Here is a 72089-nt window from a genome sequence, read left to right on the forward strand (position 1 = left end):
GATAAAAAATCAAGTATTGAGGGCAAGACTTGATAAATTCAAAAAGACCCTTAAGAAATGACAAATGTAGGTCCAAGAAGAAAAACTTAGTTTTAGGAAAGCTAGAGTTATTTAATGGCAAGAGAAGTTTGAGTTACAAACCAAAATCCAAAAAGAATGCGACCTCGTACTATAGGGTTTCATATAATTATGGAAATAACCCTAGGTTTATAAGTCAAACCAAGATTACAAGAGAGGTTATCTCTAGAGTTGACTTTGAGGAGATTTGTGTGACCAAAACTTCTAAGAAGCCTAGGAAGGTCATTAGAAAAGTTTCTAGGGAAGTTATCCCTAATAAGTACCTAAAATATCCAAGAAACACTAATAGATTTTGGATTCCTAAGAGTGTGTTCTCTGCACCTTAGATGAGTTTAGGGTATGCCAACTCAAATTGGAAGGATAATTAACCTAACCTTGGTGAAGTTGCCACATTGGGGCATTTTCAAGGTATTGTTACACCTTAAAAATGAAGATTTAATTTTTATTCTTAGAAGAGTAAGAATGTGCCAATAAAATTTAAAGAATTAAGTTTGGTCAAATTAGCACAATTAGGATAAAAGTTAAAGAAATGTCAAGTTGAGATTTTGACATCTTCTAAGGAGATAAGGGCAAACCTACGTTTATTTTTAATTTAGTGATTAGTTAGTGATATTTAGATAGAATATTTAGGTATTTTCTTTATGCTAAAATTGTCATATTTTATGTTCCCTATCACATGTCATGCCATCATATCATACATATTGCCATGATATTTGATATATGTTATATCATACATATATCATTTAGCTATGACAGTTTTTCTTTTGAAAAATACTCATTTTGATATATGTCATAATCATACATGCATTATCTTTAATTCATTGAAATTAAGGACAATGATATCAAATTGGCATCCTTGGTTAGATATCAAAGTTTAAATGCCTTGTTAGAAATGTATGAGTCTTAGTTAAGAAAAAACTAATTTACATCTCACAAAAACCATAAGAATATCTTATATGTGTATTGAGGCACATTAGATACAAGTGAGATGTTAGGAAGGTAAACAAAGTTTAAGATGTTGATTTAGTGCACTATTTGAGTTTTAGTTTCATCAAAATATATGAATTTTTAGAAAACTAATCATGGGGAAACTAAGTGTACAAGTCATATGCATTTATCACAAAGATCGTGGTTGGAAATTTATTTTTTAAAATTATTTTGGAAAACTTTGGTGAAATTTATGTTTTGATATGAATCATCATTGATTAAGTAGATATAAAGTAGAGTGAAACATTGAAGCTTTCAATGATTTATAATTTAATATAAATCTTTGAAAATGGGATGTATTTTTATAGAAAATTATTTTTCCCTGATAGCATATAAAAAATAATATCTATATAAAATTTTATTATTTTTTGATAATCATAGAATTATTTATGAGTTTTTAAAATTCAGTCTAAAATCAAAATTAGAATATTCAGAAATGCCAATCAATAAGGCAATTGATTCACCTAGGTCAATTGATTAAAGGGATTTTCCATGAGCACAAAGGCTCATGAAATCGATCAAGTAATCGATTACATGCCTTAATCAATTGAAACAATAAATAATTAAGATGGTTAAGTTGATTGAATCCCAACTTCAATCGATTGTGAAAGCTTGATTTTGATTGAAATGGTCGGATTTCAATCCATTAAGCCACCGTTAGTCGAGAAAACCATCTCTAACCTTAAGAAATATATTGATAAGCATTTAAAGGTAATTTTTTTGATAAAAAAAGAAATGAATGATTAAAGGAGACTAATTTAGAGTTTAGGAGAAGGTTTGTATTCAATATTGAATTTTCAATCTCAAAACTTTAATTTTGGGTTTTCTAAAAGTTTAGAAACTCTAAATCATTGTTGGTGCAATGATAGAAGTTTGGAGCGTGTTTTGAGAGGAAGATTCTCCTTAAAAGCATGATTTTTTTTATAAAGATGAGGAGATAATGGAAGATTGAAAATTTTCATTATAATGAATGAATGCTCAAGGGTGAGCATAGGATACAATAAAAGGTATGGGACTTTCATTGGGTTCATTTGACAAATTTGACTCTTAAAGTGAAGAGATTTTTATGTGTCAAAGGGGGAGAAAATGTAGGATTTAAGTTAGAAACTCTCATTCAAGCTTTGGCATGGGATGAAAAAGGAAGTTGGGCTAATGTGTTAGCCTAACTTAAACATATTGTCAAACTTCAAAAGGGGGAGATTATTGGGAGATTATTGGCGCAATCATCCTCGAGTAAAGGTTGACCATTTACTAAGCTCGAGTGGACTCGAGCTTGAGTTTTAATGTTTGGACAATATGTGAGAAGAGTTCAAGTTGGTTAAGGTTGATCAAATACTTGATAATGTGTGAGACAGAAGTCAAGTATGTCATAGAGGACCAGATACTTAATTGGGAAAGTCCTAACTAAAGGTTAGGCAAAGACAAAGTCCTAATCAAGGGTTAGGCAAGAGAAAAGTCTTAATTGAGAGTTAGACAAGGTAAAGTCCTAACCCAAGGGTTACACAAGAGTAAAGTTCTAACTGGAGGTTAGGTAAAGAGAAGTCCTAATTGTAGTTAGGCAAAAGAAAGTACAATTAGGTCAAGGAGGATTATACATTAGTAAAGGAAACTCCAAGTGAGTCCAGGAGAACGACATGTTGGCAAAGAAAAGTCCTAATTGTGGTCAGACAAAGAAAAGTCTAAGTAAGTCAAGGAGGATGACACGTTAGCAAAAGGAAAGCCCTAACTGTGGTTAGGTAAAGGAAAGTTCAAGTGAGTCAAGGAGGACCACACGTTGACAAGAGGAAAGTCCTAAGTGCTAGTCAAGAGAAAAATCTAAGTGAGTCAAGGAGAATCACACTTAGTGATTGGAAGCTCAACGAAAAGTTGGCACAAGAGAAAGACCAAGTGGGTCAAAAAGTTGACTGAACATTTAGTGAAGAAGTCTCAACAAGTCACAGTTGACCAAAGGTTAGGTAAGAGAACCTTAGACTTTGATTAATTAAGTTAAGATTGGACAATCGATTGGGTAATCAATTGGGCCAAAGCCAATCGATAAAGTGATCGATTAGGACCGTTTCTTTGCACAACAGAAGATGTATGGATCAATTGGGTAATCGATCAAGAGCTGCGCCAATTGGTCAGGTAATCAATTGGGAGCTTTTCTTCACAAAATAAAAAGGGTTTGGATCAATTGGGCAATCGATCAAGGCCAAATCCAATTAATTAGGAGAAGAAGTTCGCGACAAATAGTGGTTTCCGAATCGATCAAATGATCGATTGGGAGAAGTTCGCTAGCAAATAGTGGACTTCTGAATCGATTGAGTTATCGATTAGGAAGCCGCATAATCAATTGAGAGAAGAAGAAAAGAGTCGTTGTGAGATTTGAACGATTAGATTTGATTAGATCTAATGTGACAATCGATTGGTAGTAAGGCCAGTTAATTGGGTATCCTAATTGCGTGATATAAAAGCGTTCGCAAAGGATTCAAATCTTCTTCTTCTCCGCCCTTCTCCATCAATTCTTGGTGATTCTGGAGTGACGTGTTACTGTATTTCAGAGTTAACAAGAGACATTTCTAAGTAATAAGAAAGTGCTTGAAGCAAGATTCATGTAAAGTTGTTTATTCATTGTATTTGCTCTCATTTCTTATTATATTTGTTCTATTCTTGAGAGAACAAGTATATGAGGCTTCTCCACCTCTGAATTATTTTTTAGGAGTAAATTTCATAGTGGATGAGATCGTAAGGAGAGTGAAACCTTGGATTAGTCACCTCAAGGAGGTGGATATCAAGTAAAATTAAAGGTGTTAACTAGGGATGACAATGGATCGGGTTCGGGTTGGATTCTATATCCTCCGTCCTCATACCCATCGGGTATAGGATCTCCGATGGGTATAACCATTCCCATTAAAAGATTGGATATCTTCTATAGTTATAATTTTTCTTCTTTCTATCCAACTATTATCATTCAACAAAAATATATTAAAATTAACAACCTATTATATATATATATATATATATATATGTATGTATGTATAGATATAAAATTAAAAAAATAAATTAAACATCTATATAGTCTCCTCATAATATCAACAAAAATAGTAAGTTGATTTTGAAAAAAGAAAATTTTCTTTAATATATGTATATATATTATTTAATCGGATATTTGGGTCGGGCATTAGGTATTGATAGTCCCTCCATATCCTGCTCCATTTGGGTCGAATGTCGAATCCTCCATCGGGTTTGGGTGAAATTGTCATCCCTAGTGTTAACATTGCTTCAAGTTTTTACTGTAAATCATCATCAAAGAAGATATTAGAGCTAATCACTCTCTCCCCTCTAGCTCTATAAGTGTCCTAACAGAAGGTAGCAGATCATGCTATGTTTCTTGCTTGGTGGAGAAGATAAGAAAGCTTTTGTGCTTGAGAAGAGGAGAGGAAAAAACTACATGTTTACTGTTGTTAGAGATCAGAAGGAGAAAAATGAAATAGGAAAGAAGAGAAAGGGAAAGATAAAAGAGAGGAATGGGCGAAGGCATGACGATGACGTACAACATTGCAAGGGATGCTATGTACGTAGGGAGAAAGGGAGAAAAAAATGAAAGAGAAGGTTTCCTCAAAAATACCCTAATTCATTTTAAATCGATCGAATTTGTTTAAACCTTAAACTTGGTTCAACCATAGATTAGTCAAATCAATCTCAATTTAAACCAATGTAATCCTTATCTCCGTGTCTATCCATTGGAGTTAGTTTAAACCTGATCAATTTTAATTTATGATTTAGTTCATATGTTTATTATTATATATTTTATTTTTAAAATTCAATACTTATCATTCCAAGTCGTGATATTTTCTCATAAAAGTGATTTGGTATTAGTGGTTTTTAAACATGTGGTCAATTTAAGTTTTCTGACGTTAAGGTGGTGAATCAGCCTATCAAAGTGGTGGTGAGGGTTTGGTATTAATTTTTTAAACACACACCACTACCTCTATGATTCTATTTTCCATCAAACCAAAATATGGCTTTCACGTAAAAGCAATACAATACACCGAATTCAAACTAAAAGATGGATCAATTAGATCTAATTATCATCATCTATAAAGCTAAAATAAAACTGAATGCAATAGCAACTAAAGGGTTGATGTAATGTCACACTCTAGAGGAGTCCCTACCCGACAAACAAGCAACATCTCCCCTATAACTGTGACAATATGAATCATGAATACAACCACAAGCTACTCACAAGTTATAATCATCAGCCCACGTGGCTGGAACATACACAACCACACAGTTATATACACAACCCACTCAGCTAGAACAAAATGATCATAACAATGCAGTTATATAATAAACAGCCTACACGGCTGTACTAAAATCACAGCGAAAAAATAAAAGGAAAGCTCAAACAAACCAAAATGATACAATGCGTACCGGCATGGCTCAAACACAACAACAACAAGACAAATGCTAATATGATAAAATAGCCACACAGCTAAACACCAAATACAACGCCAATACTATAAGGAAAACAATTAAGAAAATAAGAGAAAAGTAAATACCATCTTCTGATGTGACGTGATACGGGCAGAAAGAATACTCCAAGAGACTCCATAATCACTACCTGCTACTTGAAAAAAAAAAAGAGAATACACAAATGTGGTGGTGAGTGCGGGTCACTCAGCGGGTAATAGACAAGATAGTGTATGGTCTATTTAAAACATAGAGATCAAAGTATACAGTCTCAGTAGGGATATAAGAACATGATCATATACGACATAATCGATGCATCTAAACATAACTGACATAATGAATACACATACCCAATCTGGAATCGACACATACGATATAAAGATCAGCAAACTCACCAAGGATCAGTAATAGATCTACTCATAATACCTGAGCAATATAACCGACAGCATATACAACTATAATAAATGATATGTATGCAGCATGACAATCATATGTAATAATCATAGCTCAAACAAGTGTAACATATCATAATCACATGAAGCTAGTATCTACTAGACATGTATGCAAATATATCTCCACAGATGTACCGCACATCATATGCAAATGTGCATGCATGCTCTATGGTCACCCCCGCCATCTCTCCAGACACTACGACCCCTATATGGCCGAGAGGCTTGGGTTCGTGACAATTGTACTACCCTCCAGTCACTATATAACGGTCGAGGTGGACAGTTCGCTAAGTAGTTATCTAACTACATAGCATCAGGGTCCCTAACTACTCACAACGTCGGATATTACTCCAACCGCTGAGTGGTCGGGTGGCACGACAGGACTAGCTCCACTCCAAACTACCACTCTCCCATAGTGGCCGAATGACAGCTAACATGACTAATAACTAGATCATACCGAAAGGGAGCAATGGTCGCAGGACTAGCCCATACCACATTGGAGCAATGGTCGTCAGTATGTATATGTATATATGACTGTCAACTATACCACAAGGGAGCAATGGTCATCAGTGTGCATATGATGCAATGATACACATGATATAAATAATCATGATACTGGCATGATATCGACATAATCATCATCAATGCAATGCCTCAATACATCATAAATACCTCCAGTACATAATCCATCAAACACCTATATCTATAGGTAAGGGTAGATCCAACAAGTGTCTACTAAATATCAAATACAGTAAGTAGCATCACTAGACACATTCACACCATATACGTACACAACCTACAACATAGGTATAATCAATATAATACCTTCGATATCACACTAGACACATGCACACAACTACATAGGTATAATCAACAAGAAACCTCCAATAACCACACCGGACAAGTATACACACACAACATGTAAATGGACAATCAACCAGGTGACTCCTACAACACATACCAATCATGTGTACACTCAACATCAAGTGCATAATCATCATGTTATCTCAGTCGATAAAATATCTCCTACCGTACATACTCTACATGTTTATAAACAACAGAGTATAGATATCCAAAAGTAGATAAGTCTCAAGCAGGATAATAATACAAATGAATTTAAGGTAAAACAGCGTAATCCATCAAATAATAACCATGCACTAAGTTCAGAACTATATAGAGGCCAAGGAAGAAATACCCACCTTTTTATACATGGATCATGTCAACCGTCTTCAACAAGTCCAAAAGATCACATCCAATTCAAATCCTACAAATACAGGATACGAGGCAAAACTAAGGATTTATAATCAATGTATCAACTATTAATCAATCTAAACCGATCCAAACGCTTTCCTCACGTGCTTCAATTTAAACCAAAGAAGATATGAACTAACATTTCTAATAGTACTCACCATAAACTACAATGATCATTGGTGGCATACAGCCGATGGAGTTCACAACTTGAAAGATGATCGGTGATGACCGGGCCTACAATGGCTATCCCAACAACTACAAACATCCCAAACTATCATAAACCTCAATCAACATCAACTATAATCAAGACAGTAACCTTAATTCCAAATTCCTCTAACCCTTACCTTGCATGTTTCTGCTGGAATAGTGATGGTCGGCCGATACCAGGATTCTAGTTAGAGGCTTAACATCAGACTAGGGGAAGAGGTCCAACACCCTCCCTATAGGTAGAGAGGTATCCGAAGAGGGGAATCCGGTAGCTTTAGTTAGCATCGGTGGCCAAAACCCAACCAAAACTAAGCATTCAACGGAGAAGAAAAACTGGAGTGAGAGAGCTCAATCTCTAACGCGCGTTGCCTGGAACAAGGGGTTCCCGTGGCCAGAGCCGTGGCACACAGGAGTAGCATCAAAGGATCAACGCTAGGGCTCGAGTTCCCCTCTTGGCCAAAGATCAGCCCACATAGATGCAGCGATTCAAGGAGAAGAATGACCCCCAACCGAACTTGATCGGTGGAGGGAGGCTCGACCGAAGGTGTCTTGAACGGTGTCGGGGCGCTCGAACGGCGATAAGATGTCGGCAATAGATCTGCAATATTGCTGAGTGGTCTACACACAGAGGAGATGGCAGCGTTCCTCTAAGAAGCGACACTCGACACTGCGGCTCACAGAAATCAAGGAAAGAGGTAGATGATAGAGACGATTGAGTGTCGGCTGTGGTGATCGACAATAGTGAGATTGCGAGAGAGAGCATCGTCTAGATCAGGAAGGAAGAAGGCGCTCACATGAGGTGGGGGATCGAGCGAAGATGGACTTCTCGGTGGTCGGCTAACAACGGGGTGCGAAGAGGAGAAGGGAAATTGTTGGCCTGTTGTCGATCCAATCTCGCGTGGGGAGGCGGCAGTGGAGTGGTGCCGACGAAGAGGAGATCAGAGAGAGAGATGTTGCGGTGGATCAGTCGGGAAAGAGAAGAAGAATGGGAAACTGAGGAAAATAAAGATTAAATAAACTTAGGTTAAATAATCAAACATTAAGTTAATTCCTCAATCAACTCCCACTAAATGGATAATTCAAACATGCTTCTCCAAGCTCAATAACTTTATCTCCTTAAACGGGTCATACGGATTCCATTTAAATCTAGAAAAAATTTTAAAAATCTTAAAAAATTCAATAAAATTATTTCTCCAATAACACTTAATATTTAATTTGTCATGTCTTACATGTAAGTCCAAAGTCAATGTCATTGCCTCTTATTTGTCATGGGAGAAACTCATGCAAATGTAGTGGAAAGATCTTCTACAGGAATCAGGCAACAACAAGAGTCTCATCTCATTAGGGAAGAGACGAGGAGAGAAGCTCTTGATTTTAGCAAAGAGTGTCGATTGAATGAGGCTTCTGTCCTTATATACCTTGGCTCATCCTACAAGAATTATCTACATAAAGCTCATAACTTGTTAACAACTCATTAATGTTAACAAACTAGGTTATTCAATCTCCACATGCAATGCACACCGAATAGCATAAACCCCCTTAAATATAAATGTATTAGATCATTTAAATTGGGATTTAATCTAAATGGCAATTATTATGTGTTGTTAATTCAAGTATTATCCCACCAAATAGAGACTTAATCCTTCATGACCTACTCAACTGAAGGGGAGAAAATATGATATTTTAGAATAGAAGAGGAGTATAACAATTTAAAGGAGGAATATAGCTAAAGAAAAAATGTAATTTTTTCTCTCAATATATTTTTTCATGTCACAACTTGACTTATATAGTTATAACAAAGAAAATCCAAAGAACAATTTAAATCTTCCTACATTAAACACACCATCATATTTTTCTAATCAAATGCATGTGGTTAACAAATTAATTCAACATGATAACTTAATTAGTCACTACATAATTCAATCAAACTTGACTTGAGGAAGACTAAAATAATTTGATTTTGAGTTCCCACAATATAATTTAGTATAGTTTCCAAATATACAATTTGATTTAGATTTCCATTCTCAACCTCACGTGGACAAAATGCCTCTATTGGCATTCTATCATTAAAATATACACTATTTCGATCCCCCGAAATTTGTAATAACAAATCTGGAGTCTGTCAATGTTTTTCATTGGCTTAGTGTCTCCTTTGTCGAATGTTCAGTGTATCTTGTTCTTTGGAACACTACCATTATTTGAATCCATACTATTGAATCAATCAAGAATTAAAAAATAATAAAAAAATAATCCATACATTGTCGACTGTTCATGGTATCTCACAATGTGCTGTTGAATGGGGTAAAAGCTATCTATACTTTTCTCAAAATAATAAAAAAAATTAAAAAAATCATGCAAAAATTTGACATCTCAGCCATTAATTTGAGAAATCCTCTATCCGAACATCTGATCGACGACGACGACGACGGCCATTGCGAGGCACGCGTCAGCCGCCGGCGGCACCACCAGCTGGTACACGTCGTCGCCGAATCCCACCCCTCTGAAGGCTTCCTTCCGCCGGACCTCCGCCACCACTCGTCGCCGCTCGTCATAAACCGTGCAGCTCCGCCGGGAGTACGACCCCTCCACCTCGTACCCGGAGGCAGCGCCGACCCTACGCCGCCTGCAGGCCGCCACGCGAGCGAGGGCGGACTTTACATGGAGGCGGCTCTTGTACTGCTTCTTGACGGAGTAGACGGGGTCGACGGCGTCCTCGCCGTCGTATATTTTCCAATTCTCACCGAGACTCAGCTTCTGCGATCAGTCAAATCTAATTTAGTTCGATGAAACCATTTGAAACCACTCGAATTTTGTCAAAAAAAAAAAAAAACTAAAAATTGAAATTTAATAGTCCGCATATCGCACACCTTTCGTCGGACGGTGAGCAAAGGCTTCCCGTCTGCGTCCATGAGCACGACCTCGCCGGCACGGCCGGAGCCGTAGTTATCGACTCGAAAGACCAAATTGCCTTCTTCATCAAAAACCGTGAAACCTCTGCAATTGAAGAGTAGAGACTTCCTCCACACTGTCAGCACCCTACTCTTATCTTTCCCCTCGTCAGCGACCTCGACGCCGCCGGCTGTGCAATATGCTTCAGTGTTGGGATGAACCTTTGCCATGATCCACCGACCCCTGCTCGAGTCGTTTCTCCGGACGGCAGACTCGATCGAAGAGAGATCTCTGCTCGAGTCGCTTCAACTTTTGCTTGAGAGCTAAAAGACATGTCTATATAAATACAGTGAGGTGTAGACCGAAATGCTGAACGTGATTTAAGGGGAAAGTGTCGAGAAACGACTGGAGTAGGGCTGCTTGACTTATCCTTGTGACTAAATGGTCATTAGTGACGCGATAAAAATGACAAAACACAAATACAAATACCTTTTATTCTATAATTTTAATAATAAAAAAGCCATTTTGATTTTTGCCATGTGAAGAGTCAAAATTTGGGCATTTCTGACTAATTTGGAAAAGAAATGGGCGAGATGGTGGGAGTGCAGGATCTCGTCCACAAATTGGCAATAGTTTTGGTCAAATGGAGTTGAATTATCACATCACTTGATCAATTATTGAATCAGGACTGTGATAGAAGAAGGAAAAAAAACACGCTCTCCATGTTTAAATAAAACGTGTTGATTTTCTAGAAGATCAGTCAACATAATACATTTCTTTCGGTGTCTTTTTTTTGTTGTTATATTTGATAGTTTAAAAAAATGAAACAAATCGAACAATGAAAACAGAATGGAATATTCATTTATTTTCAGGATATTATTGCATCAAATTCAACATATGTTTATTGTCAAAAATATCTGTAATTATTATTGATGTTACTGCAGTAGCTATAGAATTATAATTAGTTGGTTGGAGCAACTACGACATTGTAATTGACATAACTATACAATTCAAGCAGTCATGATGATATAGCTAGTGTACTCTGTTAGAATTACGATCACGAAACTGTCATACTATAATATCAATCTTGATTATTTATGAATTGTTTATATATATTATAATAACTAATGTTTATAATTATTATAATGGTAGTAAATATGATTATGTTCATCTTAAATATACTTTATAATTTATTCTCAAATTATGTGAAAGAAGATAAATCATATGATCAACTTATAACCTATCACTAAGTGACTATAGGTGAAAAGAATTTTTTCCAAAAATATGCATCTGTATATCTTATTGTAATAAATCTATCACTCTCTAATCAATTGGACAGACGACATAATTACTATAATATATTATAGTATTATTAGCCTGGATAAAAAAATAAAGTATTCATATATTGTAGAATTATAATTATTATAACAGGTTCAGTAAATTATTTTTGAAAATAAAAAAAATGAGACATGATGTTATTTTGATAATAAATAAATAAAAATGACAACTAAAAAAATTAGTTTTTTGCAACGCGAGTAGAGAAAAAAAATATTTCCATCTCTAATTAGGACAAACTTAAAGATTTGGAGATGGAAATGTATTTTCATCTCCCATTTGGTCATTAATAATAAAAAAATATATTTAATCTAGAATTACGACCTAAACATATTATCGATTGCTTTATAGAGAAAAAAATTTAAACTCCATCTATAAATAATGATGAAATATATATTTTATCACTAATATCATTACTATATTTAAATATTAGAGACAGAATTTATATTTCGTTTATATACAAGATAGATTAATTTATTTCATTTCTAATATTAAAAAAAAAAAATACAGTGCAAATAAATAACAACAGAATAAATAATCAATTGCTAAATAGAGACAAGTTTAAATTCTGTCTCTATATAGTGATGGATTATTTATTTCATTGCTAATATTTAAAAATACACGTTGATAATTAGCGACGTAATAAATTAATCCATCGCTATAGAGAGAGAATATAAACTTAGTCTCTAAAATAGCGACGAACATAAATGTTTGTTGCTAATATCGAGATTTAGGGCTTGGCTCAGCCCCGATCTCCCAAAGTACTCATGTTCTCAAACTCTTCGGCTCTAGCAATTCTCGATCTCTCCGGCAACCATGCCCTCCAATCTCTGGCGCCCTCTCCTTCGGCAACTATGCATGTATGATCTTCTCCTTTCCCTCTCCTCTCATTTTTTAACCCTAACGGTCGTGACCTTGGCCAACCGTGAGCTTGCGGTCGTGATCTTGGTCGACCGCAAGCTTGGCCAACCCTGATCTCACAGCTGCGAGCTTGGCCAGCCTTGAACTATGGCCATGAGCTTGGCTAGCCCTGAGCTCCCTACCGCGAGCTTGACAGGCCCTAAGCTCACTATCGCGAGCTTGGCCAATCCTAAGTCGTGGCGTCAGCCTTGGCCACGATGCCTTGACCAACTAGTTGGTTGTAAGGTTTAGGATGCAAACCTAAATACGATTCTTGATGATTTTAACCTCGTTTAGTAAATTGTAGAATTTTAACCTAATTTCATTATTTTGATTGAGAAACTTCTTGTATACTTATTCCATCGCTAGTATCATTACTGTATTTAAATATTAGAGACGAAGTTTATATTCCATTTCTATATAGTTATAGATTAATTTATTCCATCGCTAATATTTTTAAGAAATAGTCTGATAAATAGTGACAGAATAAATAATCTGTTACTAAATAGAGACAAGTTTAAATTCTGCCTCTATATAGCGATGGATTATTTATTTCATTGCTAATATTTAAAAATACATGTTGATAATTAGCAATGGAATAAATTAATCCATCACTATATAGAAAGGGAATATAAACTCAATCTCTAAAATAGCGACAGACATAAATGTCCATCGCTAATATCAGGATTTAGGGCTTGGCTCGGTTCTAATCTCCCAAAGTGCTCACGTTCTCAATCTCTCGGGCAATATCTCTAGTGATCGTGTCCTCCAATCTCCGACGTCCTCTCCTCCGGCGACCGTGCAAGTATGATCTTCTCCCTTCCCTCTCCTCTCATTTTTAACCCTAATGGCAGTGATCTTGGCCGGCCACGAGCTCACAGCCGCCATCTTGGATGGTCACGACCTTGCAATCATGAGCTTGGTCGACCCTGAGCTCGTGACCCCGAGCTTGGACGACCCTGAGCTAACAATCACGAGCTTGGGCAGCCTTGAGCTCATTGCCACAATTGCTTGGCTGACCCTGAGCTCTCTACCATGAGCTTGGCCGACATTAAGCCGCGACGTCAACCTTGGCTATGAGACCTCAACCAACTAGTTAGTTGTAACGTTTAGGATAAAAACCTAAATACGATTCTTGATTATTTTAACCTAGGATCTGCCTCAAGTATCGGGGTACCAGAGACCGAGGCGACCCGGTCGCTGATTGCAAGTAGCGTTGACCAGAGAACTTCTGACGACTTAGTCAACATAGAAGTCATCTCAGCATACCCCTCTTTGGGCCATAGCAATTCGGTTAACATTCCATCCGCCTCATCCGGCGATTTATCTGACTCAGATTCCAGACAGGATCAATATGGTTCGACTAAAAACAGACATTTCTCTCCTACTATATAAACTAGAGCGCATATTTTCATCCAATTTTTAGATTCAATGGAATATTTATCAGTATATTTACTATAAGAGGCACAAATAGCTAGTCTGATGTAGTATAGATGAATGTATCCATTCGAATGGTTTTTAAGAAAATTAAAGAGTAATATTCGTAATAAAGCAAGAGTTGAGAGATCAATATGTAATGCTTATCTGGTTGAAAAGACATCTTCTTTCTGCTCCTATTATTTTGCTGATAATGTAAAAATCAGACATCACAAGTTTCCTAGAAATTCTGATGATGCTCAGTTGATAGACCCATCGATACTTTCTATTTCAAGTTTTCTAGTAAGTTAATGGGTGCATATATTTCTAGATGGTTAACTCAAGGAGAATACCATGTTGTAAGAATATACATACTCTTAAATTGTGATGAGGTCAAACCCTACATAAAGTAAGTTGACTTCTCTAATCAAATATTTATCCCCTAGATAATTTGTTTGCTTGATATCCCAATTATTTTAAAATTTTCCTTCTTTCCTAGCTTGTACAAAAAATAACTATATCTATAAACTCTATCAATAGGTGCAAGTGAGGTAGCTGAAAAGTTAGAGGCTGAATTTGTATTATGGTTTCAAATATATGTAAGTTAGAGAATTTTTAAAATTTTCTAGTTCATGTGTATTAAGTCGGGTCCTAATTTATATTATAACTATTTTTATAGGTAAAAGGCCATAGAATATTAAAAGTGCAAAATAATAAGAGAATGAATCTTACATCAGGACTCATCCATAAAATACTAGTGCACTCTGGTTACTATGTTAATGGTCTTAAATTCCATGTGGCACAATGAGATTCATGAAGATTAATCTATAATTCTGGTATTTACATCAAAGGATCTATGGATAACAGTAACACTGGGTTTGATTACTATGGTAGACTTGACAAAATCAAAGAGGTTGAATATCCTACATTATCTATAAAAAAGTGTGTGTTATTCAAATGTTCATGGTATGATTTAACCCTAAGAATAGGTACTAGAATACATTCAAATTATAATTTAGTTGAGGTTAATGCAAATAAAAGTTTAACAAGTTTGAACCTTTCATTTTTGAGGTACAACCATATCATGTTTTCTATCTTGAATACCTTATGAAGATAAGAAGATCTATTGAAAAGGCTTGAGCAAATAGAAATATAAATTCAGGTGGTCTGACTACCAGAACCGCTCGACATAAGTCAGGATCCAGATCTATTGTTGAGCATGTCATAGATCTGGTGAGTTTAATTTAAAGTTATACTTTATAACAAATTTTATATTTATTATCAAACTGGTATAATTTTATCTCAAATTATTTATATATGCATGAACGTGATCTAGCCCGATAGGCCACATGTGTGGAGGTCTTTCTCAAGACCCCATAAGAAGAACGATGGGACATTTATCGACTCTCGATCCTAGGTCATACATGTAAGATTATTAACTTTATTACATTCAATCATTTCTATCTTTATTAACTTTAGTAATGATGATCAAATTGGATATTAATTATATTATATTTTTCCACACATGAGCAAATGGCAAATAGAGTGGCTCAGACATCTCATGAACCAGTAGAGGGGGAGTCATAGCCTCTATCCACCAATGTGCTAAATGAGATCTTTATGGTATCAGAGCAGTTTCGATCTTGTTTCGATTTATGATTATTTTCGAGTTAATCTGATACCAATTTTTGGTATCAGAGTGGGTTTGTAATGCTTGTTTTTCACATTTTGAATTTTTGAGTTAATCTGATACCAATTTAGTGGTATCAGAGCCAAGTTGCGAAGCCTTTTTTTTTATGTTTCAGATTTTGCAATTTGTTTGCATGTTTTGGATTTTCGAATTAATCTGATACTAATTTAAGGTATCAGAGCGGGGTTCACGATGTCTGTTCTTTGTTTCTCGTGTTATGGATTTTCGTGAGTTGGTTTCGCGATATGATTTTTGAGTTTTGGGATCATGCAGCGGCAGGACATCTCTAGGCTATAGGAGGTACGTTTGTAAATTGTTATCATACATATTTATTAGTACTTGGGTAGTTGTTTATACCAAGTGTACTTGTTTAGTTGTTTATATCATGTGTTTATACCATGTATGATTTGTGTGGTGTCAGCCATTGGTTAGATCAGATATGGTGATATGTTGTCTTTTTATAATCTATTAGTGGATATTAGACTTGATGGTCTATTATTTAGTCTTTGATGTTGATAGTAACTTAAGGAGTATAATGCCTTGATATTTATGGAGTTGGTGGTTTTAGTTGAAGATTAGATTACAGACTTTGTGCCAGTGATCTTATTTTTGGGTATGTTTGTTGTACGGACATAAGGAGTCCTTGATATGGCTATTTAGGTTTACAGTGCCCTAGATATTTTTATGGACCCGATGTATAGAGTATTGATTTACTCGCTTTGGTTTAATCGGTAGGAGACCGACTTACTCTTTCATAGGTCTAAGGCTCCCTGTATATTTAGCAATTATGGAAAGGGAAAATGCAGAGGAAGATATTGTGAACTTTGAAGTCTGATTCTCGGTGTGTCAACAAGTGAAGGTAGAATATCAGAGTGGCGTAGTGGAAGCAAGATGAGTCCATAATCCACAGAAGCATCCTTTTCAGTTAAGGATTTGATCATGACACTATGATGGACTAGTATATGTTGGTTCAGCGGGGACCGGCAAGAGGGGGGTGAATTACCTACAGACAAAAATTATACCCTCCTCAAAGCTTTCCAACTCTTAAAATAAAGCAACAATATTAAATCAACTACAGAAATAAAAGGAGACAGAAATTAACCTGGTTACAACCAAGAGGGTTGTTAATCCAAGGCAGTAAGAAAAGCACAGTAAGAAAAACTCCTTCTCAGAAGGCGGAGAAGCCTTTTACACTTTGACAACACAATAGTTGCTTAAACAGAGATTACTAGAGTTGTTATTTCGTTCGTGATCGTTATTCTGTAAAGCTTCTCGAGACCCTCTTTATATAGGAGTTCTAGAACTTATCGGATGACTTGATCTTCGGGATCGGTCGACCTATCCCCAGGTTCGGTCGACCGAACCTGCTGTACCTGCCCAGTCTTCTGTCCAGGTGCAGTCTCTGTGGATCGAGCTTAGGTTCTGTCGACCTATCCTTTTGTTCGGTCGACCGATCGGCCAACGGTCTCCAGCTGAGCTGGCCCGACCAAACTGCTCGACTGAGTCTCTGGATAAACGTTGGTTCGGTCGACCAATCAAGAGGTTCGGTCGACCGATCAGTCCCCCAACGGCTGGCTTGCTGACGTGGCTTCTGACGTGTCACCAGCGGTTGGTCTTCTGAGGATTGGGGTTCGGTCGACCGATCATGGGGTTCGGTTGACCGAACCGTTGACAAGTCAACTCCAGTTGACTTACTTCGGTTCGGCTCCTTGGGTGATTACGGCCATCAGGAATAGGGCTCACCCGAACCCAGTTCCCGGCCTTCTCCTCGAGTAGGCTTCCGTCCGGCTTCTCGTCCCTCGAATGTCGTGCACGTTCTTCTCGCTCCACCGGAGTACTCTTCCGCAGCTCTCTCGTCCTTCGGACGCACCGAGCCCGTCGGCTCCCTTCCCGTGCCGTCCTTCTCGCTAGCTGCGTCTTCCGCTCGACTTCCTGTGCTCCTAAGTTCCTGCACACTCAAACACAGGGGTCAGACAAAATGCATGACCTAACCAACTTGGTTGATCACATCAAAACTACCACGGGGTCCAACAATCTCCCCCTTTTTGATGTGCATCAACCCAAGTTCAAGTTAGGGTTAAAAATAGACCTACGTAATTTTAAGAAAATAACTAAACTAACAGGTATAGCATAAATTTGCAATTAATAAAATTGCAACACAGTTTAGAGAAGAAGCAGATTAAAATTTTAAAATTTTTCTTAACTCCCCCTAAACTTGTACTTATCTTTATTCTCCCCCTTTGATCACAGGAAAAATGGGGGCAAACAAGTTACAAAAGTTGAATTAGGTTTAACTTAAAAAAATTTTTGAGTGTAAAAAAAAAATTTCTAGGTTAAGATGAATTTTTTAGAATTTTCAAAGGAAAATTTCTTAGTTAAAATTTCAGGAAACAATTTTTCAAAAAAAAAAAATTAAAGAGTTCCTATGGATATGTTTAAAAAAACTTTTCAAAACATTGTTTAATTCTAATATTAATGCTTTTATCAGAAGGTTAATTAAACATTTTTATTTCGATATTTCGGCTTCCAGGTCGTGGCGAGACACTAGGCCTTCTTGGTTATTGGAGCAACAACCACTTCCTTAGACAAAGCTTCCATAAAGAAACTCAAATTTTAATTATCTCACTGTAAGCTTTTAATTTTTGAAAAAATTAATCAAGTACATATTTTGGAACCCAGTAAAGGTTCCTTCCTACGAGATTCTTTAAAAACATAGGGGGTATATAACTTTTAGAAATTTTCCTAAGTTGACCCTGATGTTGTTTAATGTACCAATTCAATTTTCCATAAATTTTAACTTTTGATTTTGGAAATCTATTTAAGCATGCATCAGTTTTCAATTTTTCAATTTCTAATTTTAATTTATCATTCTCTTATTTTAGATGATCATACATTTCTAACGGGCATGCTCTTGCTAGGTTCAACTTTAGTTCAGCATTCTCATTTTCTAATTGATCTAACTCTCTAGAAAGAGACTTGATAAATTTAAAAGATTGAGTTGGGGTTAGATTGCGTACCTTACTTACCTGTTCTGGTGACGCTCCCCTTTCACTGTTGCTTTCTTTTTCTGATGTTCCTCCCCCTTCATCAATGTTCATTTCTGAGCTAGATGTTTCTTCTAGCTGATGGTTGGCCATCAGTGCTAGTCCCGAGAATTCTTCGACTTCTGACTCGGAGGATGAAGATCGCCTTCAGATTTTTGTGCTTGGAGGAATCTGGTTTCTTGTACTTGGTCTTTGTCTTCTCCTTTTGCTTGCTCTTCAATTTCGGGCAGTCATCCTTGATATGCCCTTCTTTGTTGCAGTTGTAGCAACAAATCGTTCTTCTTTTTCTCTCATGCCTCTGCGATCTAAATTTGTTAGATTTAAAAAATTTATTGAAGCGTCTTACCAGTAGTGTCGCTTCTGATTCGTCGACCGAGGCTTCGGAGTCAGAACTGTTTATTTTTGCCTTTAAGGCAATGTTCTGACTGGTCTTCTCTACTCCATTGAGCTCTGAAACTCGAGATTCGTGAAGTTCAAAAGTGGAAAATAATTGTTCTAAACTACTTACCTCGAGGTCCTTAGAGATGTAGTATACATCTACTAAGGAGGCTTACTCTGGAGTTCTGGGGAAAGTGTTGAGCGCATACCGGATAGAGTCACGGTTCGTTACCTCTTCTCCAAGATTAGTTAGTTGCGTGATCAGCTCTTTGATCCTTGCTTGGAGCTGCGCTACCTTCTCGCCTTGGTTCATCCGGAGGTTCGTCAACTGGTTCCGGAGGATGTCGCGCCTCGCTAGCTTTGCTTCGGAGGTACCTTCATGGAGCTCCAGGAATTTCTCCCAGAGATCTTTCGCGGAGTCGTAACTTCCGATCCGATTTACCTCCTGAGGTGATAGTACACTGAGTAGATGGAACTCAGTCTTTCCGTTAGCGACGAAGTCGGCTTGCTCCTTCTTGCTCCATGTGTTTTCTTCGTTATCTTTCGGCGCTGCAAAACCATATTTCATAGTAATTAAAATATCAAAGTATGTTTTAAAGAATACCTCCATTTTTCGCTTCCATGTAGCGAAATCTCCGTCGAACTTCGGGGGATGGATGTTCGCGCCGGCCATTGTTCTGATCTTTGTGCTTCAGATGGCGGTTAGTCCCTCTGAGGCTGTTGGGCTCTGATACTACTTGTTGGTTCAGCGGGGACCGACAAGAGGGGGGTGAATTGCCTACAGACAAAAATTATACCCTCCTCAAAGCTTTCCAACTCTTAAAATAAAGCAACAATATTAAATCAACTACAGAAATAAAAGGAGACAGAAATTAACCTGGTTACAACCAAGAGGGTTGTTAATCCAGGGCAGTAAGAAAAGCACAGTAAGAAAAACTCCTTCTCAGAAGGCGGAGAAGCCTTTTACACTTTGACAGCACAGTAGTTGCTTAACAGAGATTACTAGAGTTGCTATTTCGTTCGTGATCGTTATTCTGTAAAGCTGCTCGAGACCCTCTTTATATAGGAGTTCTAGAGCTTATCGGATGACCTGATCTTCGGGATCAGGTTTTGACTCGAGAGGGATCGGTCGACCGATCCCCAGGTTCGGTCGACCAAACCTGCTGTACCTGCCCAGTCTTCTGTCCAGGTGCAGTCTCTGTGGATCGAGCTTAGGTTCGGTCGACCAATCCTTTTGTTCGGTCGACCGATCAGCCAACGGTCTCCAGCTGAGTTGGCCCGACCAAACTGCTCGATTGAGTCTCTGGATAAACGTTGGTTCGGTCGACCAATCAAGAGGTTCAATCGACCGATCAGTCCCCCAACGGCTGGCTTGCTGACGTGACTTCTGACGTGTCACCAGTGGTTGGTCTTCTGAGGATTGGGGTTTGGTCGACCGATCATGGGGTTCGGTCGACCGAACCGTTAACAAGTCAACTCCAGTTGACTTGCTCCGGTTCGGTTCCTTGGGTGATTGCGGTCATCCGGAATAGGGCTCACCCGAACCCAGTTCCCGGCCTTCTCCTTGAGCAGGCTTCCGTCTGGCTCCTCGTCCCTCGAACGTCGTGCACGTTCTTCTCGCTCCACCGGAGTACTCTTCCGCAGCTCTCTCGTCCTTCGGACGCACCAAGCCCGTCGGCTCCCTTCCCATGTCGTCCTTCTCACTAGCTGCGTCTTCCGCTCGACTTCCTGTGCTCCTAAGTTCCTGCACACTCAGACACAGGGGTCAGACAAAACGCAGGACCTAACCAACTTGGTTGATCACATCAAAACTACCACGGGGTCCAACAGTATATGGGTGTGCTATTGGGTTGTTACCCTTAGATGAGAACTCCTGAGTTGAGTAGTAAATTTGGGGACCAAATTTTTATTAGTGGGGGAAAATATAAAATACGGTGCCCAAATAATAATTAAATAATAAGTATTATTGGAGAAATAACCTTATTGGAATTTTTAGAAATTTTCGGGGATTTAATCAGAGGTCGTAGGACATATTTTGAGGGGATAAAATTATAAGATTTGGAAAAGGTATGTTTGGAATATCCAAATATGGGAGTTGATTGAGAAATTAATCTAGGGTTTAATCAAAATTCCCCTAAGTTATAAAAAGAATCTCCCCGTGCCCTAACCCCCCACGTGGCCAACCCCCATTCCCCGAGCCATCCCGCGACGCCGCCACCGCCGCATCTCCCTCTCCTCTACCAAGGGTCGGTGGCTCCATCCTTCACCGTCGCCGGACGTCCGACCCTCTCTTCCCCCTCTCCATCTTCTTCTACCTTCATCCAAATCGAGTTGGACGCCCAGCTTCTCCTCACGGACAGAAGGGCAGAGAGCATCTCCGGCCAGTACTGCTGTCGCTGCTAGAGGAAGCACTTCCGACCACCTTCATCCGCTGGCCTCTCCTCACGGCAGCACCAGAGATGCTGCACCACCGCCGGTCGCGACGAGCCCCAACCGTCGGCCTCGCCTCCTCACGCGAGCACCACAGCCAGCGGTCCTCTTCCCTCTGAGCCGTGCCCTAACCGATCCGGTAAGTAGATTCTTCTAGTATGTACAAATCAATGTTTTGTTGGTATGATCGTGAGATGAATCGGAGGTTATACCCGTTAGGGCATCGAGGTTATGTTTTCTATCTTGTTCCTCTCATTCCTGCTGCGAATTTGGGTCTTCTCAAGCTAGTTGTGATATAGTGGACAGATTTTTGGTGTAGGGTACTGGATTTGGTTTCATGTTCTCGTGTTGAGATGAATTGCAGTTCTGTGACATGTTTTGATGGTGTATTTAGCTGTGGTGTTCTTGTTTTGTGGTAGTTACGGTTTTGGTCAGATTTGGGGAAAGGGATGTGAGTCGATCTTGATGTGATTTTTGTTCGGCAAGACAACTTTGGATTTCTGGGCAAATTTGTATATTCTAAATCAACCTCAATATTCTTTTGGTTTCGATAGATAGCCTTGGATTCTGGATAGATTTGGAAGATTGTGAGATGATTTCGATATTGGTTTTATTTTGGCATGCTAGTCTTAGATTCTTGGATGGATTTGGAAGTGATGAACTTATTTGGATGTTGTTCTTGATTCTTTGTGGTCACTTGGGATTTGTTTGGACAAATTTAGTAGGTAGGTAGCAAGAATCCAATGTGGGTTTGCTTTATGTGATGGCTTCAGTTGGGATTGAAGATGGTGAACCTTTGTTTACGTATTCATGCTTATTGTAATAGGTTTGGATCTGGATGAAGTTAAAGTTGTGTTTAAAATGATTTTTTTTCATTGTGCTTTTGGTTGGGATCTGTTGAGATTTAGGCTTCTCCAAGCTAGCTACAATATTGTGGGCTTAATAAAAAGGTTGATTGTATTAGGGCTAGGCAATGGTCGTGTTCCGAATAGGGCTAGCCTAATTGGTTTAGAGATTGGTTTAGTTATTTGATTCATATGAGAGTAACTAAATAATATCGATTGATGCAGGGTTCTGATTGAGGGCGAGCAGCACAACGTGGATTTTATTCTGATACGATCGACAAGTAAAGGCGGGTATTTCTTACTTTGATTATTTAGTTCATTGAACTTAGTGCATGAATTATTTTGGATAAGGACGGCTTTCCCTTGACTCCACTCGTAATTTTTCCTGTGCTTGATACTTCCACTCAAAACCTTCGAGATATTCGTTTTTATGTTCATACAGTCTCTTGTTGTTATCAATGATATTTAGCGGATATGAGATACCCACCTTGTATGTTTTGCTTGTTATTTGCTTATGTACCGTATTAAGTATGCTGACTTTATGTAGTATACCTTTTACCTGACTTTTGCTTATGTTTATATGATGACTGCTGCATTGTACGCGTCATGTCATTGCATGCATGCAGGCGACCACTTCTTCCTTGTGGGGGAGTGAGCCGTCGGGCCGCGCCGCACACTCGGCCACTCATGGGTAGTGGTAGCTGGAGGAGATGCCGCTTGTCCTGTCATGCCGCACTCGGCCACTCATGGGTAGTGGTAGCTGGAGTTGTGAGAAGTAGGGATCCCCTTCGCTTGGTAGCTAGATAGCTACTTAGCACCTGTCCATCCGGTCACTCGAGAGGAGTGGCCGCCTTTGAGTGGTACAATTGTCATCGATCCGACCTCTCGACCATACAGGGGTCGTGGTGCAGAGAGGTGGGCGGGGTGACCATTCGTGAATACGCTGTTATCATTATTTCTGCTGATGTTGTTGTTGCTACTTTTGCTGTTGTTACTAGCTTATGCTGCTGTTGCTTGCTTCTGCTGCTGTTGCTTGCTTCTGCTACTGGTATTAGTTTATGTGGTTGTTGCTCATTTATGTCGCTATGCTTGCTTATGTTGAGATATGCCCTCATTGTAAGTGTTTAGTCCTTGGTTTACCTATTGGAAGTTTGTATATACCTTACATATTACCTCTGTAGTTATGAGCAGTATTGTAGCAGGTTAGTACTACTTTTGACCTTTTATTACCTAGCCTAGGGTATGAATTCAAGTATGAGAATATATTATAGTTTTATTTTAGTATCTGCTATTTTCTTTATGAGACTGTATACTCTTGGCTCACTATTTGTATATTATGTTCATGCACTATCTTCCCTATACCCGCTGAGTTCCAATACTCACCACCTTGCAAATTGGTTTTCTTTCGCCAGGTAGCAGTAGATGATTCATGGATGCTTGGAGAGATGCCGGCTGCCAGTCTTGGGTCCTGCATTATATCGGTTTTATCTCTGCTTTACTTGTATTTTTATTATCTAATGGTTTTAATATTGTATGAATTGGTCTGTGTTTGGAGTTTGATTCGTGGTGTTTTGCTTTCGTGATCTTGTGGTCGTGTAAGCCTAATTGGCTAGTGAACTTTAGTTATGGATTGTGGGTTGTCTCTGTGTTTTCCGCTGTGCATGTTTACTTTCACCCGTGTAGGCTTATTAAACTGCATGGTTGTGTATATATTCCAGCCGAATATGGCTGATGGTTATATAGATGTATTGTGTATATTTATTGTTTCAGATTGTCACCCGTACAGGGGAGATGCTGTCGGATTTTTGTCTGGCAAGGACTCATCTGGGGCGTGATAAGCCGACATCTCTCCAAGCATCCATGAATCATCTACTGCTACTTGGCGAAAGAAAACCAATTTGCAAGGTCGTGAGTATTGGAACTCAGCGGGTATAGGGAAGATAGTGCATGAACATAATATACAAATAGTGAGTCAAGAGTATACAGTCTCATAAAGAAAATAGCAGATACTAAAATAAAACTATAATATATTCTCGTACCTGAATCCATACCCTAGGCTAGGTAATAGAAGGTCAGAAGTAGTACTAACCTGCTACAATACTGCTCATAACTACAGAGGTAATATGTAAGGTATATACAAACTTCCAATAGGTAAACCAAGGACTAAACACTTACAACGAGGGTATATCTCAACATAAGCAAGCATATAGACATAAATGAGCAACAACCACATAAATTAATACTAGCAGCAGAAGCAAGCAACAGCAGCATAAGCTAGTAACAACAGCAAAAGTAGCAACAACAGCATCAGCAGAAATAATGATAACAGCGTATTCACGAATGGTCACCCCGCCCACCTCTCTGCACCACGACCCCTGTATGGTCGAGAGGTCGGATCGATGACAATTGTACCACTCAAAGGCGGCCACTCCACTCGAGTGACCGGATGGACAGGTGCTAAGTAGCTATCTAGCTACCAAGCGAAGGGGATCCCTACTTCTCACAACTCCAGCTACCACTACCCATGAGTGGCCGAGTGCGGCACGACAGGACAAGCGGCATCTCCTCCAGCTACCACTACACATGAGTGGCCGAGTGTGCGGCGCGGCCCGACGGCTCACTCCCCCACAAGGAAGAAGTGGTCGCCTGCATGCATGCAATGACATGACGCGTACAATGCAGCAGTCATCATATAAACATAAGCAAAAGTCAGGTAAAAGGTATACTACATAAAGTCAGCATACTTAATACGGTACATAAGCAAATAACAAGCAAAACATACAAGGTGGGTATCTCATATCCGCTAAATATCATTGATAACAACAAGAGACTGTATGAACATAAAAACGAATATCTCGAAGGTTTTGAGTGGAAGTATCAAGCACAGGAAAAATTACGAGTGGAGTCAAGGGAAAGCCGTCCTTATCCAAAATAATTCATGCACTAAGTTCAATGAACTAAAGAATCAAAGTAAGAAATACCCGCCTTTACTTGTCGATCGTATCAGAATAAAATCCACGTTGTGCTGCTCGCCCTCAATCAGAACCCTACATCAATCGATATTATTTAGTTACTCTCATATAAATCAAATAACTAAACCAATCTCTAAACCAATTAGGCTAGCCCTATTCGGAACACGACCATTGCCTAGCCCTAATACAATCAACCTTTTTATTAAGCCCACAATATTGTAGCTAGCTTGGAGAAGCCTAAATCTCAACAGATCCCAACCAAAAGCACAATGAAAAAAAATCATTTTAAACACAACTTTAACTTCGTCCAGATCCAAACCTATTACAATAAGCATGAATACGTAAACAAAGGTTCACCATCTTCAATCCCAACCGAAGCCATCACATAAAGCAAACCCACATTGGATTCTTGCTACCTACCTACTAAATTTGTCCAAACAAATCCCAAGCGACCACAAAGAATCAAAAACAACATCCAAATAAGTTCATCACCTCCAAATCCATCCAAGAATCTAAGACTAGCATGCCAAAATAAAACCAATATCGAAATTATCTCACAATCTTCCAAATCTATCTAGAATCCAAGGCTATCTGTCGAAACCAAAACAATATTGAGGTTGATTCAAAATATACAAATCTGCCCAGAAATCCAAAGTTGTCTTGCCGAATAAAAACCACATCAAGATCGACTCACAACCCTTTCCCCAAATCTGACCAAAACCGTAACTACCACAAAACAAGAACACCACAGCTAAACACACCATCAAAACATGTCACAGAACTGCAATTCATCTCAACACGAGAACATGAAACCAAATCCAGTACCCTACACCAAAAATCTGTCCACTATATCACAACTAGCTTGAGAAGACCCAAATTCGCAGCAGGAATGAGAGGAACAAGATAGAAAACATAACCTCGATGCCCTAACGGGTATAACCTCCGATTCATCTCACGATCATACCAACAAAACATTTATTCGTACATACTAGAAGAATCTATTTACCGTATCGGTTAGGGCACGGCTCAGAGGGAAGAGGACTGGTGCTGCCGTGAGGAGAGGCCAGCGGATGAAGGTGGTCGGAAGTGCTCCCTCCAGCAGCGACAGCAGTACTGGCCGGAGATGCTCTCTGCCCTTCTGTCCGTAAGGAGAAGCTGGGCGCCTAACTCGATTTGGATGAAGGTAGAAGAAGATGGAGAGGGGGAAGAGAGGGTCGGACGTCCGGCGACGGTGAAGGATGGAGCCACCGACCCTTGGTAGAGGAGAGGGAGGTGCGGCGGTGGCGGCGTCGCGGGATGGCTCGGGGAAAAGGGGTTGGCCGCGTGGGGGGTTAGGGCACGTGGAGATTTTTTTTATAACTTAGGGAAATTTTGATTAAACCCTAGATTAATTTTTCAATCAACTCCCATATTTGGGTATTCCAAACAGACCTTTTCCAAATCTTATAATTTTATCCTCTCAAAATATGTCCTACGACCTCTGATTAAATCCCCGAAAATTTCTAAAAATGTCTAAAAATTTCAATAAGGTTATTTCTCCAATAGTACTTATTATTTAATTATTATTTGGGCGACGTATTTTACACATCTCATGAACCAGTAGAGGGGGGTCATAGCCTCTATCCACCAATGTGCTAAATGAGATCTATTATGATGTTGTCGATGGATAGACAAAAAAAATCTTCCCTCTATGGCCTTAGCTCTCAGGCAAAGTTGCATCTGATCGGTTGAGGACCCCTAGGGGTCATGCTAGTTCCTCTTCTTTTATTCAGGTGCAGTCTTTAATACTTAAAAATCAAGAACTAAGACTCAACTAGCCTCAATGGATCAGAGGATAGTTAATATGGATCAATGGATGGCCACTGAGGAATAGAGCTAATGACCAGAGAAGAGACAAGGAGGATCGGAGGAGGGTCGAACGTGACATAAATAATAAAGCTCTATTCGCCCATATGCGAATGGTCATGGCTAATTTCACCCAGACCCAGATCCAAACCTAGACACCACATGATTTTGAGTCATAGGAAACTTAAGACCCATCAAACCATCTTGATTAGCTTTTCTGAGATTTATTCAACTACAACTTAATTTTTTATTTATTATACATAGATCATGCAACATATATTTATTATATTTTGATATTCCGTCAGAAGAATTTATTATGGAAATTGACTTTCCATTGGAAAATATTACTATAGAATTTAAATTTCATCGATATACATCGACAGAATTTAATTTCCATTAGTAAAACTATTTCCGACAAATAACTATCTGACAAATTATTTTCCATGATAATTTCATCACTAAACAAATACACCAATAGAATATTTTTTCTGGTAATCCTGATTTTTTTTTAATGATTTGTATAGTTATTATTATACACCTTTATATATATATATATATATATATAATCTTCTAATTCTAATTGTATATTATGAAAACTTAAGATTATTTATAAAGAAAATTAGAAGGGTATTAAATGAAATGTATTTAACTTACCATAAAAGCTATAGTCACGAACAAGCAAAAATTAGGGCACAATAAACATATCACATACAAACTTTAGTCATACCGGTGCTCATTGGATCGAGTCAATCAAGTAGAGTCTCATACAGTGAGCTTCATATAAAATAAATAAACTTAATTTTTAAATAGGTTTAGAAGGCATGCACCTTTCGCCCTCATATGAAATTTCTTGCTCAGATGAAAGGTGAAATAGTCCGGTTCAAATGACAAATATAAATATTTTTGAAAACTTCAACACATACATGATAATTGAAAAGTAATATGAGAATTAATATGTAATATTCAAATTGTGTTCCATTATTTATATTATGTTAGAATGATATAAATTATAATATTATAAAATATTTAACTAATAAATTTTATTTTTTATATCAATTTGTCCTCTTAATTCTATTTTTTATCTCAATTTTTTTCTAATTTTTAAAAATATATTATAGTTTTTATATTTTTAAACTATAATTTTATGTTTAGTGAAGATTTGTTCAAGCTTATGTTAAGTGACAAAAGTTAACGTATCAAGTCGTGCCAAGCATGACTTCATGTAATGTCTTGTGTTGGATCCTAGCAGTTCTTTCGAGACGATCTAGTGACTAACGTATGAAGTGTTATCATCATGAGATCTGTGGTTTGAATATCGATAAAGTCGAGGTAAATATTTTCTTTATGTTCTAGTCACTATTTCAAAGACTAGTAGTCGTCCGTGATTTACCCCTTCCATGTTGGCCCTAGGACGAGTTGACAAGGGCGCTAAAAACAAACATATTCACTTTTTATCACCATTATATTAGATCCTAACAAACCTATCGAAACTTAACTGTACTTAGCTCTAGGCCCTTTTTTGCCATCTCTAATCTAATATTCCCACCTAAGTGAATCCATCAAAATTAATACATTAATTATAAATTGAAATATATATATATATATATATATCGTGCGCGCCCGCACAGTGCGCAACTGTGCGCGCGCGCACGATATCAATCGGATTTTTTTTTTATTTTTTGATTTTTTTAATATTTTTAATTAAAAAAATCAATTAAAAAATAAACATTTTCTTATATAAATCTCTAATACATTAATATATCCCCTCAACATATTACAATACTCAATAAATACTTAAATTTATTTTATTTTAATTTCTTTTTTAAACTAAACATTATAATATAATTGGGAAACCTAAACCCCAGAGATAAAATCTAAAAAAAAAATAGCTTTAATAATATAACCCAAAGCCTGAACTCTAGAGGTAAAATCTAAAAAAAATAGCTTTGATACTATAACCCAAAGCTTGAACCCTAAATAGCTTTGATACTATAACCCAAAGCTTGAACCTTAGAGGTAAAATCTTAAAAAAAATAGCTTTGATACTATAACTCAAAACCTGAACCCTAAAAATAAAATTTTAAAAAGAATATTTTAATTATTTTTTTAATTCAAAAATTAATTATAAAAAAATAACAAAACACAGACATTTGGAATTAAAAAAATAATATTTCTTTATATAAGTAGCTACGTTAAGATATCCCCTTAACATATTACAATACTCCATAAATATTTAAATTTATTCTATTTTTAATTTTTTTTAACTAAATATTATAATTCAATTGGAAAATCTAAACCTTAGAGGTAAAATCTTTTAAAAAAAATTAACTGACCCTACTAATAAAATCTTAAAAAATATATTTTATTTATTTTTTTAATCAAAATTAATATATTTTTTTAATCAAAATTTTTAAAAAAAACCAAAAAATCATGATATACTGTGCGACGTGCACAGTCGCGCACTGTGCATGTCGCGCAGTATATCAAAATTGTGTGTATATATATATATATATATATATATATATATATATATATATATATATCTTATGTGCTAGTCAATATTTCAAAAATAAGTAGTCGTCCGTGATTTACCTCCTCCGTATTGACTCTAGGATGAATTAACGAGAATACTAGGGACAAACATATTTACCTTTTGTCATCTTTATGTTGGATCCTAACAAATTTATCGAATCTTTAGCCGTGCTTGGCTTTAGGCCATTTTTTGCCATCTCTAATCTAATATTCCCACCTAAGTGGATCCATCAAATTAATACATTAATTATAAATTGAATATATATATATATATATATATATATATATATATATATGCAATTTATAATTAATGTATTAATTTTGATGGATCCACTTAGGTGGGAATAAAAGAGTGCATTGGAGTTTAAATAAATAAAAGATTGAAAAATAAACATATAATAATTTAAATAAAAAAATACTATATCATCCTTTTCTGCTTATATTTTAAATTTAGATAATTAGTAAAGTCCAACCATGTTGCTACCGTTCAATTAGCATAATATTAATATTCACATTCTAATATAGTACATATATGAAAAGACAACATGGGCTAAAATTTCATGAAAAAAATGACGTTTCACCATCCATCCATCCTTTAAAAATGATAGAGTTGCACATGATATCTCTATCATAAATATTAAATAGTGTCCAATAAATTTAAGTTGTTAAATAATATTAATATAGTAATGATTATAATTTTATAATTATTATATATATTATAACAGTTATGACACATTCATGTTATAACAAGTATAAAATTATAATTACTATAACTATTATAACATCTACAAAATATTAATTGTTATCACTGTTATAATAATTATGAAATCATAATTGTTATAATATGAATTCGACATGCTCACTTAAAATTCACGTTATAGTAATTACGAAATCATATCTACTATAATATTTATAGCAACTATAATTTTACAACTGCTACAACAAGATCAATTGATTCATGATTCAATTGATTCATGATTTAATGTATATGACGGGAGTTAAAGGGCAACTGTATCATTTTATAAAGGATTGATAGGGTGGGACATCTTTTTGTTTAAAAAAATTAAAAAGAGATATCTTTTAAGGATTCCAATAATAAAAACAAGATGCTCTTTTAATTTTTATCCAAAATTTTACCCCAATTTTAAACATTGCAATAGATTTAAAAAAAAAATGATACACAAAGTATTTTCCATGTAAAATAGCATCTATGTACAACTAGTCAGTACCTAGATATATGGGCTTGACCCAAACACAGTAGTTATTTATTAGGTCTTTAACATTTGTCACACAATTTTTTTTAGACGTCTTCTGTACAAAAACATCACCACATTAATGAGTATGTACAAGAAATCCACACTTTTTTTTATTTTTTTTGTTCTTTTTACCCCTTCCTTCAATTACTTTTGTACCTTCATTTGCAAATATCTGGTTTTGTCTAATGAACTCCAAAGGATGTGGCACAGAGGCTTTCCACTGCAGGAGTGGAGTAAAAGCAGGTCAGCTGTGGGATGTATGTGGGGCGCTCTCCCATGGATTTGATAGCTGGTTGATTCAGATAAGCATACTTGCTCTTGGTCCACCTTGAGAAAATAAAATAAAATAAAACTTGGAGAAGAAAGGTAGATTCTTTAGACAAAGGGAAAGTGAATTGCCAAAAGTATGTGGATTTTATTTATTTTGAAAAAGCACATCATATTATATTTTAATTTAAATTTCAATAAACTCCTCTCTTTTTTCTCAAAAATATAAAAACTTGAACAAAAAGCTTTGTTTCTATGTTTGTTATAATACTTAAAATGGGCCAACCATAGGTGGTCCAGTACTTATCATACTGTTTGTTCATTTAATGAAACGAGGTAATCAAAATCATTGTCAATTAACATGAAAGAAAATATACAATGACGATGTATTAACCAACCACTGATCAAATTATTAAATTATCATAAACACAGCAAAGGGATTTCAATGATCCAGAATGGTGAAAAAAAATCCATTTTAAAAGAGTGAGATTTTAAAAATATATGTCTGTGTATCTTTATCCATTTGCTGATACATGCCCTTATCCATCCATTCAAGTTAGTAACAAAAGTGAGGTCATAAGAAACAATATAATGAAATAAATAAATCAAAACCGAATTAATTAATAAAAAGAATCGATCAAACTTTTCTAGTAAAACCAAATACATTGAACTAACGTAGATTTAAATTAATTGAATTTTTCTTAAATTATTATTGGATAATCGAGTCAGTCTAAGTTTATCAATTATTGCACCGTCGATTTTCCACCGCCATCAAATTAAATTGGGAATAACTCTGTGTCTCCTGAATGCTCTTCTAGGTTGATTGGTCGAAGATGATAACTCATACAATCTGAATTCTTTTTTTATTCTTCTCTGTTTCTGTAGAGGACAAGGGACGGTGAACTACTTTACATTTGCATCCTATTTTAAAGTTGTTTCAAGTCACCATCAAGTGATGATTAGATTACTTGTATGTTTTGGAGGGAGATTCCTTCACTATTACGCACCGTAGGCTATAATTTTCTACAAGAACTCTTTAATTTTAAAAAAAAAATAACCAGAAAAAGCATCATCTAAATTGCTTTACTAATTTATCAATAACTAGTTTCTGATATTTTTGCAGATGAAGAATTTGGCAATGAGGAGATGTAATTAAGCTAGTGGTTTGATGCGTACCAATCCTTGATCCCAATCCGCGGTTCCTTGTTTCTTCCGCCGCAGCCGATGGCAGCCTTCGCCTCGTCTCCATTCTTCTCCAAAATCTCCTTAAGAAATTCCTCAAATCGTCGGTGATCTTCCTCCTGCTCAACGCGATCCCCAAATCACAAAGATCAATCGATTCATTCGACCGTATTTGAAGTTGGGGAATCATGGAAATGCTTGCCTTGAGAGACTTGGCCCTGATCCTGGCGGCTGCCTTCTGGGCGAAGAGGAGGTGGTCCTCCTCGATCATTCTTTGCATTCGCCAGTACCGATCGATCTCCTCCCTGGTGAAGCTTTTCACCTTGGTCGGATTTCTTGTCGGCGGCAGCGGCGGCGAAGAAGACGGCTTTGCGGAGGTCACACGAGTACTTTCCTTCTCCACCATCACGTCGATCGGGATCTTCTCTTGCTTCTGCTGCTTGGTTTTTCTTTGTTGGGCTCTTCGGATGCTTCAGCCGGCGTCTTCTTATGTAAAATATAAAAATAAATAAATAACACGACGGACGGTAGGAAACTGCTACTTCAATCTAACGAATGGGGCCACCCGCAGGAGAGAAATAGAACAAAATATTAAAATAAAATTTTATTAAACATTTTAAAAAGTTTATAACCAATTTTGAAAGATTTTAAAATTTATAACTAGCAAAATATGTCTTTCCTTTCACTGGCAAAACTTTCCTTCTTAGCATAGCCATATAATTCATATTTGTGTAAATCATTTCATTAGGTTTACTAGTGAAAAAATCATAATTACAGTTTACTCATTAACTGAGGTGGTCGATCGACTTATCATTAATTATCAAGATAAATTGAGAAGTACATCTAACGATCAATCTAAAAATCTAGTATTTTTTATTGTACTTTTTATTTGAAGAAAAAATTTCTGTAAATATATCATATCTAGGGATCAAATTACGGGTGTCTAGGTGACAACCTTGATATCCTACCACGGCACCATAATCCCGGGGATAAAATGATAATCCTAGTTAGCTTCATTGACTATTCTTGAGTGACCGGCTCAGTCCACAGAAGTTTTCCACCGGCCATCAAAGTAAATTGGCAAGTGCACGCGATGGCCAACCTAAAAGTCCAACATCCTTTGGTTGCGCTCCCCCCCTCATTTGGAGAAAAAATTCTTGTAAATATGTCATAGCTGGAAATCGAATCATGTATACCTGAGTGATAATCTGAATATCCTATCGTCGTATCATAGCTCCATGGACTCTAGGTTTACTAATGAAGCAAACTAGTAAAGGAGTTTAATTGAACTTATCAATGGATGATTATGACATGATTTTTTTTTTTAATGGGTATCAAAGCATGTACAATGAATATATTAATAGGGTGTTATAATAGCTCCTTAGTGTTAACATCATTGTGAAAGGATGTTATAATACCCCTTAATTTGAACACGTTCAAGTAAACGTGGGATGTGTGTGTTTTTTTATTTTATTTATTAAAAAATTAAGAATTTTAAAATTAAAAATAGTAAAACTATTTTTTAAAGTAAGATTATTATTAAAAATAATAATAATAATTTTAATATTTTAAAATATATTTATTTAATATGATATAATTTTAAGATGATTGATGACTGTAAGATCTATAAATATTGAGTGTTAATATTAAAAGGAATGCGAGTAAAAGAGATAAATTATTATAATAAGTACATGAATATCCTCATGTATCTAATTTATATCGATTAATATTAGAATGATCAGTTCGACTCCATAAAATTTTTTACTAACCTCCAAATTAAATTAAAAAGCGCTTGTAACAAAAGATTAATTAATTTAATATTCTTAGATCAACCATCATTTATTAGAAGAAAACGATCTGTTAATTTACCAAGGTTAAAATTCGATCCATACTTAAACAATTGAAAAGGCATTCTCCCATTTATTTTCATAGATGAATCATTCCCGACAACACCTCTATTTTTCTTCTTCTTAGCCGCACTAATTGAAAAAATTAATTACAAGAGAAAAGAGAAGGTCAAAAATCGAAAAATAACAAAAACAAATTCTCTGAAGAGCTTTCTTGTAGTAGAGGAGCATTTGATTTCTGTCAAGTAGTTATATTCTAAACGCAACCTCAAAGCTCCTTTATATATTGATTGAGATCCAACCTTCTTCTGTGTGTTTGCCTGGTCAACGTGAATGTTGTAGTTATTTTCTATCAATCCACTAACACTAAAATTTGATCAAAATGCAAACATTGAAACTTAACTTATCTTCGCAATTTCTCATTATTAACAAACAATTTTTTTCCCTTGCAATTAACTTGACTCAACTGATCAGCTAGCTAGCTAGCAAATATTTTTGCTCAAATGAATCAAATCATGAAACTCGAATAACTTTGTAGTTATATCAGTTGGCCACTTGATGTGTATTAGTTAAAAGAATAGTTTGGTGCACGAAACTTTTGTCATACGGGATCCCAAGGAAGAATCCATTGTACGTAGTCTTACCTTACTTTTTGCAAGAGACTGTTTCCAGGATTCGAACCCGTAATCTTTTAGTCACATGGTAACAATTTTATCATTTCGTCGAGGCTCCCCTTCCTAATGTGCATTAGTTGTTGGGCCAAAATCATAAAATTTAAATAAATTTATGGTTGCATCAGTCTTTGATGTCCATCGGTTGATTAGATTCTTGAACCACATTTGTCGTTGCATCAGTCAGTCGACTGCCCAATGTTCATCAATAAATTGGACTAAAGCCACAAAACCTAAATATCATCCATGGTAGCATCACACGACTGACCAAATCACAAAACTTGAACACAACATATCTCTTGAACACAACAAAACCTAAATTCTTGAACAACTAGTGTTGTCTGACTGATTGTAATCATCCTAACGATCAAGTCTTGCCTATGTTGAATTTACCTTCGCTCCATGAATACAACATATCTCTTAACACTCAGAGTTTACCACTTGTCATCAGACACTTGTGCCTTTAGAAATTTTGTGCCTTATCTAATCTGTTGGGCCCTTTATCACTACTAAAAATCTAATGTTAAATTTTCTTGGACTTCTTTGCGTAGCATTCAACTTCTCTAATTTATTAGGATTTTTCCCTACCACGAATTTAGTGGATGACCACTTTGGACTTCTTTATTTAACATTTGGTTTTTACATATCAAGCATCTTGTCTTTATCAACCTATTTAAATTTTTATACCTACAATATCTATCAAACTTCTTACACCTACCATTTTTTCTTTTTTTTGATAATATAATTATCTAGTTCTTCAAACAACTAATCTTAGAGGTGATCGGATTGACCACATAAAAAATTTCCACCAACTATTAAGATAAATCAGAAAACACATATGGATCCTGATGGATGATTCAACATCAGAAGTGGTTCGAATACCACGGATAGATATGTAAAATCACAAATAATTTTTAATTTAAAATTAGTACAAATATCTAAATTATATGTTCTAACCAACCGTACCTAGTGAAATAAAGCTTGGTTGTTGTTGTATACTCTCAATTGACACATAAAATTATAAATAATTGTTAATTTAAATTTAATCTAAACATCGAAATCACATACAAAAATACTACATGCTTGGTACTTAATTCCAGTAACGTTTTCTTACTACCACATCCCGTCCATAATATCAAATCTGTTCAGCAAATCCAACTTTAGCTTGCAAGTCTCGCTCAGAATCTTGTATATATTATTTTTTCAAGTGGATTGTATTATCTTTCTTCACATCCCCGTGCAATCAGAATTCAGTGTCTTCCATCAAACTAGCGGCATCATTATATTAAGTGGTACAACATTTGGGAATCCATTTTCGTTTAGGTTTGTTACTGAACATGATGTTTCAGCAAAGATACCTCCTCTTTCATTGATATTCAATCTGACAGACGTAGGAAACTCAGAATTATATATTCTAACAAAATTGGATCATTCTTTTTTATGTATGAATTTATCACAATATAAAACCAACACAACTTGCTATGTAGCTAAATAGTATGGAAAAGGTCAGACAGACGACTGATCCTTCAAGAATGAAGAATAACATTAACAAGTACGGTGCATTATAAATATTTTCCTCCAATGAAATAAAAAACACAGGACATTGACTACTGGATGAAAAGTCACACACGCTTCCGAATTTATCCTAGTGACGGACGAAAGCTTTTCATGGGATCGGACCTGTCATCTCCAAAATCAAACAATTGGATACCTAGATTATATAAAATAAAGAACAGCAAAGATCGATCTAACAAAGTTCAAATGGGATGTTTCCATAGTTCAAACCAGTCTAATTAGGGAATAATGCTTCTAAATCGTATTACAAGGCATGTGGTTCAACAAACAATAAGTCAAACATATAAATCTGAGCACACGTCCAGATATCATATCCTCCCTAAACTGACAGAAAATTATTAATCATACAGAACAAAGCCAATAACGACTCTGCCGCCAATGGCATTCCAAGTTATTAGAATACTGCATTCTGAATATAGTCATCTTCCTTGGGAGGAAATCGTAAGACACCATACAAAATTCTGCAGGTTTAAATTATTTGACATTTTGAAAGAATATAAAAGAACAAAATACACTTTCAAGTAGCACATTAGTAGGACAACTTCTGACGAGAAATTTAAGGTTTGCTGATGGGTTAGAGTCATCGTGTCCAGCTGAGTGAATCCTGTTAATCACAAGGTTACAAATTCGTACCCAGAAAATAAACTCTGCGCGGGTGAAGAGTTTGAGCCACAGAAAGGGAGGAGAAATCAACAACACAAGCAAGGATCTTGAGCCATACGACGGATATGTTGATATGATGCTTGTTAATTTCCACAGGAAAGATTCTGGAGAACATCATTTAAAGGGATATAAATATCCTCTTCCATACAATACATGAGATTTTGGTCCGTCCAAATGTCTTCCCAAATGTTTGATATTAACTATTGTCCTTCAAAAGCTAAGCTTCTTATTATGGAATGTTCTTCTTCAGCTCATTTGCCTGTATAACATAACAGAATCAGATTGTGAATAAAACAGAACAGGGCATTTGCATTACAGAGAGAAACAAAAGGCATTTCCATATAAAGTAATTGCCAGAAACATAGTTCAGGTCACTGCTAATGTGTATGTTTTAGTTCAGGCAACCTTAAAATAGAATTAACTGAATGTTTATTCCTATGTCATATGTCAACTACAGAGCTAATGGAGAATTAACCAGATGTTAAGGTTGGATTGGTTGAGTTGTTGCAGTTTTAATTCATTAGATGAAGAAACATGGCATAAGAAAATGCATTTGAAAGTTAAAAAAGCCTTGACCTTGCAATCAACCTATGCTAGTCAGAGTTACACAGACCATACAGCAAAAAGATTGACATCTCCTGCAATTGCAAATTCAGCTCCATTACTCAACTTCTTTACCTGTTATGACCGCTTCCATCTGATGCAAACAGTCTATCTGATCTGAAACTGAATGACATGTTACTCGTGCGACTGGTTACTACTGCCATTCTTGTGTAACTCCGCTAATTATTATGTACCTAGTTTAGTTTTGCCACTATGGTTGCCTATTCTTATGAGGACATTGAAATCATTATCTGCTTGGCATGTCAAAATTCCTTCAGCACACATCTAATTGCAATACATCTATACTAAGCGGCAAATTAGAAATAGACCTCAGACCTCCACTCCAGTCTTCTGAAAATCCTTCCTAGCATGGCCGGTAATTTCCAGCAAGAGTGATTGGATCATTAACAAAGAGGATGAGTCAATGCTTGCACTGCGCTGCTGCACCGCCAGCTCACAGGGTGCTGTAGACAAGTTCAAGATACCACATAGTAAAAAAAAACAAAAAAAAAGGACAGCCCAATGCACGAAGCTCCCGCTATGTGGAGTCCCGGGGAAGGATCCATTGTACATAGTCTTATCCTGCTTTTTGCAAGAGACTGTTCCAGGATTCGTGACCTTTTGGTCACAAAGCAACAACTTTACCGTTGCGCCAAGGCTCCCCTTCAAGATACCACATAGTAGACATGCATTATACAAGCAATCCAACAACTACTTGCATCATCATATTCCCTAGATTTCACCTCCACCACCAACACTGCCACATCCATCTACCACAACATCAATGCCATTCCATATCATTAACAAAGACGATGAGTCGATGATTTCACTGCTCTGTGGCACCTCCAGCTCGCAGGGTGATGTCAGGTGAGTTTGAGATACCACATGGTAGATATGCATTAAACAGACAATTCAACAACTACTTGCATCACAAATTCTGTAGAACTCACCCCCACCCCCACCACATTCATCTACCACAACATCCATGCCATTCCACATCATCCAACAAAACTCATGATGGCACGATGTTGATTTCCTTCCCATTAGAACTGAAGCTCTACTCCAACTCGAGGTTTGTTCTCATTTAATCCTTAAACTTCCCACTTTTATCTGCTAGATCACCTGAATATGTTGGCTCAACTGTATTTTCTGAGTTCACTGCTCTGCTGCACCTCTGAATATGTGGTGCTGCTGTCAGTCAAAAATCAAGCTACCACATGGTAGACATGAATTACACTTATGAAGGAACAACTAGTTGCACCATCATATTTCCTAGACCTCAACACCACCACATTCATCTACTGCAACATCTGTGCCATCCATATAGTCGAACCAAATTCATGAAGGGTCATTGTCTGTTCATTTCCTTCTTGTTATAACTGAAGATCTACTCCAAATTGAAGTTTGTTATCACTACATCCCTAATGTTTCCCACTTTTTATCCTGCTAAATTGCCTGAATCTATTGGCATAACTGGATCTTCTCTGATTTCTCTGCTCTGCTACACCTCCAGCTCACAGGGTGTGCTTAGTTGAGCTCAAGATACCATATAGTATATATGCATTACACTGAAGTAGGAATAACTAGTTGCACCATCATACTCCCTAGACCTCAACACCACCACATTCATCTACCACAGCATTTGTGCCATCCATATCATCAAACCAAATTCATGGTAGGACATTGTCTAATGATTTTCCCTCTTGTTAGAACTGAAGCTTCACACCAAATTGAGGTTGTTCTCATTTTATCCCTAATGTTTCCCGCTTTTTTATTCTGCTAGATCACCTGAATTCCCTAGACCTCAACACCACCACATTCTACCACAACATTTGTGCCATCCATATCATCAAACCAAATTCATGATAGGACATTGTCTAATGATTTCCCTCTTGTTAGAACTGAAGCTTCACACTAAATTGAGGTTTGTTCTCATTTTTTCCCTAATGTTTCCCACTTTTTTATTCTGCTAGATCACTTGAATTCCCTAGACCTCAACACCAACACATTCATCTACCAAAACATTTGTGCCATCCATATCATCAAACTAAATTCATGATAGGACATTGTCTAATGATTTCCCTCTTGTTAGAATTGAAGCTTCACACCAAATTGAGGTTTGTTCTCGTGTTATCCCTAATGTTTCCTACTTTTTTATTCTGCTAGATCAACTGAATCTGCCGGCATAACTGGATCTTCTAAGATTTCACTGCTCTGCTGCACCTCTGGCTCACAGGGTGCTTAGGTGAGTTCAAGATACCACATGTTGGGCATGCATTACACTGATAAAGGAACAACTAATTGCACCATCACATTCTAGACCTCAACACAACCACATTCATCTACAACATCTATGCCATCCATATCATTAAACCAAATTCATGATCGAACATTGTCAGTTGATTACCCTCTTGTTAGAACTGAAGGTCTACTCCAAATCATAGTTATTTAAGGCATAAGGCGCCCAAAAGTGCATAGGTGTCATGAGGCATGAGGCACTAAGCGCAAGTTGAAGCCCACGCCTTACTGAAGGCGCTTTGAGTAAAATACAATTCAAAATATATATATGGAATTTCTACCAAAATATTTTATTGACAAAATTAAAATATTAAACAATAATGTAAATATAAAATTCACTAATAAATAAATACATTATACGCAGGGACGGATCCAGAAATTAAAGATGTACTGGGCTTAAATTTGGGAAGGCTTAAATTTAATTTAATAAATTATATATATTATTAAAAATAATAAAAATTATATATATATATATATATATATATATATATATATATATAAAACAAAAAAGTTATTATAAATTCAATGAAATGTGACTACGAGATTTTGAAATATAAAATTCATCTATAATAGAATTTACATCTATCTTCTTAACTAAATCTCGTTCAATAAATTGGGTCTATATAATTGAACTAATTACATGAAATTCTTGTTTGATATTGGTACTGAGACAGAGGATGGAGAAATGTGACGGATCCACTAGCATACACGTAGGTGTATCTGATTGTGTCCATTCACACCTTGACATATGCCATCAATGTCACATCAAATTCGACGGGCATAATTAATTAATTAATTAACTCATTATTCTAGATGGTTAGATGCTGATCCACAAAACAAATCTATCCATCCAAATTATTTTTTTTTTTATTATTTATGTAATAAAATTATTATGTGATTTGACCATTTAGATGGACAATAGATTATTTTAAAGAATGATTTAAAAGGACGGTTGAAAAACAATAATGAAAATATCATATGTTTTATTGATTCAGTTTTTTTTCAGAATTTATTATGCAATGTGATTTGTTTCCATTTGATGTTATTTAATGTGCAGGCTACGTATGGAAATGAATAAGGCTCATTTCAATGCCTCGGTGTGTGGGCCCAAACTGTACTATTAATCACAATTATTAATGGTACATTGGGATTGAACTAAATGTTTGAATCGATCACATGTTGTAGTAGGAAAAACTCAATAGGAAAAGGGTACGGACATAGGCTCTCACTTGACTTTGGGGTGGGCTATAGCCCAATAATGCACTAATCTAAATCCGTCTCTGATTATACGCATAATTTAAATAAATATATTAAAACAAGATAAAATTTATTTAAATATAGATGATGATATAATAGGAGATAGAGCTCAATGGCGTAAAAGAATTCATACAGCCGACCCCACCTAGTGAGAAAAGGCTTGGTTGTTGTTGTTGTATATTATACGCATAAATATATTATACGCATAAATATATTACACGCATAAATAGAAAATATATTAACTAAAAATAAGAAATTTAATCTAAATATTTAAAATATAAAAAATAATAATATTTTTTAATATATATATATATTATTACACGCATAAATAGAAAATATATTAACTAAAAATAAGAAATTTAATCTAAATATTTAAAATATAAAAAATAATAATATTTTTTAATATATATATATATATATATATATATTAAATTAATGAGATAATTTTATTAGGATTTAATTAAGTCTATTTAAATTATCCCTACTATAGCTATATAGTTAGGAGTTGAATGAAATTATTAACTTAAATTTTATTTAATTAAAAGCTAATTTACTTCTTGTTATGCGCCGCCAGCAACCGCGGGGCTCATGCGAAGCGTTCGCCGCAACCATAGGGCTCGCGCAAAGCGTCTACCACAGCCGCAGGGCTCGCACGAAGCACCCACTGCATCTGCAAGACTCGCTCGAAGCATCCGCTGCAACCGAGGGGCTCGCACGAAGCGTCCGTAGCGGTCAAGGGGCTCACGCGACGCCTCCACATCTGCCGCGAGGTTTGGGCTTTTAAAAAAGCATCGCTTCAATAAAGCAAGAAAAATCAAGCCTTATGGGTGCTTGTCGCCTCTCAAAAGGCGCACGCTTAAACGTGCTTCTTTCAAGCAATGTGCATGGGCGCAAATGGCACACCTGGATGCGCCTTGCACCTAGGTGTAGTCAGACATGCGCCTTTCGCTTCAATAAAGCAAGAAAAATCAGGCCTTATGGGTGCTTGTCACCTCTCAAAAGGCGCACGCTTAAACGTGCTTCTTTCAAGCAATGTGCATGGGCGCAAATGGCATACCTTGATGCGCCTTGCACCTAGGTGTAGCCAGATGTGCGCCTTTCACAACTATGCTCCAAATTGAGATTTGTTTTTAATTTAATCCTTGATGTTTCCCATTTTTTATCCTGCTAGATCACCTGAATCTATTAGCATAACTGGATCTTCTAAGATTTCACTGCTCTACTGCACCTCCGGCGGATAGGGTGTTGTCAGACAAGTTCAAGATACCACATGGTAGACATCCATTACACTGATGAACAACTAGTTGCATCGTATTCCCTAGATCCCAACACTACGACATTGGTCTACTGCAACATCTATGCCATCCATATCATCAAACCAAATTCATCATACGACATTGTTTGTCGATTTCTTTCCTCCCGTTAGAATTGAAGCTCGACTCCAAATTGAGATTTGTTCTCATTTAATCCTTAATGCTTCCTATTTTTTATCTGCTAGACTGTGTGAATCTGTTGGCTCAACTGGTTCTAAGATTGATTCCATGTACTGGAAAATGATATATGGATCCTTGAGATATGTTTTCTTAATTGATAGGATTGGTAAATGGAAATTTCAAATCCAAGGTCACAGTGGAAATGGATATGGAGTTTTGGATGGTGGCTTGGGGATGTGTTTGAGCAGCTACCATGATATGGCTGGAGCTGTGTCCAAACTTAGCTAAAGCGTCAAGAACATTGAGAACTTCAACAATGTTATCAGGTTGATGAAACATGATGCTGGTTCAGCAGTACATAGAAAAAGATGATCAGTGGGGCTTTGAACATTGTTGACAAAAGAAGGGAATGGGGTTGGGATGTATAATGGCTTCGATTCCAACATATGTAAAAGGAGAGACAAGAGTATGGGTAAAGGAATGACAAGGATTAAGTTTTGATTTTCATTTAGTAATTTTAGAACATAGATAAACAACAATAACGGTAAAACTTTATCCCACTAAGTGGAGTCGACTATATATAGATCCTTCTACGTCATTGAGTTATATTCCCTACTATATCATCATCTATATTTAAATAAATTTTATTCTATTTTATCATTATTAACTAAGTCTTCTTTAGTCTTTCTCTATATTCGTATTTGTCATAGTTTCACATTACCTAATTAGAGCATATATTGGTCGTTTAAATATATGTTTGTACTATCTTAAATTGTCTCTCGAAATTTTCCTTAAATGGATGCAACTCCGACTTTCTCTTCTCATTTCTTATCCCGTCTATCCTCATATGTCTGCACATTTATCTTAACATCCTCATCTCTACAACTCTCATTTTCTACTTATATGCTCCGATCATAGCCCCACATTCAGCTTCATATAATATAGTAGGTTTAATCATTGTTTTGTAGAACTTCCTTTTAAGTACTTTACCATCACAAAAAAAAAAACCTTACGCTCACTCATCCCGCTTGTATTTTATATAAAACATCTCTCAACTCCTTTATCTTTTAGCAAAAACAATCATAAATACTTAAGTTCTCGGCTACCAATAACTCGTCATCTCCTATCTTAATAATTGTCTTACTATGTTTAATATTACTAAACTTAAATTTCATATATTCTAACTTTACTCCACTAAACCTAAAAAGTGTTTCTCGTAAATATTCGAGCTTAAAATTTACTCATTCACATGTCTCATCTATCAAAATAATATCTACAAATAACATACACCAGGATAATATATCTTAGATGTATTTAATGAATTCTTTCATAATTAGTGTAAAAAAATAGGAACTTAGAAATAACTTTTTAATATAACTCTCTTGTTATAGGAAACACTTCAGTTAATCTGCCTAGAGTATTCATTCTTGTCACAATATATATATATATATATTGCGGACGAAGTCAGACTTCGTTCGCGTTTTATTTATTTATTTTTAAGCTCTTGGTTACACAAATGAGATTTTACCTTTAGGGTTTAGGGGTTGGGTTATAGTGTAACGCATAAAAAAATTTAAAATCGGAAAAAAATTTTGAGTGTGCATAGGGTGTGTGTCATAAGGTCCTTAGGGTAACATTGCGCTCTCTCTCTCTCTCTCTCTCTCTCTCTATATATATATATATATATATATATAGCAATATTACCCTAAGGACCTTATGACACACACCCTATGCACACTCAAAATTTTTTTCCGATTTTAAATTTTTTTTATGCATTACACTATAACTCAACCCCTAAACCCTAAAAGCAAAATTTTATTGGCATAACCAAAAGCTTAAAAAATTTATAGGTTGCTCATTTTTTTTTCACTTTCTCTTCTATTTTCTCATTCTATCACTAAGATTCTATATTTAGTGATGCAAGGTCTTTTGACTCACCGAATATGCTCTTGCCACCATTTTCAAATTTAATATCATCTTATCCTATGTTGTTTTCGAATTGTCATGTAGTCTCCTAATCCTGGTGCCTCTCCTTAAATATACATTGTTTCCTGTCCTTTGACTTTCACCACTTCATTCTATAAGTGTGCACGTTTTCTTTCTATTGATACTATGCTTGAGGTACATATATAGCACTACTAGGTAGTTAAGTTTTCTCCATAGTTTCAATCTTTACAAATCTTTGTGTCCTTCCTAACCATAGGAAAGTCAATTTATAACTTATTGTTCGCACTTTTAAATGTAACCAAATGTTTTTCTCTTTTATTGAAAAACATATTAATTATTATAAGTTTATATATTATCGTAAAATTCAATATAATTTTTCCTTCTTCATTTTTTTTATTCTAAAACTATAACTCTCATACACCCTATTATATTCCTCATTTCTTACTTATACATGCCAATTTAAATATCCTCCTATTAAATCTAAGACAATGGATATTTCTATAATGTTTATTCTTATGTAATCTATGGTGTAAAAACTCGTGCATATTTAACATTATACCCAAATTCTCATAGAGATATAGTGGTTCCTACCAAAACATTACAGTCGGACCCTATAACACATTCCTTCCGTAAGGACCTAGTATTGGCACAATAATTTGATGGATACATTCATAGAACAATCACATGTGTTTGATGTGTGGTTGATGTTGGCCAGCAACCTAATCCAATCCTCAAGCTTTTTCATCCGAGTTTAGGATCAACATTAGCAATTTCAAGTTAAAACTTAGTTAAACATTGAAGGAAAATTCATTTCACCAACTTTTTCGAAATGTCCTTAGAGATTTAAGATTATCAAAATGCCCTTGAGAGTTTGAAAGTTTTTCATTTTACCACCCCAAATATTAACACCATTAAATTTCTTAATAGAATGAAGATGAATGACAATGTGACATTTTTAACTCCAACGAAATTGTCTACACATTTGTCATCCACATGTTTGCCACACAATCATTCCGTTAATAACTTAATGGTGTTAGTAGCAACCAAAAGATTGCTAGAAATCACAATTGAAAGATTAGAGTCACTTGGAAAAATGGTAGATGAAGGACCTATAGACAACAGGGGAGAAGGCCTTGAATGGAAGTGAATAAAAATTACGGTTATCTTTAATAAGTAAACACCCCTCAAAGATTTTTTTTTTTCCGGCAAATGGTGCCAAGGCAAAGTGCCTAGGCCACATAGGCCACCTATGTGGTCTATCTGGGGCGGCTTTTAAATGGTCTACTTAATGTGAATTGCCTTCCACCTAGGTGAGATGGAAGCTGGTCAAAACAGCCTAGGCGAACATCTAGGTCACTTCTTGATACATTGCTTAATTATGAAACCAAAAGGTATCACGGTCTGTGCACATATTTGGCATAACAATCAGATGTAAGAAAAGTAAGTTCAACTTCATATCTATCTTAGCACATTCGTAGACATTTAGTTAGTAAAAATTTAATAACTTTTTGACAAATCAAGGATGCATTAATGAATTTTTATAATATTTTCAATCTATTTTTGTTGCTAACTATATTTTTATTTATTTTAGCCCCTTTCCCACCTAATCAGAGCAACATCAAGTATCACTAGGAATCGTCAAACCTTCATCAGGGCATTTCTGGAGTTTCAAGTAGATTTCGTTATTGTTAAAGAACACAAGTAATCAAGCTAGGCTAAATGGGAAAAAAATACTAATCCAATAGAACATGTTCACTAATAAAATTTTGAAATGTGGAGGCAGTCCGAGTATAATTAAGCTATAGTCAGGGATTCTTGTGATTTTCTAATTTATTCTAAGAATTTATTTAAGACAAATTACAGTAAACTACACAGATCCCTTTTACTAAGGCCTAGTTACAGTTGGACAAACAGTCCTTCCCAACTTGCCTATTCGAGTATTCATTTTGTCGAGACAAACTAATTTAGTTAAAGATCCAATTCACATGAACAAAAATGAATTATAACTTCAATGATGTTGCTACTATAAAATTTAACAAAAATATTAATAAGATTTATTCATTACAAGAAAGAAATAAAATAATTCTTATTGATTAGGCAAGGAAGGCAGATTACTTTATCTTATTTCTGCCAATGGTAACAACATAAGCTTCTATATTTCTAATGAAATTTTCTATTGTGGCACATCCCAAATCAATATTACATACTTTGTATGTGGAATACTAGCATGTGAGATATATTGCATCTCAGATTTTTCTACTATTTTTGAACCCAATCACTAGAATCATTTTTATCCTACTTTTTGAACAGAATCACTTGAAATTGAGCATGTCAACAATGCCAACAAAGGTAATCTACTAAATCAAGCACTAAAATGTACAAGTCTAACACTGAACGGATGGTAAGAGTTAAACAAGATACTTTATTATACCTTTTGAAGTTTCTTCAAAATAGAAGCTTCATAGTCTTGAAATCCAGCACCAATGATATTGTTCGGTGTAGAGTTCGTAGATTCAGAAGATTTTGCAGAAAAAGGACTTGATATATCAGGAGCCACAGCTTGAACAGGAAGAACAAGTAGAGGATTTGAGAGACTGCCACACACACTCTGTGTAGCAGCCACCTGACATAATACACGAGTTAGTATACCATCTGACAGTATGTAGAAACAATTAGTTAAGGGTCTAGGTGATGACAAAAAGTTTGTCATTTGTCCACCTTGGCATAACACTCCTAAATACTTAATAATGGCTAATATGCATATAAGACAAGGAAACAAAGAACCAAATCAAGAACTAAGACCAGATCATTAAAAAAACATGCATTTTTTCTGCAAATCTCAATCAACCAATTACTAAATACAAATCTGCATGTCATTTTGCTAGTACACAAGTAAAATCCAGAGTTAAATTACTAAAGGACCTCTATCCCCTGTCCCTCACCTTTGGTGTGTTTGTATAGTAGATTGACAGAATCATTTTTTTCCTTTTTTTTTTTGCCCATAGTTTTATCTCATCATTAAAAAAAACATGAATTTTTTCTGCAAATCTCAATCAAACAATTACTAAATACAAATCTGCGTGCCATTTTGCTAGTGCACAAGTAAAATCCAGAGTTAAACTACAAAAGGACCTCTATCCCATCCCTCTCCTTTGGTGGGTTTGTATAGTAGATTCACAGAATAATTTTTTTCCTTCTATGTTTTTGCCCATAGTTTTACCTACTTACTCCTACAATTATAAAATGAAACTACACAATGGTACACATAGAGGTGCATTTCTTTTAATGAATTGAACATATAAAAGAGTAGTCTTCTGGCAAAAGCCTATACCATATAAGATATTAACTGCATTCCTAACCACATAAAAGGAAGGTACCAAACTAAATAAATAAACCCCTCATAAGAAAAATGTCTAGTAGTAGAGTAATAGCATTCCATGATTATCCATTCTTCACTGTATCTCACAACAAACCATATATAAATTTCTTAAATTAAAAAAAAAATGAAGAAAAAGGACTCACTGCAGCATCTTTGGAAGACATGACCACAATCGCAGAACGTCTCTTTTTTGATGCCTTTGACCTGATTACAACATCCTCTACACCGCCAAACCTCTCAAACAGCTCTCGCAGCTTTACAGCAGTATAGTCTCCCAAATTACTCTCCCAAGAGACCTTCAACATCCTTTCCTTATTCAGTGCAGTTCCTCCATTATCTTCTCCCTTTTCTTGCTCAAATGCCTAACAAATTACAGAGACATATTTAAGATAGTCATAAGAATATTAAAAAATCATACTTTTGCACTTCTTCATCAACAAATACAATATCAACTATCAAGTATGATAAGCTAGATAGTCAGTCTGGAATCTTCATTATGACAATTCCCATTCATTAAAATTGGCATGGGAAACCTCAAGGCTGTTACAGTGCGTTATTCAACTGCATTCACCAAAAGCATCGGCCATTTAGATAAGATATGCTATAAGGTGAGGCCTAGCTCAAATTCAGAATTGAAGAATAATAATTATCATGGTACAATTCCAAGAACCTATTATCTGACAATAAATATCTCCACCAAAACGAAGTAGATGAATGTATGAAGATGTCAAAAATAAAAAAGAACAATTGAAGCCTTAAAAAATTACAAGAAAAAAACGCTGGAAAATGAATACAATACCTTAGAAGTCGAATTGGAAGCAGCAGTAGGTTTCTTGGTCTTCCTCGCCTGGAACTCGGCAAGCTCCTTCTGCAGACGGGCCGCCACGTCCTTCTCCCTACGCTCGGCCTGCTTGGCAGGGTCTGCTGCATCTACTTCCTCAGCCGCTCGCTCCCGCTCCTCAAGATCAGTAGCCAGCTTTCTCCGCTTGGCATCGAAAGCGGAGTCTCGAAGGATTCGCTCGCGGCGAGCACGAAGGCGGGCGTCAAACACGCGGCGGGCAGCCTCATCCTTGAGAACCTCGAAGGAGGTCTTGAGTCGTTGGAAGTCGGCGGTGGCGTTGGGGTCGTCGGGTCGCTTGTCCGGATGGCGGATTCGCGATTGGTTGCGGTAGGCCTTCTCGATCTCCTTTAGGCTCAGCTTCGCACCCTCTTCGCCGGAAGGAAGGCACAGGACGGCGTAATGGTCAACGTCCTCTTCATCAGACGATTGCGTACCGCGGCCTCCGGCCATGACGTGAAGCCGGCTATAGAATTGAGGGAGTCACGGAGTGGAAGACGGCGGAGGTGCCGTTGACGTACAGAGTTGAGCTAGGGCTACGTCCGAAACCACGGCGAAGTGCGTACCCTTTGCGAAAAAGAGGCGAGATTTTAACCGCTTTTAAATTTACAAAGGCACACTTAATTTATAAAATATAAATGACTGTGATGGTTAAAAATCAATAAATAACATTATAAAATAAATTTAAAAGCATAATTAATCAGATGATAATTTAAATTTTATTATTTCAATTGTAGAAAATTATCAAAAACTTTTTATAAAAATATTTTAATTGTCGTAGTAATAAAAAAAAAGAGTAAAAGTGTGAATGCACTTATAACTTATAATATTAAGATTTTAGTTTGATTTTGTATTCAATTAATATTTGAAATTTATGTAATTATTTTAACCTAGAGGTATGAGTTTCACCTAATTAATCGTCAAGGAAGACAATTACTCTGTATTTTATAAATTTGAATTAAAACTTATGTACATTTAAAATTTGACATATTTATTCCATTTAAAATTTAAAATTTTATTCTTTTATTTTTTTTTGTTGACAATTTATCAAAAAAACATATGTAGGTATATTTCGATATTTACTAAAAGACACTTAATTTTCTACCCTTCTTCTACCCATACGTCTTTCTCTCTTCCCTCTTTTCTCACTCTTTCCTCTCTTTTGTATACATGCATGCATAACATACAAGTCCAACATAGGATTTAGAGTTGATTATTTTAATAATATTTTAACACAATTAGAGAAGGTAGAATAAATAATGAAGGGCACTGTTAGATTCCTTATAACTTTAGAAATTCACATAACTTAAAAATAACTTCAATTAGACTTGTCTAGGTCCATTAATAGATTTTGATCGAAACTCATTGATAGACCTAGACAGGTCTAACTGAACTCATTTTAAATATTATAGATTTCTGATGTTGCAAGAAGTCCAACGATGTCCTACATTGCGTATTTCGACTTCTTTAGATATTTTAAAATGTTATCAAAAGAATTAGCTAAACCCTAAATCTTATGAGCATGATATGATTTATATTAAGCTGAATATGGGTCTTAGAGCCGGTCCTTTCAATAATATTTTATCCAATGGTATCCTCCATTACTTTTTTCAGCTTCTCCTTATTATGACCGAAAGAATTTAGATATCTCTACAATAATATGATATTGTCTATTTTGGGCATAAGTCTTCATGATTTTATTTTTAGGCTCTACCTAAAAGGTTTTATACCAATGAAGATATCTTTTTGTAAAACTCATGATATTTTTCATATATTTTTCTGTTGGTGCGGTTAGCACTAACGGTCTAACTCATATTTTGATAAATGACAAAATAGGTTAAGTTAGTTTCGTCATTATCTAACACTCTGATCGAGTGTGCAGGAGAAGCCCAGAAAGGTCGACGGACTGACCGGACGTTTGACACGAAGTCCAGCTAGGTCGACGGGTCGACCAGATAGCTGGCACAAAGTCCAAACGAGTCGATAGGCTGACCGGACGTTTGGCATGAAGTCTAGCTAGGTCGACGGGCTGACCGGATAGCTGGCACGAAGTCCAAACGGGTCGAAGGGCTAACCAAACGTCTGGCAGGTAAGTGGAGAGGGGAGTGACTGTGAGGACGTGTTCCCGGGAAGGGAACATTAGGCGTCGATCCGACTTAAATCCATTTCAGATATATAAGTCGAAATCGTGACTAGATTCCGGTCTCAAGGAAACAGAATCTAATTGCTATCATTCTTTTATCATAAAACTGTGCTAACACTCTGTTTTGCAGGATATTTTGCATTTATGCTTCGGACTAACATTTTCTTGCAGGGAAATGAAGTTGCTGGAAAATGGAGCCCGGGCGCCCGGAAGGGATCCGGGCACCCGGAATGCAAGTTTTATCCGCAACGTTACTTCCCCACATGGAGCGCCATGGTTAGCTCGGCTACATCATATTCAGGACGCTCGAAAGGATCCAGGCACACCGAACCTCCTATAAAGGAGGGTAAAGTCTGGAGCTAAAGAACAACTCACAATCTGTTCTTATGTGCTCCTGCGACGCTGCGAAAACTCTCCGACAAAGCGATGTCTCTTTTTTATGTCTTTTTATTATCGGTTTTGTTTTCCATATATAATTCCTGCACTTCAATTCTGTAATTATTCTTTGAATTATTAGTGATTGTCCAACGAAAGCACTCAACGAGTGCAGACCTTGGAGTAGGAGTCGACATAGGCTTCGAACCAAGTAAAAACTACTTGTGTCATTCTTTCTGCTTTCGATTTTTCCGCTGCGTACTTTCATTATAATTTTTAATCGATATTCACCCCCCCCCTCTATTGAATTCACGATCCAACATTTTCCATGTAAGACTTTGTTTGCAACCTTGCAACCCCAACAATCTCTCCCCTCAAACAATGGATCACAAGCCCCCTCAAGTGGAAAGTCTATCCCATTGACGTCTGATCCTCAACCCACCAAGTCTTCTTGTCCCTCAATCCAACTGACTTACTAGGACTTCCTTGCCCCTCAGTCCAACTGACTTACTAGGACTTCCTTACCCCTTAGTCCAACTGACTTACTAGGTCTTCCTGCTCCTTAGTCCAACCGACCTACTAGGACTTGTCTAGTCGCAACTAGGGCTTCTCTACCTGGTATCTAGTCCTCTTGATATAGGTACAGGATCCCCCCCCCCCACTTCATTTGTTCGAGGTCAATATTTTACTCATATGATCTGATTAGACCATAACTCTTATGTACAATTGGCGATTGGACCTTTAAATAGTCTAGACTCTAATACCAATTGTTAAGACTAAAAGAATTAAGATATCTCTACAATCGTATGATATTATCCACTTTGGGTTTAAACCCTCATGATTTTATTTTTGGACTCTACCAAAAAATCTCATACCAATGAAGACATCTCTCTTTTAATTAAACCTATAATGTTCCATGTGTTTCAATGTTGAACTTTATTTGTAACCTTCCAACCTCAATACTCTGAAAGGTTTAGAGTCAAATTTTTAATAACATTTTTAATATCTCTGAAGAAGTCGAAATAAGTAATAGAGGACATCAATGGACTCCTTGTAAGTTCATATATAAGTTTTAGTTGAAACTCACAGATAGATTTAGATAGATCTAATTAGTGATTTAGATAATTCTGATTATATTCAATTTAAGTCTTATAGATTTCATTTTAATTTTTCTGAATATGTGAAAAAAATGTTATTAAAAAATTAATTAAATCATAAGTCTAGTGAGCCTACATGTTATATAGCAAGCATGTATGTTGTCACCTCGGATGGGTCTAATGGCTAGCGCATGAGGTGTTATCATAATTAGGTCTGGGGTTCGAATCTCGACAAAGTCAAGGTAAATACCTTCTTTATGTGTTAGTCACTATTTTAAAGACTAATAGTCACCCGTAATTTACCTCCTTCGTATTGATCTTAGGAAGAATTGACGGAGACGTTAGGGATGAACGTATTCGCTTTTATGTCACAATGCATGCATGCATGCATGCTGAAAAAAAGAGTTTATTTTTCCGCTGCGTACTTTCATTATAATTTTTAATCGATATTTACCCCCCCCCCTTCTATTGAATTCACGATCCAACATTTTCCATGTAAGACTTTGTTTGCAACCTTGCAACCCCAACAATCTCTCCCCTCAAACAAGGGATCACAAGCCCCCTCAAGTGGAAAGTCTATCCCAGACGTCTGATCCTCAACCCACCAAGTCTTCTTGTCCCTCAGTCCAACTGACTTACTAGGACTTCCTTGCCCCTCAGTCCAACTGACTTACTAGGACTTCCTTACCCCTTAGTCTAACTAACTTACTAGGTCTTCCTGCTCCTTAGTCCAACCGACCTACTAGGACTTGCCTAGTCGCAACTAGGACTTCTCTACCTGGTATCTAGTCCTCTTGATATAGGCACAGGATCCCCCCACTTCATTTGTTCGAGGTCAATATTTTACTCATATGGTTTGATTAGACCATAACTCTTATGTACAATTGGCGGTTGGACCTTTAGACAGTCTGGGCTCTAATACCAATTGTTAAGACTAAAAGAATTAAGATATCTCTACAATCATATGATATTATCCATCTTGGGTTTAAACCCTCATGATTTTATTTTTGGACTCTACCAAAAAATCTCATACCAACGAAGACATCTCTTTTAATTAAACCCATAATGTTCCATGTGTTTCAATGTTGAACTTTATTTGCAACCTTCCAACCTCAACACTTTGAAAGGTTTAAAGTCAAATTTTTAATAACATTTTTAATATCTCTAAAGAAATCGAAATAAGTAATAGAGGACATCAATGGACTCCTTGTAAGTTCATATATAAGTTTTAGTTGAAACTCACTGATAGATTTGTTGGTGCAACATCCCTCAGGTCAAGGTTGACCTGGTTGACCAAGCTTGAGTCTTGGTTTGGGTTTCGATGTTTGACAATGCAAGGTTGATTGAAGAAGAGTCAAGTAGGTCAAGGATGACCGGATACTTGACTGGGAAGTCCTAGTGAGTGAAGCTAGGCAGGAGGAAAATCCTGGTGAGTGAAGCCAGGTGAAAGACCTAGTGAGTGAAGCTAGGCAATTGGGAAGTCCTAGTGAGTGAAGCTAGGCAGGAGGAAAATCCTGGTGAGTGAAGCCAGGTGAAAGACCTAGTGAGTGAAGCTAGGCAATTGGAAAAGTCCTGGTGAGTGAAGCCAGGCAAGAGAAATCCAGATGGGTCAAGGTTGATCAGACATCTGGTCCTGGTGAGTGAAGCCAGGCAAGAGAAATCCAGATGGGTCAAGGTTGATCAGACATCTGGTGAGAGTCCAAGTAGGTCAAAGGGATTGACCGGATACTTGGCACGAGAAAGAAGAGTCCAAGTAGGTCAAAGGGATTGACCGGATACTTGGCACGAGAAAGAAAAGTCCAAGTAGGTCAGAGGGACTGACCGGATACTTGGCAAGAAGAGAAAAGTCCAAGTGGGTCAAAGGATTGACCGGACACTTGGTGAGAGAGTCCTAGCTGGTCAAGGGTGACCGGATGCTAGGTCTTATGTACCAACAAGTCATGGTTGACTAGATGTTGGTTTAGGGGCTTTGGACTTGGTTTTGGGCAAAACCAAGGTTTGGATTGATCCGTGGATTGATCCGAGTTTGGATTGATCCGTGGATTGATCCGGGTTTGGATCGATCCGTGGATTGATCCGAGTTTGGATCGATCCGTGGATCAATCCGAGATCTGGATCGATCGGTGGATCGATCCAAGATTGGATCGATCCGCCGATCGATCCGGTGAGTCCTCACAGAATCCTCGGATCGATCCGTGGATCGATCAGAGTCAATCGATCGATGGATCGATTGGGACGCTGCCGCGATAAGCGCTGGATCGATCCGTGGATCGATCCGGGCATGTTTCCAGAAGGTGCTCCGGATCGATCCGTGGATCGATCCAAAGCCTCCCGATCGATTGGGAGCAATCAATCGATTGGGATTCACCGTTGGCGTCGTTTATAGCTGGCGTGCGATTCCTTGGCGAACTTCACCGATTCATTCCAGATTCAACACGGCTCCTCCAAGACTCTCTAAGCTCCTCACCGCGGTTCTTGAAGGTTCTTGGAGGTTCATCCAAGTCAAGAGGCGAGTTGCAAGAGAAGAAGAAGAAGCTAGGGTTTTCTTGCATTTCTTGTAAGCTTTTGCTTATTCTTTACTACCCTTTCTTCTTCTTGTACTGAGAGTCTTGTAGGGCTTCTCCGCCCTCGGTAGTTACCGAAAAGGAGTGTTTTCATAGTGGAGGGTGCGTGCGTGGTGTGGATCCTTGGATTAGTCATCTCCGTTGGAGGTGGATACCAAGTAAACTCCTAGTGTTAGCGTGTTTGTGTTTGTTTATATATTTTCCGCTGCGCATTCTTGAAGAAACAAGCAACACCGAGCAACGAGCACGCGACGAGCTATTCACCCCCCCCTCTAGCTACTTTTGGTCCTAACAAGTGGTATCAGAGCAAGGCCGCTCTTCACCGGAATCATCGCCGGAAGGATCAAGCATAACAAGAAAAGCTAGAGGGTGTAGAAGTTGAAGCAAATTCTTCAAGTTCAAGATTCTATCAAGCTCAACTTCAAGATGCAATTCCAAGATGGGCTTGGATTTGACACAAGGGTGGCTCCACCATACACTTCTACGAGTTTCGATTCTTGGAAATCAAGAATCGAAAATTTTCTTATGATGGAGATAGAGCAATGGTTTGCTCTAATGGAAGGCTTCAAGGCTCCAAGAAATTCAAAGGGCAAAGTTCTAAAGAAAAGCAAATGGAGCCCGGAGCAAGTCCAAAGGTGCGAGGCCAATGACAAAGTGACCAAGCTTTTGGTCAATTTATTGCCAAGCACCATCCTTTGCAAAATTGGAGAGTTTGAAGATGCAAAGGAGCTATGGAGCAAATTGGCCAAGCTTCATGAAGAGATCCCCTCCACTATACAAGATCATGAAGAATCCAGAGAGGGTGACTCTTTGGAGCAAGACCAAGAGGAGGACTCCGAGGTTGAGAGATGCTCAACCTCCGAAGAAGAGGAAATCCAAGAAGCTTCATCCTCAAGGGAATGCAACGAAGGGAACAAGGAGGGAGCATACTCCTTGTTTCATGTTCAAGATGATGAAGCCTCCACCTCTAGGATTGAGGGGGAGCAATCCTTGGTGACGCCGGATCAAGAAGAAGGAGAAGCTTCTACATCCGGGTCAAGTGAAGAAGAAGAAGATGGTGCCACCTCCGAAATTCAAGAAATAGCAAATGGAGGAGCAAGTGCCATCCCTACACAAGAAGGTATAAACATTTCAATTAATAATAAAAATCATATCATATGCTTTGAATGTAGGGAACATGGGCATTACAAAAGTAAATGCCCTAAATTGGCCAAGAAGAAGGGCCAAGTGGCACAAAAGGGCAAGGTTAAGCCAAAGGAGACCACTCCCGGAACAAAGAAGAGCAAGGAGCATATCATATGCTTCTCTTGCAATCAAAAGGGGCATTACCGGAGTCAATGCCTCAAGGGGAAGAAGATGGTCAAGGCTCAAGGAGGCATTAGTCAAGGGGGAGCCTCCAAGGTAAAGAAGAAGGTAACATTTATTGAGCCTACTCCTTTACATTATGGTAAAAAGCATGATAGTTCTAATTTTTATCATTTTAATGCGATTTACCATAAGAATAGGAAGCATGAGGGCTTTAAGGAAAAGCATGTGGCCCTACATGCCAAAACTACTACACCTAAGGCTAGGAATGTAGGTAAAAGTCTAGGCAAGAACTCTAAGGATTGTAGCTACAAGCCTAGAAACAAAAATGCTCATGGACTTAATGGAAACCAAAAACTAAGGACTTAGTGATGAAAAATCAAGTCTTGAGGTCAAGACTTGATAAAATGGAAAAGACCCTAAGAAGGATGGAAAATATCCTATTAGGCCAAAATGAGCATAGCCTAGGTCTAGGAGCACAAAGGTCATCCAATGGTCATAGAGGTTTGGGATACAAACCCAAAGCTAAAAAGGATGTGCCTAGTTATCATAGGGTTTCATATAGCTATGGAATAAACCCTAAGTCTAGAGGTCAAGTCCAAGATACAAGGGAAGATATCCCTAGAAGTATCTTTGCAACCAAAGTGACTAAGACTTCTAAGAAGTCTAAGAAAGTCACTAACAAGGTCACAAGAGAGGCTATCCCTAGAGTTGACCTAGAAAATGTGACCAAGGCTTCTAAGAAGCTCAACAAGGTCATTAGGAAGGTATCTAGGGAAGTTATCCCTAGTGAGTACCTAGAGCATCCAAGGAGCACCAATAGGTGTTGGGTTCCTAGGAGCATCTTCTCTACCCCATAGATGGGTTAGAGAGTGTCAACTCCGATTAGAAGGGTAGTTAACCCAACTTTGAGGAAATTGACACTCAAGGAGCATTTTCAAGGTTTTTGTTAACCTTTGAAAATGAAATGGAATTATTATTTACTCCTTGAAAGAGTAAAATGTGCCTAATGGTGGAAAATTGATTTTATCTTAAAAAGGCATAAATTGGGAAAATCTAGAGAAATACCAAGTTGGGATTTTGGTATTCTCTTAGAAATTTTAAGGCACTCCGGGCCTTGATTTATGTGATTACTCTTGAGGAAAAATGGAATATGCCAACATTTGAGGATAAGCTTAATTTCAATTGACATAAATTAATCAAGAGAATTAGAAATGCCCATTTAGGTTTTGGCACTCTCTTGAAGCACTTTGGGCAATCTAGGATTTAAGTTTTAGGATTAGCTAAGATTAACGATACTTAGATAGGTAATCTAGGTATATTTTATTTATGCTAAACCTTGCCATGATTGTTTGCTCATAATATGCCATGACATCATATTTTATCTTATTTGTATTTTGCATTCATGACTTATCATGAAAAATACAAAAATACCATGTCATGCCATACATACATCATGTAGTTATAGGATATTTTCTTTTGAAAATTATTTCCTTTTGATGTATGCCATAATTAATCATGCATTAAGTTTAATTCCTTGTAAATTAAGGACAAATGGCATTTAACATCACTTATTAACAAGTGACATCCTAGGTGGATGTTTAATATCTTTAAAATGCCTAGATAGATATGCATGATCCCTAGAATAGGTTAAAACCAAAATCTCACATCTCACAAGGACTATAAGGTAACTTGTATGTGTTTAAGTGCACATTAGATACAAGTGAGATGTTAGGAAGATAAGCAAAACTCAAGATGTTGATTTAGTGCATTCTTCTGAGTTTTAGGTTCATCAAAACACATAGTTATGTGTTTTTCCATCATTGGGAAAGCTAATGTACAAGTCATGTGCATTAAGCCCAAGGAACATGGTGGGATATTGGTTTTGAAAATGTTTTTAAAATAATTTTGGAAAACCTTGGTGAAGGCTATCTTTTGATAGTAGTCACCATTGAATAGTTAGACACAAACTTGAAGAAAACACTAAAGTTTTTGCAAGTTCTCAAGTTTGTGTCAATCTTTGAAAATATGATGTATTTTCATAGAAAACTATTTTTCCATGATAAATTATACCCTAAATAATGTCTACACAAAGTTTTACGATTTTTGGAATTTCGTAGAATTCTCTAGGGGTTTCTGAAATTGGCTGAAATTGAATTTCAGCAATTTCAGCTTCAATCGATCGGTGGATCGATTGGAGTGCCTCAATCGATCAGCCGATCGATTGAAAAGGCATTCTCGCGAGCAGAAGCTCGCTGGATCGATCCACGAAGACTGAATCGATCGGTGGATCGATTCAGAAGGTTCAATCGATTGGAACCCAACTCCAATCGATCCAAGTTGCTGATTTTGGCTGGGAAAGCCTGATTTCAGCATCCTTAAACCTAATTTAGTCTAGATAACCTTTCCAAACCCCTAAAAATACATGTGTATACATAGAAAGGGTGTTTTCATGTGAAAACAAGGATGGATTGGTTAAGGAATGTTAAGTTGAAGTTTAGGTTGAGGTTTGTTTCAAATTTTGAATATTTGAACCTCAAAACTTCTAAAATTGGGTTTCCTAAAGTTTTGGGGATTCCAAGTCATTGTTGGTGCAATGACAGAAGTTACCACCATGTCTTTAGGGGGAGGGACTCTTTAAAGACATGAAAATTATTTTTCATGAACCTTGGAAGGTGGTCAACCTTCCGTTAAGAATATGCTCAAGGTTGAGCGTTTGAACTTTAATGGGGAGTGGATATCCTCATTGTTCAAGTGGCTTCAAGTGGATAATGCTCAAGGATGGACATTTGCCTACATTGGGGGAGAATGTAGGGTTAAGGTTAATGAAGGGTATGGGGCCTTCATTATCGTGTTGGTCACAACGAGTGAAGTTGTGAACAACGATGAGCAACTCTTCAGGGGGAGAGTTTTCAACAATGGGACATTTGTTGAAGAGTGCCCAAAATTGAGGCACGGGTTGATGTGTGCTCAAAGATGGTTTGATGTGTGCCAATAGGGGGAGAATGAAAGGGAGTAAGTTAGGCTTTCATTACCTAGAGGGAGTTTGCCTTCTTAGGGGGAGAATGAAGGGCTTAACTTATGTATTCATTACCTAGTGGCATGAAGAAGGTTTAGGCTATGAGATTAGCCTAACTTACATGTGGTATTGTAAGTGATAGTGTTGGTATTGTCAAACATCAAAAAGGGGGAGATTGTTGGTGCAACATCCCTCAGGTCAAGGTTGACCTGGTTGACCAAGCTTGAGTCTTGGTTTGGGTTTCGATGTTTGACAATGCAAGGTTGATTGAAGAAGAGTCAAGTAGGTCAAGGATGACCGGATACTTGACTGGGAAGTCCTAGTGAGTGAAGCTAGGCAGGAGGAAAATCCTGGTGAGTGAAGCCAGGTGAAAGACCTAGTGAGTGAAGCTAGGCAATTGGGAAGTCCTAGTGAGTGAAGCTAGGCAGGAGGAAAATCCTGGTGAGTGAAGCCAGGTGAAAGACCTAGTGAGTGAAGCTAGGCAATTGGAAAAGTCCTGGTGAGTGAAGCCAGGCAAGAGAAATCCAGATGGGTCAAGGTTGATCAGACATCTGGTCCTGGTGAGTGAAGCCAGGCAAGAGAAATCCAGATGGGTCAAGGTTGATCAGACATCTGGTGAGAGTCCAAGTAGGTCAAAGGGATTGACCGGATACTTGGCACGAGAAAGAAGAGTCCAAGTAGGTCAAAGGGATTGACCGGATACTTGGCACGAGAAAGAAAAGTCCAAGTAGGTCAGAGGGACGAGGAAGAAAAGTCCAAGTGGGTCAAAGGGATTGACCGGACACTTGGTGAGAGAGTCCTAGCTGGTCAAGGGTGACCGGATGCTAGGTCTTATGTACCAACAAGTCATGGTTGACTAGATGTTGGTTTAGGGGGCTTTGGACTTGGTTTTGGGCAAAAACCAAGGTTTGGATTGATCCGTGGATTGATCCAAGATTTGGATTGATTAGTGGATTGATCAGTTTGGATTGATCCGTGGATTGATCCAGCAGGTTTGGATCGATCCGTGGATCGATCTGATCTGGATCGATCGGTGGATCGATCGAAGATTGGATCGATCCGCCGATCGATCCGGTGAGTCCTCGCGGATCCTCGGATCGATCCGTGGATCGATCAGAGGTCCCAATCGATCGATGGATCGATTGGGAGCTTCCCGCGATAAGCGCTGGATCGATCCGTGGATCGATCCGGGCATGTTTCCAGAAGGCGCTCCGGATCGATCCGTGGATCGATCCAAAGCCTCCCCGATCGATTGGGAGCAATCCAATCGATTGGGATTCGACCGTTGGCGTCGTTTATAGCTGTTGGCGTGCGATTCCTTCGGCAGAACTTCACCGATTCATTCCAAATTCAACACAGCTCCTCCCCAGCACTCTCTAAGCTCCTCACCGCCAGTTCTTGAAGGTTCTTGGAGGTTCATCCAAGTCAAGAGGCGAGTTGCAACGAGAAGAAGAAGAAGCTAGGGTTTTTACTGTATTTCTTGTAAGCTTTTGCTTATTCTTTACTACCCTTTCTTCTTCTTGTACTGAGAGTCTTGTAGGGCTTCTCCGCCCTCGGTAGTTACCGAAAAGGAGTGTTTTCATAGTGGAGGGTGCGTGCGTGGTGTGGATCCTTGGATTAGTCATCTCCGTTGGAGGTGGATACCAAGTAAACTCCTAGTGTTAGCGTGTTTGTGTTTGTTTATGTATTTTCCGCTGCGCATTCTTGAAGAAACAAGCAACACCGAGCAACGAGCACGTGACGAGCTATTCACCCCCCCCTCTAGCTACTTTTGGTCCTAACAAGATTTAGATAGATCTGATTAGTGATTTAGATAGTTCTGATTATAGATTTCATTTTAATTTTTCTAAATATGTGAAAAAAATGTTATTAAAAAAATTAATTAAATCATAAATCTCGTGAGCCTACATGTTATATAGTAAGTATGCATGCTGTCCCCTCGGATGGGTCTAGTGGTTAGCGCATGAGGTGTTGTCATAATGAGGTATGGGGTTCGAATCTCGGCAAAGTCAAGGTAAATACCTTCCTTATGTGTTAGTTACTATTCCAAAGGTTAGTAGTCGTCCGTGATTTACCTCTTTCGTGTTGACTTTAGAACGAATTGATGAAGACGCTGGGGATAAACGTATTTATCTTTATGCCACAATGCATGCTGAAAAAAAGAGTTTACTTGCATGTGTGTATATAGGAAAGGAAAGAGAAGTGAGAAATGTTGGATATTGGGGCCTTAAATGGACCAAAACGATTTTGAGGAATGAAGCCATCAATTGTTGAAAGTCATAATTGACTTCAAAATTGAAATCTACGATTCGCGTAGATAGATTTAGACTATTAATTTGCTCAAAACCGATTAAGGGTGAATGAGAAATTAATGTTTAAAGTCGGCCCAAAATAACATTTATTATTCATTAATAAAGTGCATGGGAGAATAGTCCCACATCGGAAATTCTCGATGTGTATTCTCTACTTATTAATGAAGATGTGTTAATGGAGTTAACACAAAAATAAAAGGACAGGTGCTCCCTTAGCCCAGGGCGAGTAGGTGCTCGCACCTGTGAGCTCGCCACCCGCCACGTGCGCAATAGGCGCCTTGTAGGCGCACTTTGCACTTCGCATCGTCGCGAGGAGCAGTGAGGAGCTTAAATTTATGCTCCAGGTGACATTGCAGTGCCTACGTGGCACTCGGGTGACGTGTCAGGCTCGTACCGATGACAATAGGCGGGATCTGAGGGTCACAACTCCTCAGATCTGATGGATGAGATTGAAGTGGCCCTGGTGAAGGGTTACAACCCTTCAGAATGGATGATCTAGATCGATCCAGCCCAAGGAACACATCCACTCACCCAAAGGACACTCAACCTCTTCTTTCAGTATAAATAGAACCCTCCAGATGATGGAATATTCACTCAATCCTCTCTTCTCTTCCTCAAGCATTCATCTCATCTTGTGCATTCAAGAGTCCAAGAAGTCTACTAGAAGGTTCGCTGGTCTCGGAAGTCGGAGTGCTACGATTCCGAGACGTTCGTCGTCGTTGTATCTTGGGAACGAATTGCAACAATCCGTTAAGCACCGTAGCGGAGCAATATTGTTTATGGAGATAGTATCGAACACTAGCCTCGACGATCAGTTTGCATACTCCAGAAGCTACCCGAGATTAACAAGAAAGGCCGGAGGGTAGAACGAATTGATAAATAACAAAATATAATGATTTTTTGGGTAAATTTATAAATCTAGACGTCTCCTTTGGTAAATGGTCGTTATTTTTTAAAATACTTTACACTGTACCGTCCTGTAAAGATGTCTTATGCAACTTTTAATTCATCAAGTGGGTAAGATCACCATTATATATATTTACATTTTTAGAGCATTCAATTTTACAACAATCTACGTATTCATGATTAAACAAAAAAATAAATTATCAAAAAAATATTTTTAAATATTCCTTTTATAACTTTAATAACTTGATAATCATTTTTAAATAAATAATTTAAAGATGTCAGAGTGTTTGGTTGAGCTTATAAGTTCTCCAAAATAACTTATAAGCTGTTTTAGAATTTATAAGCTCTTCAAATTTGTTTGGTAAAAAATTTTTCAAACAGCTTATAAAAAAATAAGTTATCAAGATAAGTTATTTTGAGGTTTATAAGCTTTTTTTAAAAGTATAGAAGACCCTAATTTTTTTAAAAAGATCTTATTTTAATAGTTTTTTTATCTAAAATATCCTTATATAATTTCATAAATCCTTATCTTATTCTTCATTAATTTGTATAAACCTAGCGCTCGTTATCGTCGACTTCTCTTCCAGCGCTTACCATTTTCTCCACCGACTTCTTTTCTAGCGCTTGTCATCTTCTATGCCGACATCTCTTCCGGTGCTTGTCATCTTCTACATCGACATCTCTTCCGGTGCTTGTCATCTTCTCCATTGACATCTCTTCCAGCGCTGTGTCATCTTCTCCGTCGACGCCCCTTTCCAATTTTTCTCTCCCCTGTTACAGAAATTCTCCAATGTATGGTTAGAATTTATTTTTTCTGTCAATTTTCTTTCTATATGCTTATCTTCCAATGGTAGTTGCAAAATTAGTAATCCTTGATTGAATATGCTTTGGTTCATTTTTTTTTCTCGAATTTTAGTATTATTTTTGTCTTCAAATCTATTTAAATATCGATTTTCAATCTTATGACTCATGCCTCGAAGGTCTCTTATAGTTTGTGGTCAAGTGCCTTTATGTATGGATAAAAATATGAAGATCTCTTCAAATCTGTTAATTTTTTTTTCCATGATCTTTGGTATCCAAAACATACTAGTGTATTGAGAGGATTTCTCGTTGGGATGAGGAAATTATTTATGTGATCACCAATTGTAGATTTATCTCAATTTCAAGAAGACTCTTGGCTTGTCTCGACCTTCTTGCTTCCCTAAGTTGTATATTTCTTAGCTTCAACAACATTTTGACTACTATGATAAGATAATTTTCATTGTAAAATACTCTAAAATTTTGATTAAATATGCTTTAGCATCCTAAAATGAGAAGATGTCATGTAGAAAAGATAATTTCCTATAAAACAATTTATGATATTATGCTACTAAGGGAAATACTTTAAATTCTCATCCACAGCAAGAATTTTATTGAATATGCTTAATTTGGACCAACACAGAAACCACTCATACACTATATTGTGGCATAGAAACATGACTCGTAAATTAGCAATATCATCTTGTTAGTTTTATCATTCCCCTATCCGAGATCCACTGTTGATTGTACTTCCTCATTTATTTTTTTTTGGTTGTTGGTTTATTTTTTTAGTTTAGAAATGGAAAATCAAGATAATAGAAACAAAGGAGTCACGTCAAATCCAACTTTGAGTAAGAATACAAGTAAAAATTCTACTAAAACAAATCAACAAAGTGAAGAACGTTCAAATACAAGGTGGACTACATTTCTATCCCTAAAATTTGTTGATTTGTGTGAAGAAATTTTACTGGGCAATCGACCAAATAGTCACTTTAATACGAATGGATGGAAAAACTTAGTGAAAAAATTTAATGATACAACTGGATAGAATTATGTATACAAGCAGCTTCAAAACAATTGGGATTCCATGAAAAAAGAGTGGCTATTATTCAAAAAGTTGATGCACATGAAAACTAGAGTTGGTTGGAATCCTACAAATATTCACTTGATACTTCCGATGAATGGTGGGAGACAAAACTTAGGGTAATGTTTCTAATTTTATTTGCATAAAATTTTTTATTTGTTCAATGATAATAATATACTTTATTATTGTAGGGAAATGGACAGTATGTCAAATTTAGAAATAAAGATTTATTACTTGTGTGGTTTCGATTGATAAATTATTTTCTGATGTTGCTACCATGGGGAAAGCGCCAGGCCACCAAGTCAACAAACTGTGCATTGCGTTGATGACAATGAAGAGGTTATGAAGGAAAATGATGATTTTCCTGATTTTGAATGGCATATTGGCATTGATGATAGTGAATATAACGAGGATAGGGGAATCGAGCATGATGTAAGCTTTGGAATCAAAGAAGAAAGTAATATGGGTAATGACATTGTGTTTCCATCTTTGTCAGCGTTAAAGAGAAAATTTAATGGAGAAGATGGTAAAAAAAAAAAAAAAATTTCTGGAGCAGCCTTACTAAAGGAAGATATTCACTCTCTTTTAAAGTATCTAGAAACTAAGAACACCGCAACTTCCACACCTTCGACAGAGAAAGACATTGAATATGCAATGGTGATACTAAAGAATGTTCCTGGAATAGAACATAAAACTGAGCTTTGGTGTTACGCTTGTAACTTGTTGAGCAAAAAAGAAATGCGGGCGATTTTTCTCAATCAACCTAATAATGATTGTCATTTGGCATGGTTAAAGTATAATCATGACATGAGCAAAAAAAAATTAATGTCGTTGATAGTGGTTTGTACCCATGATATGAGGAATCCAGTAGTTGAAGTAGATGAATTGTTTTCTAATTTTGTGACTTTATTAGTAGTTTTGTTATGTCTTTAATATTTAATCTTATTTGACTGGTAAACATGATGTAATATTTATTGAAGTTAATCCATGTTTTTTGTTTTGATATGTCATACATGTTTTTTTGTTCATTACTTTTATAATTTAATGGAGCCTTGGGATATTTGGCATTCTACTTTAACTGATTCAAATACATTTTGTGAGGATAAACCAATTGAAGTTGAAGATGGATTCCAAGACGATCTAGAATGGGTGATTGTATGTAAAATCATAGTACTTAGGGTGTGTTTGGTTCAAGTTATCATGTATAATCTTGGTTATGTGATTACCAAGTAATCACATAACCAAGGTTATGGGGAATAAAACATAACCAAATCTTGTTTGGTTCAACCTAGGTAATGCAACAAAAACTTGTTTGTTTGAAGGTTTTAATGAATACCCTAGTTTAATATTTTACCGTATTACCCTAAGTTACAAAACTAACTATACATATTATTATTATTATTATTATTATTATTATTATTAATATTTATATTTTTTTACTTTTCTTTTTCCTGTATATTTTTTTTAAATTTTTTTAATGTTTTTATATTTTTATATTATTTATATTTTTTATTTCTTATTTTTTATTTTTTTACATTTTAATTTTTATTTATTTATTTATTTTAAAAAAAATTTTAAAAAATTTAAATTTTTTAAAATTTTTAATTGTTTTAATTTTTTAAAATTTTTAAATTTTTTTAATTTTTTTTAAAATTTTTAATTTTTCTAAATTTTTAATTATTTTAAATTTTTAAATTTTAAAAAAAAATTAATTTTTTTAATTTTTAATTTTTTTTTAAATTTTAAAATATTTTAAATTTTTTAAAAATTTTTAAAATTTTTTAATTTTTTTATTTTAAAATTTTTTATTTTTTATTTTTTAAATTTTTTATTTTTTAAATTATTTATTTTTAAAAAATTTTACATTTTTAATTTTTTTAAACATTTTTTTATTTTTTTAATATTTTTTACATTTTTTCTCTTTTTTTCATGTTTTTTCTTATCGGGGGTATTTTTGATAAAAAAAATCGTTAACCCCGGAATCAAGAAAAACCTTAGTTTTCTGAGATTTTCCGATTCCGGGCTGTATAACCCTTTTGCTGACGTGTCAGGCATGGGACATTACTCGGGAATCATCGAATACCTAAACCAAACAAGAGTTTTGTTGATAACCTTGGATGGATAACCAAGGTTATCAAGAATAACCTTGAACCAAACGCACCCTTAGTATTTTAACATATTTTGAGATTTATATTCATAAAGTTCCATGTTGTACATCTGAGCGAATTAGTAATAAATTCATAGAAGTATTAAATGACCATAATATAAGGTGTTATCAAGCTTTTAGTTTGACAAAATTTGTATTCAAGGATTTATGTCATGAGTTAATCCAAAACTATGATTTGTTTCCTACTAGGAGAATGTTTATCTATGAGGAACTAGGGATCTTTTGATGACTTATACTCATGGTACATATAATAGGTTATTACAAGATATTTAATCATTCAGGTGAAACATCTGATAAAGCTTAACTCAACTTATTCTCATCAACTTTCATGCCTTTACCCAGCTCTTCTTTAATCCTCCAATATCTCGAGTTATCTTCCACCCAATAATCGATTGATCTGCACTCTACACCATCAATTGATTACTCTTTGCAATCTAATCATTATTGCATAGCAGACCATTTCGCTTTTCATATTAGTAATTATTTTGCTTTTCATGTTAGTAATTAGTCAAACTAGTAACTTATCAGATTTGTCTACCTCAATCTACTCAACCACAAATAAAAATATTATATTCGTTAACTCCTCTGACACAATCAATTGTTTAGTTGATTAGTGCACCAGTTGACTTAATTTCACATGTTATATTGTTTATTACAAACCACAAGCCCCAACTTACAATAACTTTAAGATTTTGATTTATCAATTAACTCAGCCATTGAATTTCATACTAGTCAATTGATCAAACCTTAAATCTTGAATCCATTAGGGTCTTAGAGTTCCTAGCCACTAATTGATATTAACCCTAATTACAACTACTTTTAAAATTGAGCTCACCTTTAATAGATCTCCACAATGGTATAATGATACGGTGATAAAAGAAGACCCCCACCAATGGGTCATAGTAGAAGACAAGTAGTAGATATGGAGGTTAAAGTTAGAGCAGTCAAAGGTCCCGGCTCGAGAAGCAAATCGATTGAGTTGAGCGGTGCGACGTTCGGTCGGCTAGACGTAACCACTCGATCGACCCAAATCGTGTCCTAGCGACCGCTCAGGGAAAGTCCGCGGTTAAGGCTCATAGCTGAGCAACAACTCTACCAAACTAGTACCCTCGAAAGGGAGGCATGGCTGGTCGGACAAAGAGTAGCCCTCCGACAACAACAGCCGAATGGAAAGCGGGACAATAGTTCAGTGTAGTAGGCTTGGACGAGGAATATCCGCCTGAGTAGCGGTTGATCGGCCACATACAGACCCGCTGACTACTTTAACACATCCTTTTGGGAGTTTGTACTAGTGATAGCAAAGCATGTCCAGCATGCAAATCATACTTTAGAAACTTTCAGGCTGTCACATTAGAGAGTTGCCTGACTGTTTAAGAAATAATGTCGGGGATACTTTTTGACTTGTCTTTTTTTAGGACACCTAGAAAAACATGCTTATACCTTGAGATGCGTGCACGAGCATCACAGTGACACTATAAAAGGGGGTTCTCATCCACAGGAGGAGGTATGCACAACTTCGCTATTTTATACACTTGTGCTACCATTTTTATGCCATTTTACACATCGTTAGAAACTGACTTGAGCATCAGAGGATCAACGTCGGGAACTCTTTCCTGGCCCGACACTAACATTCCTTGTTTTGCAAATCGTGAAAAGTCTTCATCATGTTAAAGAGAGCGTCACATTTCCATCCCGTCGTCTTCTTAGATTTTGGATAGGATCATATTGGCGTCGTTTGTGGAAACTTCACCTGCATTCAAAACATGAAGATGGAAGACGCTGGATGACTTACCACTGTGACGCTAGCGCAAGATGAGCTGGAAATGCTAATAAATGCTCGAGCTACAAAGATGGTGTAACAGCAGCTAGAGTTTGCGGCTGACTATCGAGTACCGAACAACCCCGTTATGTTGGCAACGGCTCAGCAAGTTGACCAAAGGGCCTAAGTGGAAGCCTTCGCTATCAGCGGCCGACTCATTGCGCTGCAGGGGCTCCCCAAGAAGCCTTGAACGCCCCTATCCCATATCACCAAGCGTTATTCCGCACACTCTCAGAGGAGCACGGTCGAGGGGAGAAAATGCAAGGGTCATCTTTAGAGAATGCGCTTGCTTGGGATAAGCAGAAAGGCAAGGCACCCCGAACGGACGAGTCACCTAATCAGATCAACGGACAGTTCTTCCAAGAGATTCTGTATGATCAACTTCCTATTCATTTTTGTCCGTTGATGATTGAAGAATACAATGGGCCGACTGACCCCGAAGACCATCTCGTCAAATTTAACAATATGTTTACACTCCATTAGTACACTGATAGAGTTAAGTGTCGAGTCTTCCTCACCACCTTGTCTAGATCGACACAAAGGTGGTTCAAGCACTTACCGATAGGTTCCATTCACTACTTCAAGGACTTTCGAGCAGTGTTTTTATAGCACTTTGCTAGCAGCTGCCGCTGCGAGAAGATGAATGTGAACCTATTCGCCATCAAGCAAGGACCCAAGGAAGGGCTGCAAGCTTATATCAAAAGATTCAACCAAGTGGCCATGGATCTCCTATCAGCCACTCAGAAAATATTGGTAAGTGCTTTCTCTTAAAGACTTACTAAGGGTGACTGATGTGGTCACGACTGTCACTTGCTCACATCAAATTAATTCAGTTATAATCTACCGAACCCCTTAACCTACACTAAGTAGTATAGTAGAGGACCGGGTCGTCTCTCACGTGAAACAAGTGATAGGACGTTTGTTTTCAAACGGAATCAAACAAGGGTTTTGTTTTGGAATTTCTACAACTAATGCAAATAAGGAAACCCTAACTAACCAGCAAATATGAACTCATGGCGTAGTGTCACTCTACGCTATGAGGATCCCTTCTACAAAAGAAACATGCATAAAGAAAATAGCAAGCAAACAAAGACAAGTGCAATTAAACTAAACGAACTTAACATCGATTAAACGAAATCTAACTATGCATAATTGATAACCTACATCACATTGTCACACTATGATACAGAATCAGCAATTATGTATAGTGAAACTAAACAAAGTACTAAAAAAACAATCTATCATGCATCGTAAGGAAATAACAGTAAATCAAACACGAAAATAGAAACAACTACATAATAAAGTAAACTACGCTATCCAAACCACTCTCCTGCGATCAACCACCAATCAGACTACCTCCGTTGTCACACGGAGACCCGGATTTGGAACACCAGCCCCGGTGAACAGCAACACAACGGTGAAACCTTTGATCTACAACTCTCAACATCACAATCCACATGTACTGCAAATTGACACACTGAGATGCAACTTGCTTCTGCCGGAATTGATACACTGAATTTGCTGGAGTTCTTACTTTCGAAATGCCGTCCGCAGCAAGCCACAACACTGCTCAGTGATGGAAGAAGAAGAAAATTCGCCGGAGAAGAAGAAGGCAGCTGACTTCCTCCCTGGAAGCTTCTGCTTTCGGAACGCCGTCCACAGAAGACTCTTCGTTGAGGAAGGGATGAAGAGGGGTGCTCGCCGGAGAAGAACGCCTCGTCGTCAAGCAGCCCTAGCTAGGGACCGCCACCCTTTTGTCGAGAATCGGAAGAGGAACTCACCGCGCCAGTACAGAACGCTCCGCCGGAGAAGATGAGCCCTAGTAGGAGTAGCAAATCGCAAAAGAGGAGGTTGGGGGAGTAGGGCGTCGGAGAGAAGAAACGAGAAGAAAAGAAAGTACACAGGGTTGGCCGACCGGCGGCAAGGGAAGAGAAGGTGCCGTCGGCTGGAGAGAAGGAAGAAAGGAGAGGGAAGGTGGCTGGCGGTGTGCCCTAGCCCGCGAGGAAGATTCGCGAACAGAGAAGGGATCGGGGGTGATGTCGCGTGAGGAGAAGGAGAGAAGTTTCTTGATGGGTCGGGTAAAGTTTTTGGGTAAAGGAAAAGATCCATTAGAGCTTAGACCCGATTCATTAAGAGTAGAGTTCAAATTGGGCTTCAAATTGAATGAGTTGGACTTTGGATAAGACTTAGAAGTGGATTGTTGACTCAACTCATGTCTATGGCTCCTTGAATTCCCTACAAAACCAAAATAAAAACATGCGATTAAATTGCATAATTGTAGGAAATTTACATTTAAGTTCAAAATAAATCTTACTCACAAAATATAATATAAGTACAAAATTAAGCATGTGAGAAGATAAAAATGTTAAGTAATAAGAGCCAAAATAATGCACAAAAATACATGTTATCAATGACTTCTTTAGATCGCTTATTATGGAGTCGCCAAGGGACTTTGACCAACTGCTCAGGAGAGCCGCAAAGTACATCAGCATGGAGGAAACTCAGTTGCTTGAAGAAAGGAATTGATCCCTGAGCATGTTGTTGTCTCAGAGCGTCGGATAGCGCACACCCATCAACCACCAAAAGGGCTCCGATTGGGGATCGTTCAACAGCACCAAGATCCTCGAGCACAAGCCGTCCAACACGTGGAAGCCGAGCAGGTGAAGTTGAAGGAGCCTCGACCATGGGCTCCTCTATTTTATTCTTTCCACCGTACGACGATGTATAATACGAAGGATTATTATCATCTCAATCCCAAACATCGCCAACCAATGACAACCCGCCACCGATCACCATCTCCGGACTATTGCCACTATCATTGGTCGGAGAGGCAGTAGGGATAAAGTCAGGCTTCTGCCGAGCGACATCAGTCATAACCTCGTCCTAGGAATAATCAAGGGTCTATGTGAGCCTCGGCCGAGAGGTCGTGCTAGTCAGATCAGGAGGAAGAGAATTGTCGCAACGCTGATCAAGGCGATATTGGCATGATTGCGAGAGGTCCAACCGACGAAGACTCTAACCTGGCTCGGAAGTCGCACGCCTGACAACTAAAGATTCACGCCGTCGGATGCAGCAAAGCAACTACTGAAGGATCAAAACTTAGTTTCGGTCCTCAAAGACTTAAAGGAAGTGGAGGTCCCTCATGACGACACCCTGATCATCAAAGCGGTAATCGCTAATTACAATATTTATTGTACCTTTTTAGACACAGGTAATTCCGTGAATATCATTTTCAAGAAAGCTTTTGATTAACTACAAATCAATCGAGGAGAGTTGCAGCCCATGATGATTCCTTTATACGGGTTCATGGGCAATGAGGTATTGTTAATCAGCCAGACTCAGCTAGCCGTATCCCTCAGAGAAGAGCCGCTGAAGAGGACAAGGATGATGAACTTCATTGTGGTGAACATCCCATCAGCCTACAATGTCATTCTTGACTGACCGACTCTGAACGAGTTCTATGTTGGATCGAGACGCGCTAGAGGGGGGGGGGGGGGTGAATAGCGCTCGCGGCTATTTCGTTCGATTCGTAAAACTATCGGAGTAAAATACGCAGCGGAAAATGTAAATAAACACAAACACAG

General features: G+C 37.0%; 3 protein-coding genes across 3 annotated transcripts; all 3 read right to left on the reverse strand.

Annotated features, from left to right (window-relative positions):
- Positions 1–9636: 9636 nt before the first annotated feature.
- On the reverse strand, positions 9637–10645 carry LOC121973213 (protein LURP-one-related 8-like). The gene is made up of 2 exons (XM_042524776.1): positions 10292–10645; positions 9637–10178 (listed from the first exon to the last, which is right to left on the reverse strand). Exons 1-2 carry the CDS (start codon positions 10541–10543, stop codon positions 9819–9821), a joined length of 612 nt encoding a protein of 203 aa, XP_042380710.1. The 5' UTR covers positions 10544–10645; the 3' UTR covers positions 9637–9818.
- A 20298-nt stretch (positions 10646–30943) lies between these two features.
- On the reverse strand, positions 30944–32903 carry LOC121969724. The gene is made up of 3 exons (XM_042519948.1): positions 32608–32903; positions 32400–32524; positions 30944–31283 (listed from the first exon to the last, which is right to left on the reverse strand). The coding sequence occupies exons 1-3, from the start codon at positions 32809–32811 to the stop codon at positions 31139–31141; spliced, it is 474 nt and encodes a 157-aa protein (XP_042375882.1). The 5' UTR covers positions 32812–32903; the 3' UTR covers positions 30944–31138.
- Positions 32904–36718: 3815 nt separating this feature from the next.
- LOC121969725 (dnaJ homolog subfamily C member 17-like) lies at positions 36719–49518 on the reverse strand. The gene is made up of 4 exons (XM_042519949.1): positions 48878–49518; positions 48222–48440; positions 47131–47322; positions 36719–37420 (listed from the first exon to the last, which is right to left on the reverse strand). Exons 1-4 carry the CDS (start codon positions 49367–49369, stop codon positions 37391–37393), a joined length of 933 nt encoding a protein of 310 aa, XP_042375883.1. The 5' UTR covers positions 49370–49518; the 3' UTR covers positions 36719–37390.
- Between the last annotated feature and the right edge of the window lie 22571 nt (positions 49519–72089).

This window comes from Zingiber officinale, chromosome 4A, assembly GCF_018446385.1.
Source record: "Zingiber officinale cultivar Zhangliang chromosome 4A, Zo_v1.1, whole genome shotgun sequence".
NCBI classification, from domain to species: Eukaryota; Viridiplantae; Streptophyta; class Magnoliopsida; order Zingiberales; family Zingiberaceae; genus Zingiber; species Zingiber officinale.

Bases quoted from the DNA above. Each gene is read 5' to 3' on its own strand.
- LOC121973213 (XM_042524776.1), bottom strand. From the start codon at position 10,543: ATGGCAAAGGTTCATCCCAACACTGAAGCATATTGCACAGCCGGCGGC. The intron at 10,179-10,291 runs GTGTGCGATATG...GACTGATCGCAG, and splicing joins TGCTCACCGTCCGACGAAAG to AAGCTGAGTCTCGGTGAGAA.
- LOC121969724 (XM_042519948.1), bottom strand. From the start codon at position 32,811: ATGGTGGAGAAGGAAAGTACTCGTGTGACCTCCGCAAAGCCGTCTTCT. The intron at 32,525-32,607 runs GCAAGCATTTCC...CGCGTTGAGCAG, and splicing joins TCAGGGCCAAGTCTCTCAAG to GAGGAAGATCACCGACGATT. The intron at 31,284-32,399 runs GTACGCATCAAA...TATTTTCTCAAG, and splicing joins CGGATTGGGATCAAGGATTG to GTGGACCAAGAGCAAGTATG.
- LOC121969725 (XM_042519949.1), bottom strand. From the start codon at position 49,369: ATGGCCGGAGGCCGCGGTACGCAATCGTCTGATGAAGAGGACGTTGAC. The intron at 48,441-48,877 runs GTATTGTATTCA...GTAATTTGTTAG, and splicing joins CTTCCAATTCGACTTCTAAG to GCATTTGAGCAAGAAAAGGG. The intron at 37,421-47,130 runs GTATAATAAAGT...TATGTTATACAG, and splicing joins TTTTGAAGAAACTTCAAAAG to GCAAATGAGCTGAAGAAGAA.